At 36.0% G+C, this 72089-nt stretch overlaps 1 protein-coding gene across 2 annotated transcripts; it reads left to right on the top strand.

Moving 5' to 3' along the window:
* The first annotated feature begins 32447 nt into the window (after positions 1-32447).
* On the top strand, positions 32448-70610 carry DCN (decorin). Of its 2 annotated transcripts, none has more exons than XM_070599857.1 (8): positions 32448-33658; positions 37551-37797; positions 51193-51305; positions 56418-56631; positions 57424-57537; positions 61812-61905; positions 65223-65361; positions 70337-70610. In XM_070599857.1, the coding sequence occupies exons 2-8, from the start codon at positions 37584-37586 to the stop codon at positions 70529-70531; spliced, it is 1083 nt and encodes a 360-aa protein (XP_070455958.1). In that variant the 5' UTR covers positions 32448-33658; positions 37551-37583; the 3' UTR covers positions 70532-70610. The 2 variants fall into 2 exon arrangements, with proteins under 2 accessions (XP_070455958.1, XP_070455959.1); XM_070599858.1 differs by lacking the exon at positions 32448-33658 and adding an exon at positions 35539-36771.
* The last annotated feature ends 1479 nt before the right edge of the window (positions 70611-72089 follow it).

The raw sequence follows: 72089 nt of genomic DNA, 5'->3' as shown, positions 1-72089 counted from the left end.
ACACAGGACCAGCACAAGCCAATCTTGTTTCAACTATATCTGCCCTAGTATAAATATTCCTAGTATAAACATTAAATGTGATGAGGTAGAAACACCACTGAATGGAAGGCAAAAAACCTGGGTCCCAGTCTTTACTCTACCCTGGGGAAATGTCTAGTTTCTCCATAAGTCACCAGCAACATGAGGCATATGTAACCAAACAGATTCAAGTTCTCTTTGCAATCTTGTTTTACACACTAGGTTGTAGTAGTACATTTCGGATCAGTGTAGTCCACTGAATGCACCCTGCATCTTCAGTGTCCTTTTTCTTTCTAAATAGACACTTGGATGTAATCTACCTACACCACAAAGGCAAAATTATAACCAACTTTAAAAAGAAAATAGAACTGACAATGAAATAGTTCTTCTAATCATAGCAATTCAACCATTGTAATGATGTCAACCCTTAAAAAATGCTGATGTACCAAAAAAGAGGCACAAGCCAGATTTACCTTGATTATATATTTTACATATATGAAAACAGTAAAAAACAAAACCAATATCATAAATATGCTGTATGTAAAAATAAAACATTCTGAAGTGGGTTGATGGTATTTTAAAAACAGTCTAAAATTGTAAAATAAATGATTCTGTTTCAGTAGTGTAACAAAATACTCTGAAATTTATTTTAATGTGATGAGGATGCAATTAATCTGGCAATTAAAATTGATTACACATGCAGAAATCATGCAAAGATTAAGTCAGTGAAATAGAATTGACCCCATGTCACAGATTGTCACTATTTGCTTGTCATTAACTCCGTAATGCCACAGTTCTAGTCTGTCTTGTTCGTTGCTGTATCCCAAGGACTTAGAAAAGTACATAGCACGCAAAAAAATTTATGAGTGAATGAATGAATTTCTATTCAGTGTATGCTATGGAAGAAACATGAATACAACAAATACAAACTATGTATATCTGGTCATTTGGTTTACACTTATTGAAATGCTTTTTATACATATTCAAATACATTTTGGCGCTGATTATATTATAGTTATTTACTTCTCCCCATCTACACATGGGAACCCTAACCCTAATCCTAACCCTAATATATGACTATTATTTATCATATAGGCTTCTATATGAGATAAGCCTGAAATACTGACTTGAATAAATGGTTAGTACAGTGTAAGCTCACTCAATCATTCATTTAATGAATAGATATTGAGACTGTATCATGGGCCAAGTCTTGTTCTATGCCTCAGAATAAACCAGTGAACAAAACAATAATCGCTACCCTCATGGAGTTTACATTCTGATGAAGGAGCTACAAAGTGAATAATAATGATAAAAACACATTATGTAGCATGTGAGAGGGTAGTAAATGTGATGGAAATAAGCAAGGTAGAGCATGGTAAGGGAGATTTAGTGTCAGGGAGGAGGAAGGAACAAGATACAGCGTTAAATAGCGGCCACGTTAGGCCTCATAGAGAAGCAACTCCGAGCAGAGTTGTGCGATGTAAGGGAAGATTTTTTTGGGAAAGGGGTATTCCTAGTGCAAAGGCCCGAAGGAAGGAGTGACTGGCTTAACTGAGCAACACCAGGGAAGTAATGATGGTGGGAGTGGGGTGAGTGAGGGAGAGAGCATCACTAGATAAGTGAGAGAAGTTATTGTGGTGGTTGGTTGGGGGAATTGTTTCTGAAGGCCTCATAGGCCCTTTTAAAAGTTTTGCCTGATTCTTTTTTTGAACGGAAATGCAGAGGCATTGCAGGGCTTTGTGCAGAGGAGTTCTGTGTTGTCAATTAGATTTTAGCACCTCACTCAGATTGCTGTACTGAGAACAGACTAGAATGGGTTAACCCTGCTCTCCCCCAGCCTACGAGTCTAAAGTCCTTGCCCCACTGCGTCTACTGTCCTCATCAGTCATCTGATGATGCAGCTGCTCACATGATTTGAACAACTTCTTTGGGACACATGGTATTTATTTGTTCCCTTTTTTCTAATGCCATGTAAATGAGTCATGAACAAAAGACTTTTGGACACCTTAATAATCTAGACAGAACAAATGTGAAATTTTTTTGCCCCAACTTCTGCATTTGTGATGTCTCCACTGGTAAACCTGAAACACTGGAAATATTAATTAATTGAATGAATTAATTAAATAAATATTTATTGTATGTCTACTGTGTCTCAGGCACTGTTCTATGACTTGGGAATTCAGCAGGAAACAAAATAAATGAGGACTCTGTTCTCATGAAACATATTAAAATTCATACACCATATGCAACGTACAACCTACATAGTAAAGGACAGCTCCTGTACTTGTACTTTGAATTTCATTTCAGAGAGGTAAACATGAGGAAAATCATGCTTAGGTATACTATCCCCTTTCATGGACACCATAATATCCAAGGTCACAAGATATTTTCTGATCTAGTGTTGTGCCTTTGAAAAGGGAGAATGGTATTCTTGTATTTACCACAGTCATTCGTCCTTTTTCTTGGTAACAGTATGCTAGTTTTATTCTAGTTACCCCCTTCTCTGTGTAGCCCATGTGAATGAGAGGAAGATAACCCTAAACTCATCTCTAGGTATGATCCATGACCTAAGCCGTGTTCCTGGCCTTCAGGGATGAGTTCATAATCCAATTCAGGTCGATGTGATGGGAGGAGATGTTTTCTGAGGGCTTCGGAGAAGGAAGCTTTATTATTCTCCCAAGAGAGCATCTCAGACTGATGTTTCCTTCTGTTCACTGTAAATGAGAAGCCTGGCATCCACCAGCAGACACCGGCAGCCATCTTGTAACTCCAAGACGAAGCAGTCTCAGGTTGAAACAGGACTGAGAATTATGACAAGGAGGCGTGGAAAGGAACTGAGTCTTGTGATGCCGTCGGCACATTGGATCATACTTGTCTACAGCCTGACTACCCCTGGTGTTCAGTTACTTACCGCATTCAATTCCTCTCTTGTTTAAGCCTCAGTTTGAGTCAAATTTTGTGTTATTTCAACGAGACGATTCTTAAGTGATACGACTACTATATGTCTGGTGCTGGTAATAACATAGTCTGTAACATCAGGGGATTTACATGTTAATGACAGAAACAGAAAAGTAACAAATTATATAGTGATGAGTTTCAGGATAAAGGGAAAGAGAAGGACCCATCTAGCAAGGAAAATTCACTGAGCGTGTTAGTCAAAGGTTGCCAAGGAAGATTTCTTGGAGATGATTCCTGAAGTGCCTTTTATAAATAAGTGAGAGAGAGAAAGAAAAGAAGAGTCAGTCTACAGAAACAAGCCCAACACTGTTAACAATAATAATACTCCAACGTTGATGGTTTGCTATCTCTCTACTGTGCTAAAATGTTTGCAGATATTGTCTCATTTAATCCCTGCAACAATTCTATGAAGTGCTTTTTGTTTATTTGTGTGTGTGTGTGTGAGGAAGATTGGCCCTGAGCTAACATCTGTGTTAATCTTCCTCTATTTTACGTGGGATGCCACCACAGCATGGCTTGAGGAGCAGTGCTTGGTCCATGCCTGGGATCTGAACCTGCAAACCCTGGCCAGTGAAGCAAAGCACATGAACTTAACCACTATGCCACCAGGCCAGCCCCAAGTACTTTTTATAAATGGGGAAATTGAGGTGAATGAAAGTTAAATAACTTTCCCACATTCAAATAGCAAAGAAATTGCATATCTGGGAACTCAACCAAACACTTTGACTCTAGGACCCACATCCAAATCCACTCTACGCTACTGCCTCCAAAACTCTGAGACAAAAGCAAATATCCTTACACCAAGTATTTCTTTGTAACTGGAGTCTTGGATATGAGGCGGAGTAGAAATCAATGAAGGTGGAGAGGAAATCAGGGGCTATAAAAGAATATCAAGTTCCAAAGTTTAGATTTTAGGCCTGAAAATTTAATTTCTCATACAATGGAATACTCGATGTTGTATTCTTGGATCTTACTAAGATGTGTCTGATAACTAGAAAACATCTGCATCAAGTGGAGGCCAAAATTGGAGATTCAGTAATATCAACACAACTTGTGATTATCTCTGAAGCGTTGTAAAAATTCCTGGGACTCATCGATTGTATATATAGCTTGCAGTAATATAAACGTGCACAAAATGTAATAAACATTATTGCACGAAGCTAAAAGTCTCCTTAAAGAATCTTATGCAAAAACACGATTTTTCACATATATGGAACATCTTAGATATATATTTTAATAGATGGTAAAGTTTGTAAAACAATACTATTGGACATATTTCACATGCTTTTTATCTTGTATAAACAAGAATTCTTGTGATATGAAGTACAAGCTAATTGATGTTTATTTATCAAACTATTCACACTCAGAAGTTATTCTGACTGACTTTATTTAGATTATATTTCTTAAAATAAAAACATTTGTTTATAGAAACTTTCATTCATTGTGGGTGGGAATACGGAATAATACAGTCATTTTGTAAGACAGTTTGGCGGTCTCTTACAAAGTTAAACATAGTCTTACAATACAATCCAGCGATCATGCTTGTAGGTATTTACCCAAATGAGTTCAAATTTTATGTCCACACAAAAACCTTCCCACAAATGTTTATAGCAGCTTTATTCGTAATTGCCAAAAATTGCAAGTGACCAAATATCTCAATAGGATGATGGATGAGCAGATGATAGTACACCCATACAATGGAAAATTATTCATTGATAAAACTAAATAAGCTGCCAAGCCACAAAAAGACATGGAAAAACCTTAAATGCTTGTTGCTAGGAAAGAATAGCCAATCTGAAAAGCCAACATACTATATGATTCTAACCATATGATATTCTGGTAAAGGCAAAACTACAGAGAGTAAAAAGAGCAGTGATTTCCCAAGGTTCAGGAGGAGGGAAGCAGTGATGACTAGGTGGAGCACAGGGCATTTTCAGGTTGTTCAAATTTCTCTGTGTAATGATGTAATGGTGGATGCAAGACATTTGTGAAAACTACACAACATAAACGGTGAACCCTAATGCAAACTATGGACACATTATTTACACATAATGTAATATGGATAAATTAGGTAATGTATCCATATTCGTTCATCAGTTGTAACAAATGCACCATCCTAATCCAAGATATTCACAATAGGAGAAACTACAAGAGGGTAACACAAGCACATAGGCGCTCCCTGTACTTTCTTCACAATTTTTCTGTAAACCTAAAACTGCTCTAAAAATAAAGTCTATTAAAATAAAAAAAACCCATGTGTTTAGAGGCCATTTTTTGGCAACATAAGCTAAGGATAATTGAATTCTAAAGTTAGAATAATAAGTTCCAACATATTTCAGAATTCAGAGGGCCCTTGGACATTCACTAGTCTAAGCATGTCTTAGTCCCTTTTAGAACCTCAAGTCCTGAAAGTTTAATGACTGTCCTCATGGCCACAAAACATGCAAATGAGAGAATCTAGAGTTGAACTCAGTCCACTTGATCGTATCTCGTAACGGTCTTCACTATACCCACTGATTGATCCTGTAGTGTGCAAGAGACAGTGATGCCGAACCACCGAGCATGAGGTTTTTTGAACAGCAGTGAAAATGTGACTGTATATTTCCTAAATGCTTTTGGTTTTCCCAATAATGGTCCATATTTTGAAGACACACACATGTACACACGTGGGCATACACAAACACACTCATATATGCAAACATCCTCTATCAGGGCTTTTGATGTGTTTCATATAAAGAAATAAAGTTAAACTCTATAGCAGGGCAAAATCTGTTTTATTTTATAGATTCATTGAATAATATTTATTTGACCCGTCAGATTCCTGTCTTTTGGATGGGAGAAATAGTAGTTACTGAACAATTCTTAACTTGTATAAGTCCCTTCTCTTTCAAAATCTAGCATCTGTGTAGATTTTTGTAACTTGGCAGATCTTGTATCTGGACATGACAAATTTCAGCTGGAAAAATATGTTGTGAAAAATCTTTCAGATGTCACATCACAACTGGGGCCTCTGCTAAACCCAAAAGTGCAGCTGGACCAGATTATTACATAGCTGTTTTATTTGCATTCCTGACCCTTAAGGAGTAAGTGGATTTCCATCTGGTATATTATATCATTCTTCTATGAAGAGGGTAAACATTTTTTTGAAAAGTTATATTAACAGCATAACCACATTAACCATTATCAATCAAATTATTTGAAGCAACATTATTCGTTTCTAACTTAGCAAGGAACTGTAAAACCGACCAAATCTCAAAAAAAGAATGAGTATTCAAATATGGTCATAGTTAGCTAACTTTGCACGATTAAAGTTAAGAATGAAAAAAAGATAAAATTAAATATCTCTTATTCAGTATGTTTTTAGAAGAAGATATTTTTACAAATATCTATTCTCTTAGTGTTATGATCTCTTCAAAGTCTCAAAGCTAGTCAATATGTAACCCATGACCGAAACACCAGGCCTTCCCTGAGCTGGAGGACAGCAGAATTCATGTTGCCAGAAACAGAAAAAGAGAGAGACAGAGAGAGAGAGAAAAGAAAAAAGAATGTTTCTCAAATAAATTGTAATTTACATAAAGATTCTCATATCTGTTATGTGATTTCATCTCTAAAGAGAGCAAATATTAATATCCTAATGTCACAGATGAAAGTATGGCCACTTGTAGCTCTCCGAGCAAATGTGTAGTAGAGTCTGAAATTTACCTTAGTCTTCTGCTTTAAATTATATCTAGCAGCTTCTAAAGCAATAGAGAAGAGACCTCATAAAATGTCTTTTCTGTTTAATCACACCCTATGCCAGTATCTTATTACCTCTGAAATACTTTTGTAGATTAAATAATTTAAAAACACCAACCATTTCACACGAAATTAAATTTACTGACGTAGAAGGCAACTATTGAAAAGTATCTTATATTTAATGAATTCACCCTCTTCTATTTAGAGTTTTTTGTTAAAGACTCACAAAAAGACATTAAATACTGCTTATGCCCAAGAAGTGTGTCTTTGAGAGGAAAATGTGGTGACGGTCTGGCTGTCAGTCTCAGGGTTGGTGACATTGGAAGTGACCCAATAGAATCACACACCTGGTGTTCACATCAAAGCACCCTTGGCAATGGTTTTCCACTACCAGGCCAGGCCCGGAATGCTTCCAGTTCAGAGGAGTTTTGTGGACTTGTGACCTCAAGACCCTTGATTTCAAAGAAGAATTCCACATGGCTGAGAAAGAGTAGCTGGCATCCAGAACAAGGGGGCTGGATGGAGGCCACAGCTGTATCCTGGATAGGACAGAGGAGGTGCTTGCTCGGCAAGCAGACCCGGATTATCACAATTCATGCATGAGGAGATACGGGATCTCGGGAAGAAATGGTTAAGCTTAATGCCACTCTGGCTGTACTGTTTGCCATCTCTGTGCTGTTCTATGCCCGAGAGGTCTGACCTCTATGGACTTTTGTTATGGTGCTTCTTTAGTCTCTGGCTTCCAATGGGTCTGACAAAGGAGAGGAGTTTGCAGGGCAGGGGAAGAAGTGATTGGCTTCGCCTCCCTCCCACCAGCTGTGTTTGTGTCAGTGGCTGTGTTCCTCTGCTTTTGTGCAGCATTAATTCAGTGGCCACCACCTCCCAAGGCTACAGCTTCCCTGGATTCTGGTAACACCAGTCCCTTCCCTTTTCCTTGTAGAGATGGATGGTCATCATTTGTGACTGTTGCTGGTTTCTGGAGGATCAACCATTTCTTCTTGTTTCCGTATGGCTGAATACAACTTTGTGTAGCCCCTTCACTAAAGTCTTTTCAGTTCAATACTTTGAGTGTGCTGTGTTTGCTCAAACCCTAACTAATATAAAGTAATAGTAATAGCTAATAAGTATTACCATATGCCAAGTATTATGTCAAGAAGTGAAAATGATTTCTTATAAAAGCGTATAGTTACTGTGTGAGGCTATGTATTACTTACAGATAAATATAATTTACTGAGAAATATTAGAGAGGTTGAATGACTTCCCCAAGGTCATGCATCTCGAATGGATGAATTACAACTCAATCTCTGATTTTCTGACTCCAGAGCTTAGTCTCTTAATTATTACATGATCCTACATTGCAAATTATCACACCGTCAGCCAAATACCAAAAGAAGCAATGTATAAAAAGGCTTAGAAAAATTCGTAGTTGACAAAAATCAAAGCAGGACTGACTTTCCAAATTATTTTTCCAAAAGGGTAAAATTTCCACATTCTGCTTGACTATTACAGCAGAAGATGATACAGCGGGACTTCATACTTCTTAAACCAACCGTGGATTTTTTACATGTGGAGACTCTGGTTTTAACATCAGCTACGTGGTAGTGCAGTGCCTATGTAAATCTGCCCAACAAAAGTGAATGATACAACATCTGTCACTGTTTTCCCTCAAAAACACCAATCGCTGTGCAGACTAATCCCTTAGGGGCAGGTTGATCTCATCCCACATTTAATCTACCGAGAAATATCTACTGATCTGTAAAACTTATCACCAGCTGTAACAGAGAAAGTCTGCTATTAGTTGGTTAGTAAGTGTTAGTAGCTTTTTCCAGGAAAGCCTAATAACACTGGCAAGTATCTTGTCCACAATTACTTTTTTTAAATCAAGTGAAATTTTGTCTTAACCTTGCCTACTTCTTATTATTGGAGATGTAATATTCAGGCACTGTCTGTTAGAGTTATGCCAATGTTACTGTCAGAAGACACAAGGATGAATTCATGCTGGGGTGATAAAAGTAAAAATTATGGCTACAAAGCTGAATTAGTATTATTTATTAAAAATTCCTGGCAGTTCCTCTTCTTTGGTTTTGTTATTCTGTATCACGGAAAAGAAAGAGAGAAATATTAGCTCCAAGAGTTACAGAGACATGGTTTGATTTTGGTCTTCTATATTGTTCATTAAAAAACGCAAATGTCATGCTCCAAACAAAATTCATTCTTACTTACTTTACCTTATAATTCCTCTAAGAAGTAAAAACTAATTGAATGTTTTAATGAGGGGGTCAATAAATGAATGAACAAACCAACCAACTATTAGATTGAAAATATTTGCCCTACACACTGAGAACCAATTAATGTAACAATGATCTTACACAATATTTAAAAATTTCTAGTTTACTTCATTCTCCTTCTATGCATAGGGCAGTGGGAGGGATTTCAAAGTTATTGAACATCTATTACATGTGATATTTTGGCTCTTAAAATTATTTAAACATTAAAATAATTCTAGTATGTAGGCAAAGATGATTAACAGTTAAGAATAAGGCCTTTGGTGTCAGATCTGAGTTCGAATCTCAGATGGAGATATAAGTGGATCCAGTATTTCTATATAGAAGGGATATTAAATTTTTAGGGGGTCACAAGTAAAAGTCATCTTGTATATAGGAGATAAAGTAATAAGATAAATATGTCTAATTTACTGAGAATAAAACCTACATTGGAAGATGTGGCTTAGGTCAAAGACCAAATGGGTTGGTAATGCTCTCTATTCTTTGTATCCCCTCCCACCCCGCTTTAGAGAACAGCATATCCCACTCAAGTAAAATTTGAGGTCTGCAGAGGGCAAACCCACTTACTTACCAAAGATTGCTGTCACTCACAGCTCGGAGATAAAAACAGAAGGAAATAGATTGAATAGAGAACTCCCCAGTGCTTATGAACTTAAAATCATTTAATTCCACCTAGTTGAGCACAATGCCGACACATAATTTTAATAAATGGTAGTTATCACTACTACAAGGCACTAAGGTTCTAATTTTTCTATTTGAGAAAGGAAGTCTTCAATAGATAATATGACGTGTTCAAGTAACAGAGAAGCAAGGGTTCAAATCTGAGTCAGACTCTGTGGTAGGTAGAAGAAAACTCCCTCAAACCCCAAAGACATCCATGTCCTAAAGCCTGGAACCTGTGAACATGGTATATTACATGACGAAGGGGAATTGAGGTAGCAGACGGAGTTAAGGTTGCTAATTAGCTGGCCTTAAGATAGAAGGTGAGCCCAATGTAATTGCAAGTGTCCTTGAATAGGGTCAGTGTCAGAGTGATGGGCTGTGCGAAAGACTATATCAGCTATTGTTGGCTTTGAAGATGAAAGGCGGCTATGAGCCAGGGAATGTGCGTAGCCTACAGAGGCTGGAAAAGGCAGGACAATGGATTCCAGTCCAGAGTCTCCAGAAAGGATTGCAGCCCTACTGGCATCTTCATTTTACACCCGTGAGACAATTTCAGATTTCTGACCTCCAGAATTGTAAGAGACTAAATCTGTGTAGTTTCCAGCCCTTTCATTTGTAGTTATTTGTTACAGCAGTAATAGGAAACTAATACAGACTGCAAAGGCAAACACTTCTTCCCCACACCATACTCTAACCCTGGACCCAAATGGACAAGCACTGAATCAAAGGCGGAGATTTAAGGGCTGGGTTAGAAGGTGAGGTGGCATGAATTCCAGATGTTGAGCAGGAGAGGCAAGAAAGATATTCTGAAGCAAAGGAATTATTTGCCACTAATACACTTTGAGAAATACTATATAGGAGGATTTGGTTAAAAGAGTAGGAAAGAGTGAACCCTCTTACCTCAGTGACACGTCCACTTTCAGAGAAACTGTATAAAATGGTAAAGAAAGAACATTTCTATAACATTTTTTCATGAACACATTGTGCTTCATGGGCAATTTTAAACCACACTGTTATTCTGTGGCTCTGTCAGTAAAACCTGGTTACAAAAATACAGATTACTCCAAAGTAAAAGAACTCCAAAACAATGTATCATGTCTATTTAACTCTACCTTTTAATCTAGTGCTAAACCAAAACATTTTGTGAAAAAAACCAACAGTAGGAGTAACTTGTTCTAATTTAGGAAATAGTAAAGACGGCTATTAATAGTTTAGGTTAATTATGGCCCTTAGGACATCAGTTGCCCTTCTGAAATGGAGCTTACTTTATGCCCATTCCTTTGAGTAGCAATTGGAGCTTTTATTTGAGTTCTATTGGGAAAGGGAACATGTGCCAACAAAAAGTTCCATGGGCTTCAGGTGGGATAGCATTAAAAATTGTAAACAATATTAATCACCCCTTGGTCTCTTCATAGCAGTTTATGGCAATGTATTCTAAGAAGTTCATCCATGCTATAGATTTTTTGTTCCTTTTTATTTTTTTTAAGATTTTATTTTTTTTTTCCTTTTTCTCCCCAAAGCCCCCTGGTACATAGTTGTATATTCTTCATTGTGGGTCCTTCTAGTTGTGGCATGTGGGACGCTGTCTCAGCTTGGTTTGATGAGCAGTGCCATGTCCGCGCCCAGGATTTGAACCAACGAAACACTGGGCCGCCTGCAGTGGAGCACACGAACTTAACAACTCAGCCACGGGGCCAGCCGCTTTGTTCCTTCATAAGAACCAATTTGTGGAAGAAGTGGGGCTATAATTTGACTCAGAATTCTGGATCTTCAGAGCATATTTTATCTGCTTGCTCACCTACCCCTGACCACTTTGCCTCTCTTTGATGTCTGGAGGCTAGAATTTAGAAAATTTCAAAGGGCTTTTGCCCCTTAAGACCACTACTTCTGCTCTCAGACACAACATGGAGCTTAGGATGGAGCTTCAAGGATCTGAGTTTTCTTTCTCTACCAATGTTTCTAGAAGAAGCAATTTATGAAACACATCTGGAACACACTCTTCTATGACACGGAAATTCCCTGAAATGAGTGCATGTGATTAGTCATAAATATTTTGTTATGTATTCATTCACAGACTAGCTTGCAAAATTTTGAGTAATCATCCAGGAAAAACACATGTAGTCTAAATAAAGGTGGTATTAATGTGTATGAGATGCTTTCACAAATTTACAGCTATTTTTGAAGAACTGAAATTTGAATATGGATGTTCTTTGACTCCAGGAAATCATCACTCCAAATCAGGCACATGGGTATTTCTAGGTCTTCTAAAGTGAGTTTCATGTTTTAAAATCTTAATTTATCTATCTTTCTATGTAATCCTTGTATGTAATCCTTCCATGTGAATGAAATCTCTGTTCATACAAAGTGCATTTTTTCTTAAACTAATCAATAACTACTAGGAACAAACCCTCTGTACCTTTTACTGGCTGTATCAGGGAACATCATTCTTTCTAGCATCGTTCTGAAAGCTTTTACAGATTGTTAACTAATTCAGATAAATGAAGAATGCCAAGAGTATATTTGTCCTCGAATAAAGTTTTGCTTTGTTTTAATAATGAAGTAGTATCCCCTACTTTATCTAGACATATCTGAAAACCCCAGCTCTTTTCTTTTCGACGGAAAGATAACTTGCCTTTGTGGGCAATGAAAAAGCATCATTCTCAGTACTGGCACAAGACTTAGTGGAGGATGAGCTGATGCGAAATCAAAAGGTGTTCATTTCAGACAGACGAGTTACAGGAAGGACCACCCTTTGGACAGATAATAAATTAAAGGCTGGAGTTAAGCCCTCACTCACACCCATTGCTGTGCACGCTGAGCCAGCATTTAAGCTGCCCAAAGGCGCCCAGGAGCCTCGGACAAAGCAGACCCTCAATAAGTAATGTCTTTGTTTTGATTTCTTTCTTTCTTTTCTCTTTTTCGTTTTTTGAGGAAGATTAGCCCTGAGCTAACACCTGCTGCCAATCTTCCTCTTTTTGCTGAGGAAGACTGGCCCTGAGCTAACACCCATGCCCATCTTCCCCCACTTCATATGTGGGACGACTATTACAGCATGGCTTGCCAAGTGGTGCCATGTCTGCACCTGGGATCCGAACTGGTGATCCCCAGGCCTCAGAAGTGGAACATGCGAACTTAACAGCTGTGCCATGGGGCCGGCCTCATTTGTTTTGATTTCTGAAAAGACTTTTCCTTATTCTTTTGCAAAGAGCAGTTGTGACAGGTTAGACAGACTATAGCCCATGCAAATAATGGATAAACATCAAGTGATCATGCCAGTGGGAAACAACAAAAACACCACAGTGATTACTTAGAGATAAGTGTTAGCAGCCTTGATGAAACTGTGCTGTCAGAGCTATGGAATAACACAAATAATCAACTCCTCCTGTGCAACACTGTCATCATTTATAAAGGAACTTTCCCTCTGGGGAGCCATTATTTCACTAGATGATCATAACAATTGTGGGAGGGAGTTGTCCTCATTTTTTCAGATGCAGACTCTAAGGCACAAAGTACGCACACGTAATATAGACACCATGTGAAAGACACAATAATGATTGTCATGCAAAGCAGTAGTTAAAAGTTCAAACATTGCAAATGTGTGGATTGTGAGGTGTGTGTTCCTACCATTGCATTTTGCTGAGACTTGAGAGTATCACAAATGAAATTTAGGCAAATATTTAAAATTGGCAAATTTTATATAAAAATCGTGACTTTCACTTTCTACAGTCTAAAATGGCACTAGACTGTTGCAAGTGAGTAGTAATGACCTTCTTAGAAAAGGTGTGGGCCCTTTCAGATGGTCGGTCTCTGCCACCTACTCAACAGAGGCGGGTGCATTTGCATCAGCACGCTTCAAACAAGAGGAAGATCCCACCAGTCGCTTTCTCTCTCCCATTCTAGAAGGCAGCAATTTTTTGATCACTCCCCTAATGTAGAGATATTTATTGAGTGTCTACAATGAACTGTTTTGAGGCTGGGGTAGAGCAATGCACGAGACAGACCAAGTTCCTGCCCTCATGGAGCTTTCATTCTAGTAAATGAAGCTTTTGATGGGGCTTTATGGGCTCTTCTATTATATTTCATCACAAAGGCCATAAGCAATCATTTTGAAACATATTCATTCATTTAATGTGATGATTGGGGTTTTAGTGGTGAATTATGAAGTTTCAGGTGCTATGGCAAGCATAATCCATGTCTTATCTAAAAGTGAGAGCCCCACAATAACTCTCTGTTAGGGTTATTATGTAGGGTGACTATGATCCTTATGCTAAACATGATTTTACAAATGAGATCTCAGAGAGGGAAACTTGCCCTTAGTTCATAAGCATTGAAATAGTGAAACTGATTAATATACAGATCCGACTAACACAAAAGACAAACTTTCTTGTAGTAACTTACCATATGCTGCTAAAAGCAATTAATTCCAGTTTCAACAATTTGCCTGGAAATAGTCTTGCCCGAATCTACAAGTTAATTGGATCCATTTACTATCTTTTCAGTTACAGCAGTAAATCCTATGACTAGGTAACCCACGAGTAGGTAACATGGACTGACATTTTTCCAGCCTTCAACTTCAACTATTTTCTTGCCTTCAACTATTTTCTTGCTTTCAACTATTCAGTCCCAAATCCAACACTCAATGTTTTAGGTTTTTGTTACAGCAACAGAATACTTTTTGGAACTACCTCTCCCAATAAAGAATTCACCTAGAGAATATCGGCTAAGACATAGAAACTTTCCCTTGTTAGCCATGTAAAACAAATGGCCATACATTTATGGTGAAGAGAAGAAAGTAGAGAAATATGTGAGATCAGATCAAATAATCTGAGTGAATAAGGAACGTTACCCTCATTGTCAACACTAATCACATCACATAGAATGTGTAGCTGTCAACAGATTCTACTTTAGATGCATGAATGTGAGAATAATGAGGCCTTAAACAAATTAAGTTCTAAAACAGTGAAGTTGATTAAGTGTCTGGCAGAGCTGTTTTATGGCCATTGCAATTTCTTTTGTTCATAGATGGAAATTCTCAAAAACAGATGAATTACTTTCTGCAAGCTAATGTTCTTTTTCTTAAGAATAAAAAATAACTTTTGAATTCTAATCTTCACCCACAGTATAGGTCAAAGAACTGTGTATTTATATGCTAAAAAAAGGAAAAAAGCAGCTCAAGTAATATTTACTGCTATCTTCAGGGTATAATTTAATTGCAAGTGAAAACATGCAGTAACGCATCCCTCCAAATACATAAATTATGTGTCTCCATGATTCATGGCTCCATACTTCACACAAACACTGTGAGAAAATGAATTTCTTTTAGAGAACAACCAGGTTTGGTTAGTAATTACTCATGAAATAAAGCAATAAGGGGAAAAAAGACAATCAATTGATAAGAAATTTGGAAATCTTGAGGTAACAGTTTCAAGAACTTCTGTCTTATGTTCAAAACAGGATTATAAAATGTCTTAATCCATCAATTCTTATGTTTTTTTCCCGGAAGTCTTGTGAAATTTTCAAAGATAAGAATTGCACTTGTGCACAAATATATTCTCCCTCCTCTATGCTTTCAAAATTAAAGCCCATCGTGGGGACAAGGTCTCTAGTAGGACCACTTGGCACTAGATTTAACAATCACAGCTTCTCAAATTTCGACTTTTAGCACTATCTCCAATAATGTTTGTACACATAGTCACAGAGATACACTGATGGAATTTAAGGGAAACTATAATCAGGTATCTTTAAAGACAATTTATTTCAAATCCTATTTTTAAGTATCTTAATTAAAAAACGTTAGCTTATAAAATGAAAGGGACATTGGTCTCTATCAAACTTTTAGAGACTCCAATAATATGGCTCTTATTATCGGAGGATTATTTTTTCAGAATAGATATTTATAAGATCATGTAGCCAGTTGTTTTGGGATGCGGGGGTGAAGAAGATTGTCCCTGAACTGACGTCTGTTGCCAATCTTCCTCTTTTTACTTGAGGAAGATTGTCCCTGAGCCAACATCTGTGCCAATCTTCCTCCTCTTTGTATATGGGATACCACCACAGCATGGCTTGACGAACAATGTGTAGGTCCATGCCCAGGATCCAAACTGGTGAACCCAGGGCCACCAAAGCAGAGCACATGACCTTAACCACTACACCACCGGGCTGGCCCCATCATGTAGTCAGTTTTTAAATTGATTAGTATCATAGGCCCAAATTTCTATTTGTTTATTCAACAAATATTTGCTTAGCATCTATAAAGTACCCAATGTGCTAAGTACTTAAGATAATAGAGCAGTACCCTTATCCTCAAGAAGTGTCCTGAATGCATACTGTCTTGTAGGGGGAGAGAGATGTATAAACAAAAGAGCACAATTGAATGTCATAATTGATTAGAGAAAAGACTTCCTAAGTAGATGATGGTGTGAATGACAAAAAGGAGTTAAGAACTACTTTTAAGGATCAGGACAATGGCAAAGATTAAGTTAGACTTTATAGAGGTTATATTTTAAATGAATATTGAAACAAGTAAATTTCACCAATTGATGGAAGAGACAAAGAAGCATAAGCAGGAGCTAGGGGTTATGAAACAATGTGATACATTTGGGGCCCTCCAGGTTATTCACTGTGGTTGGTGTTTACCTGGGGCACGAAAGGACACATTGAAAGATGAGGCTGGAGACCTAAGCAAGAATCTGACATTAATCTTGTATTACAGGTAGTGTGATTTGTTTTTGTATTGTCCAGTAAGATAACCACTAGCCACATGTGGCTATTTAAATTTAATTTTAATTAGTTAAAATTGAATATAATTAAAAATTAAGTTCCACAGTGCCCTTAGCCACATTTCAAGTACTCAATAGCCACTTGTGTCTACTGACTACCATTTGAGACAGTGAGACTATCAATTATTTCGATTGTTTCAGGAAGTTCTATTGCACAGCGCTGGATCATTTAGAATAGGAATTTCAAATTTTAATACCGACAGAGACCAGACAAGTAATAAAAAAATGAATGAATCTGGAGTAACATATATAAATATAAAAAGTAAGAACAGTTTTCAATTAGGCAAAGCAACGTATGATCCAATGTTGCTAGATCTTCCAGTTGTTCAAGAAATTAAATGAATTAAAATCACTGAGCTGAAGGCCATAGTCAAAGTTTAGCTTCTTATTTATGATCTTTACGTAGGTTTTGGAGAATTTTAAGCAACAAGTATAATAATCAGATTTTTCAGTTACATATATCACTCTGGTCGTTTATTGGATGATAAATTGAAAGAACGCAATATTGGATGCAAATTACAGTAATTTATTTCAGGTATAGTGAAAGAGAACCTCAATCAAGGGAGCTCAAGAGGAGATTATGAAGAGATGAAGGGTAATTATGACATGAATAATCCTTAGACTGTTGATTATTTGGGTAGAGGGTTCTGCCATTTCCTGAGATGGAAAATATTCAGAGAATGCTTGTCTTGGTGAACGATGATAAGCTCAGTCTTCAACACGCTGAAACTGAGTTGCTTCTGGGATACCCCAGAAAGAATGTCAGTGGAAGGAGGAATAGAAGATTATAGTGCATAGGACAAATGTCTAGACTCTAGCGTGGGGTCTGCCAAATTGTGGTGCATGACCCAAATCTAGCCACCTCAAGTTTTCGTAAATAAAGTTTTGTTGGCACATAGTTGTGTCCATTCATTTACATAGTGATTGTTTTTGCTCCACAACGCCAATGCCGAATAGTTGCAACAGAGATTTATGGCCCACAAAAACAAAAATACCTAGTAACTGGTCCTTTACAGAAAAACTTTGCTTACCTCTGCTCTGGAGCAAGAAATTAGCGTAATTTTAGCAAACACACATCCCTCATCAAAGTGTGAGTTACGCCCATTTGATGCCAGGTACCTAAGTGTTACTGTAGATATTCAATAAGAACATGATTGCCTTTCGACCTTGTTCCTAACACAGACATAGATAATACTGTCAATTTACTGTTTTCTTGTTTAACTTGAGAGTTGACTCAGGGGTCTCAAAGATTTGTGAGCTTGTTTTTCAGAAGAAAGAGAACCCCTTTAGAGAGGTTGTGATCACGGGATGTCTGAGCTCCCAGCTGCTGTTGACGCCCAGAAGTCAGATTCCCCAGGGGCTTATCAGGATTGACCCCTTTGTTTCTCTGCAGCTCCTCTTGCCAAGCCCCTTAGCTCTATAAAACCCCATTTTCTGCTCTTATTAAGGTGGATTTGAGCAAACCCATGCTCCCACCCTCTCATCTTGGCCAATTCAAATAAAGCTTTCTTCATCTCCAAACACTGATGTCTCAGTGTTTGGCTTACACGAATATGAGATTTAGAGGTTCAGCATCACATTCATTCATTTGTTTGATCAATTAGAAAATATTATTTGTTAAGAATTATCTACATGCCTGGCATTAGACTAACAAATGACATATGGAAATTCATTGGTAAAAATAATCGTTCAACATGGTTGTTTTTTTAAATAAGCATATATAATTGTCATAAGGGAAAGGACTTAATAGTAAAGACCTTCTTTTTCTTATCAAGATATCACAAAGAAGAAAATCTTACCAAGGCAAGTATGTGAGTTCTGCATGAGTTCTGCCAGTTTTGACAGTCTTGAATTTTGCTTGAATCATGAATTTCCTACCAGAACGTTAGGTGACATTGGCTTCTCTGTCATTTCTCCCAAAGTAACTCAACATTAATACACAGCTCCAGAAATGTGAAGAGGCTTTCAGACTGACACCTATGACACTCCAAAAGAAATTCCAGCCCAAGCTAGTAATTGGTGAGGTGGTTTGAAGAGAAAACTCTTCTCAGCATGTGTACAACTCTAATAAAATGGGTGACCATTCATTTAGACATTCATTCACCTATTTATTTAGCAAATATTTTTGAAGTATCTATTATTTGCCAAGTACTGTTTGGGACTTGAAGATATAAAAGTGAACAAGATAATGATTTTAGGAACCAATATAGATAATGACCTCATTGAGGAAATTATGTCTCATGGAATTCTAAGAAAATATAGTAGTTACATTTAAAAAATTGGAGGGCAAGTTGAACACATTCACTAACTTCTACTTCTTTACTAAACCCCATAAAAATATCAATAAAAAGGATCTTAAAAATATGTCAAAAAGGACAATGAAAAGAGGAAATAAGACTATGGCAATAGAATTCAGAAGCTAGAAAGAAGAACAAAGGTCATGGACTTAAAAAAATGAGATATCTCCGGTTTCAGCAACATATAAAGAGCTTGGAAGTGACACATATTACAATAAGAAAAAGATGAACAGATTGAATACCAACGACTTTTCTTGGACCCATCAGAAAACTGAGGTTTCATGGCAAAACACTATACTGAAATCTGGTTAGAGAAGTGAATTCAGAGAGTCACACCTGGAATCTGATTGACTAGAGCAGAAGCCACCGTAGCCATAAACTGGTAGAAACACTTAAATGGTCATTTTGATCAACTGCTGAAGGCTGAATGTCAACTAGCATAAAATAAGAAACTCCTGGGTTCTGATGTTTTAGGAGACCCCACATTTTCATGGGTTTTGCCTCTAGAAATCCCACCCGGTTCTCAAGTTGAAGAACTGAGGAAGATCTCCTCATGGCTCTGGAATGGGGAGAAGACAAATAATCATTATGTAATATATCCAGAGTGTTCTCTGCAACAAAGATCTGCTATCCAGGCAAAAAGTCTTCACCAGAGTCTTATCCTAGCTGAAGGAAGAGGGTCCCTGCCTCTCCAGCTCCTCTAACCATCTTGTTTTACCAAAGAAGGTCAGGGGGCAAGCTATACCAGGAGAGAGATAGTTGTGAAGGTCACAGTCCAGATAAACAGGCACGTAAAGAACTAAGATTTAATCATAAGATTATAGAACACTATCTCTCCTCCATTTCTTATCATGGTAGAATAAAGATCAGTCTAATAACAGTGGATTCCAGCTGAAAGAACTGCAAGGCACAAACTCTCTGAGGAGTACTTAGGGCAGCCCAAAGCCAAGTGGGGAGACAAAACAAGGACACTAGAAGAATTATAAAAGTCTGTCATCTAAAGCCACAGCAAATATAAATAAAGTGCAATTCCTAAGCAAAATAACGTAAATCTTTACAGTAAATCCTATTTAGCTCAACTCCCGTCACCTGATGCACCTTGCCAGGCTTTCATCAAAAAATTACAAGGCATGCCAAAAGATGAGTGGGAAAAGTCTACGGAGACAAAATAAGCCTTAGAACTAGACTCACATATGACACAGACATTGAAATTATAGCAAGGGATGTTTAAAATCTTTGATAATATATTACAGGATCTAATGGACAAAGCAGACAACATGTAAGGACAGTTTAGCAATGTAAGGAGCGAGATGGAAACCCTGAGAAAGAATCCAAAAGAAATGCTGGCAATCACCAACTCTATAATAAAAATGAAAAACACCTTGCGTAGGCTTATCAGAAGACTAGACATGTCTTAGGAAAGAACCAGTGAGCTTGAAGACAGGTCAATAAAAACTTCCCAAACAAATTTTAAGAGAAAAAAGAGTGGAAAAATAAAACCCTCTAAACCTAGAACATCCAAAAATTGTGGAACAATGTCAGAAGATGTAACATATACATAGTTGGAATACCAAAAGAAGAAAGAACTATTTGAAGTAATAACAGCTGAGAACCTCCCCAAATTAATGATAGACACCAAACCACAGATCCAGGAAGGTCAGAGAACACTAAGCAGGATAAATACCAAAACACTACATTCAGGTACATCATATTCAACTTTAGAATCCTCTCCCTCCAAAATAAAGAGAGAGAGAGACAGAAAAAAACCTTGAAAGAATCCAGAGGGAGAAAAATGCACCTTGCCTACAGAGGAACAAGAATACAATGGGTCTCTTATCAGAACTCACACAAGAAGAGGAAAGTGGGGTAATCTTTAAAGTGTTGAAGAAAAAATAAAAGTACCAGCCAAAAATTCTATATCCATAAAAATTATCCTTCAAGTGAAAGAGAAGTAAAGACTTTCTTAGACAAACAAAAACTGAAGAAATTTATTACCAGCAGACACATAATCAAAAAGCATTAAAAGATATTTTCAAACAGAAGATGATGTAAGCCTCAAATTTGGATCTACATAAAGAAAGAAAGAGTGTCAGATAAAACAAATAAATGAAGGGAAAATGAAAATATATTATTTTTATTATTCTTATTTGATATAAAAGATAACTGTTTATTTACAGATGTTTAAACTTTTTGTTTAAACAATGTTTTCTGTGATTATAGCATACAGATAACTGGAATGAATGGCAGCAATGTCACAGAGAGAGGAATGAAAGATTGGGAATAGTTTGTTACAAGGTACCTGCACTACAAGTGAAGCAATATACTGTTATTTAAGTGAAAATTAGATTAGTTAAAAATGTATATTGGAAAATCTAAGGCAACCACTAAATTAAAAAAAAAGTAATTTGTATCCTAAGATAGGAGATCAAAGGGAATCATGTAAGATGTTCACTTAAAGCCAGACAAAGCAGAAAAGGGGGAAAAAGAAAGAACAAATTCAACAGATAGAATAAAATTGCAAATGTGTTAGATATTAATACAAATATATCAAGAATAACTCTGAATGTGAATGGTCAAAATACCAATTAAAATTCAGAGACTGTAGGATTGGATAAAAAAACAAGACCCAACTTTTTGTCATCTAATAGAAACCAACTTTAAAAATAAAATGTTAGACTGGTTAAAAGGGATGGAGGAAATTATATAATACCAACAATATTCAAAAGAAAGCTAAAGTAGTTGCATTAATTTCAAACATAGAATATTTCAGAACAAAAAAAAATTGAGGATACATGGGCCTTACATAATGATACAGGAGTCAATTTTAATTTCTCTTAAATGTATATGTACCTAACAGCAGAATGTCAAAAATAAAAGAGGCAAAAGCTGATAAAACTGAATATAGAAATAGACAAATGCATTATTATAGTTGAAGACTTTAACACGCTTCTTTCAGTAACTGATAGATTATCAGGCAGAAAATCAGAATATATTTAACTTGAATATCACTGTAAATCACTTGATCTAATTGATATTTATAGAATACTCCAACCAACATCAGCAGAGTGCACATCCTTCTCAGGCTCACACAGACCGTTCACCAAGATTGACCATGTTCTGGGACATAAAATGTGCCTTAACAAATTCAATAGAATAGAATACACACAAAGTCTGTTCTCAGACCCAATGGAATTAAAATTAAAATCAAACATAAAGATAGCTGGCAAATCCCCTAAATATTTGAAATTAGACAACACATTTCTAAATAACTTTTGGGTTAAAGAAGACAAATGTTTGGGTGAAAGATGAGAAATTTAAAAAAATATTTGAAGTAAGTGAAAATGACAATACAACATCAAAATCTGCAGAATGCAGAAAAAAATTAGTGGTAAAAGGGAATTTATAGCATTAAGTGCGAATATTGCAAAAATAGAAAGATCTAAAGTCAAAGTCAACAGCCTCAACTTCATCTTAGGAAACCAGACAAAGTTAAAAAAATTCTTTTGACTCTTACAAAGAGCCAAATTTTTAAAAATGACACGATACGTCTAACTTTTATTTTCCTGCAATTATCTTTAGAACTGTTTGTAAATATGAGAAATTGGAGTACAGTCTGTTACAGAATCAATGTTTGCACCCTCCCCCCATATTTATACATTGAAATCTAGTCCCCAATGTGATGGTATTTGGAGGCGGGGTCTTTGAAAGGCGATAAGGTCATGAGGCTGGAGCCCTCATGATTGAGGTTAGTGCTCTTGTGAAAGAGGCCTCAAGAAGCTCCCTCAGCAATTCTACCCTGTGAAATTATAGGCAAAAGACAACTGTCTATGAACCAGGAAGTAGGCTCTCACCAGATATGGAATCTATCCCTGCCTTCTTCTTAGGCTTCCCAGCCTCTAGAACTGGCAGAAATAAATGTCTCAGATGTTTTGTTATAGCAGCCTGAACACACTAAGACAGTGTTTTCTTCATGGATGTACTGTGAAATGACTATTGAGAACTACTGGATTTGTATAGACATTTTTCTTAACTGTGGAATGGTGTTAACATAAAATGTCAGTGTTCTAGTTGCAGAGGGAGTTTGGGGAAGAATCAGCCCCCTCTTTCCTCAACCCTCAAGTGGTAGCATGTTTCAAAACCCCTGGATTAGATTATAATTTATCACACTTTATAACAAAATACTACCACATAGTCCATTTGGCATTCGTATCTTGTCAACAATATATCAACAGTCATAAGTCTGTCAGCGAAGTTCATGATTTTTGTATACTATTAATCGCTTGTAATTTGATAGTTTATGGACCTGTGTCAAATGTCCAGTGTTTCAGTTTCAATGATTTAACAAACAATTATTGAGTAACCATATACCTATTATTTCAGATGTCAGGAATGATAAAATTGAAAAGGAATGGCCTTTATCTTCAACCATCTCATAGTTTAGTGAGGCAAATAATTACAAAGACATTTTCAAAATAAAGACAGTATTGTGCACTTTATTCATGTGAAAATTTGAATTGTTTTTCCCTATATAATAGAATAGGAAGCCCTTGTGGCAAATGTTGTGGGTCGTTGCTCAGATCTCCTCTTCAGTATTAAGGCGATTATTTCTCTAGCTGCCAGAACTTTTGACAAGTGACGGTTCACAGCTTGGTCCCATTGATGAAAGCAGCTACCTGGCCCAAGGTTAAGCCCCTTCCCAGGGGCAACACACACACTGTATCTGGCAGACGTTAGGGAAGAGTTCAACTGCCTGTGCTGAATGTGAGTCAAGTCTAAAGTCCTCTTAGCTTCCCAATGGATCAGCCGAAGCTGCGATTGTGACTGTAACACAGTTCAACTTCTTCTGTCTAATCCTGCTTCCCTCTCTCCCTTACAAGGCCTGTTTCTGAGAGGTTTCTACAATCAGCCTCCCGCAAGAAATCTTTGTCTCAGGATCTGCTTTCTGGTGAACCTGATGTAAGACATCTCTGATTATATATACACATAAAGAGTCCTAAGTGTCAAGGAAAATATTGAGAGGCCAATCTGGAAATAAGATAAAGCATTAAATAAGGGACTCTATTAGGGCAGATCTAATGCAGAATTTATTGGGCATTAGAAGATCCGTGAGACTTGGTCTAGACACTGTTGCTCTAGGTAACTTCACCCAGTGACAGCATTGTGGGTAATCAGCCCAGGATCCAGACAGAGTAGGTTTAACACATAGGAAATAAGATTATCGCAGCTTTAGATTGCTATCATTGGGAATCTCTGTTGCATTTGGGAAAAAGGTATGAATGACCTCACAAACAAGGAGAACGAGGGATATGCTTCTCACCTGATCCCAACAAGCTAAAGGGACCTTAGGCGGGAAGCTGCCAAATACCTGTATGCTTAACATATATTATGGGTTAATCATTACTAACATTAAGTTGAAAATAAAATATTGGAATTTGGTTTTAACATCATTGGGTTGGGGATTATTAAATATTTTCCAAAAAGTGAAGCCTCTACCATTGATAGTAGGCAACGTGATGAATAGTTTTATTATAATAATTATGTATTTATTTAAACATATAACAAAATTTAACTACCATACAATGACACGGTTTTTCAGACTCTATTATTATTTAGAATGATAATCGAGTAAATTTAATTATTATTAAATTCATTAAGTAAAATTAATAATCACTAAGTAAAACAGAGAAGATGATAAAACATTATGGTGTTGGTAATCAGCTCACTAAATTTTGAGGATCATTGAGTTGTGGGGAAAATGATGGTCGTGATGGAAAGATGCACTGTGGAAAAGCCTTAGGATACGGAAATGGAAGTGGAGAGGCACATAAGGAAGTTTAGACAGATAGGGTTTTTCAATCCAAATTGTGGGTACCTGAGGATCATTTGTGTGGCTTTGGAAAGCAAATAGGGATGGTGAAGCCTCAACTCTGGAACATGTCAGGGAAGCTGGAAAGACTGAGATCTCCAAAACTACCACTCTGAAAGGATATTCAGCTTAGGTCGAACTTGACTTTGATCCTTTTGCCAATCAAGAGGACTTTGCAGGTGAAGATAGATTCTTCTAGGTGTTTAAGGAGATGTAAGCTGGAAGAATTGAAAGTATATTCCTTGGGGGTTTGTGGAACCTTAGGTCCTACAAGGCTAATATTCAATGACTGTTTACCTTGGCCCACCATGTGCCATCCTTGTTTTAAGCACAAGAGATACAGCAGTGACAAAAGGACAAATATCTCTGCTTTGATGGAACTTCTTTCTTCTACCTATGTCTTGGATGCCTTACTATAAATTACACTTGGAGTGAATCGAATTATGATTTTTAAATTATGAATGAAAGTAACTCCACTTCTCCCAAGGTAGTTTTTGTCTGGTACTGATTTTTTTTTCCTAAAAATATTTACACAATGCTTGAGTTATTTCTGTTGTTTGGAATTAAACACTTAAGTGGTTTGTTTTTCATCTCAACTAATATTTCATCTCAACTAATAATTATCTAATATTTTAAAAGAAATTTTAAAAGCAATCTACAGAAATAGATGCTAGTCTTTCAGGAAGATATTTTCTTTAGTGCTTTCATAAAAATGGCTAGTTGGTGTAGAAAGTGGTTTTAGTAAGACCAAGATTGAAGTTCTTATTTGAATATGTCAAATTAATTTAACTGTATTTTAGAGTCATAAAACATAGCCTTGTGTTCCTTGTTTCACAGAACTGCTGTAACAAGACACAGACACTTTACTGAAGCTCAGTTACCAGTACTCAAGAGAGAACTGAAAATATATGCCCCCTAATAAGGAGTCAGGACCACCATTCCAAATGCATTAACCGGTCTTCAAATTATATCCTCAAGGGATATTTTGTAAACAAACATTTGGTGACATTAAAGCTTCCTTGGTGAATTACTAACTACATAATCTGTATACTTTAATTGTTATGTTTTTGTTTGGTACTGATTTTAATAAAGAACGTTAAGTGTTTTCAAATTACATCTTTCACATGAGCATAGTAAACTCCTGGGCCTATCTATCAGGGTGTATTGACTGAGACCAGGGTTGTCCTCCTACAAGAAACTCTTCTCTTGAATCAAGATAGTTCTGGATCCTTCATTGTCTCTGACAGTTTCTTCCCATTCCATTCTCCCCCCATTTCAATAAAGTTTAGAAAAACTAGCAACAAAAAAAAAAAATAGAAAGCTTATTTTGTTCCTAAATTAAAAGTCTGTTGTATGACTTCTCTTACATGAGGTATCTAGAATAGGCAAATTCATGGAGACACAAGAATAGAAGTTTCTGGGGACTAAGGAGAGAAGCAAATGTAGAGTTATTGTTTGAAGGATACTGAGTTTTTGTTTGGCATATGAAAAAGTTCTGGAAATGGACAGTAGTGATGGTTGCACAACATGATAAGCATACTTAATGCCACTAAATTGAACTTAAAATGTTAAATGGTAAAATTTATGTTATGTGTATTTTACCACAATAAAAAAAAATACAAAAAAACAAAGTCCTTGAAACCACTGGATTGGCAATGGCATCATTAAGTACTTGTTAATGCAATGTTGGTGCCACCACATTTTAATTGCCAGCTGGCAGCCATCAAGATTTGCAACAACATGGAATTAAAAACAGAAAATCTTGCAGTATTTCCTGTAATCTCTCAGCAGCCTTCATTATGTGGTTTTACTCTCCTCAGATAGGCACATAATGTTCCTATCATTCAGGAGGCTAACAAATCACCTATTTAAAGAGCTGTTTTGATAGCATAAACTTCTACGGTTCTGGGCCTATGGGAAGAATTAAATACTCTGTTTCTAGGTGGATTTTGCATTGTCTCAGACCATGAGTAATGCTGAGGAAGTTATTGCAACTGGCCTGCAGGAATCAAGATGTTTCATGAGAAGCCAATCTTTTGATGAAGAAAGCTCCAAAGAGATTTAAATCTGAAACACCAAATGTGATCATGCCTCAATTTTCATTTGTGAGCCCCACAGACTCATAATTATAAAGTAAGCAGGCATATTGGTGATTTAATGCTGTTATAAATGATATACTCAGACATCACACTATAAAAAAATGGGCACATAAATTATTTTTAAACAGTAATATTTCCTCAAGTATTTGAAGTGGATTTCTTCAAAATACAGGATTGTTTCCAAAAAATAAAAACACTCATATGATTGAAATGGGAACGTATGTTTCACTTTGCTGTCACGTTAATACATACCTGCATCAAAAAATTCATCTCATGAATTATTAAAGAAATAACTTCAATAAGGCAAATTATAAGAAATGAATTATGGCTATTGAAGGGATGACTTGAATCAAATCAGATGGTTCTCAAGGGGCCATAACCATCTCAGAAAAAGTTCCTAAACTAAGTCATTATTTTGCAGTACAGACATTAGAATAAAACTTTTCATTCCTTTGCCTACTTAAATTCTGGAAGCTGTATTCTGTGGCGAAGAATTTGCTTTTCCTAGGATACAGAGTAAACTGAAAGGAGAATATTTACAGACCAAATAGGTGCCGTGGAGTAAATACACACTGCACACCATGATCTGAATTTGAATGCTCCAAACTAAACAGGACATAACTTTCAGGCTAGAGTATGAGTAAAAGGGAAGACGAAGAAGAAAACAATCTCTTAAAATCCTCAGTCCGTTCTGAAATTTTCATTACTTAACATAAACCTACATAGCTTATCTTATATGACAGGTTCTTTTTTAAACCCTTAAAAAATATAGACTCATTTTTTCCACATGTGTAATAAGGTGGTCTTGTTAATGGAGAAACTCCCTAAGTTCACACAGATAATCAGTGGTAGAGCCAAGAATCAAACCTGAGCAGTCTGGTCCCAGGGTCTGTGTGCTCAGCTATTACACTATGCTGCCTCCCTAAAAAGCTAGTGCAGAGAAGTGATCTTTGTTGAAGAAAATTACAAATACAAGATCTTCTTTGCTTTCTACAATTCACATGTTGCACATTATCCTGTTTTATCTCATCTTGTGCTTGGCCTCAGCTGTGGTCTTCACACAGTCTGCTTTGGGGGTTTACGGTGGCTGGCCTTATTTCCAGCAGCACTAGTCAACAAAGAAGTAAACAGGCAGTTGCATGGCCCGGAGGTGGTGTTCCAGGAAATGTCTGGCTTTTATCTCTCTCTTTTGTAGTTTCCACTCACTTCCAATTTGTACATATCCAAAGCTGGTCTCATCTATAAAATGTCAACATTTCTACCACCACTCGGTGTGGGAAGCCTTCATTCAACACAAGCTCTTTTCCCATGTGAGAATTCACAGGGAAAGATTCTATATTAATCCTTCCCTTTTTTTTATTCTGTTATTTCCGATTGCACGGTTTCTCCATAATTACTCACATGAGAGGCACCACCAAGACTACAGATTATTTTAGTACCCTGAAAGTTGAACTCACATAAAACAGTTAATTTCTTATGATTTTTGCACACATCAAGAGCTTTAGTCAACAATCACTTTTGTTTGTTGCTTTGTTCCATTTAAAGAATACTTTCTTTGGAGATAAAGATGCAAGCAAAGAAGTCAACTCTTCCTCTGCCGTTGCCTACAGACGAGGCAGTTGGTTGGAGTGGTAAAGAGAACAGTGCATAGAATATGTGGCTTCTTTATGCATTAGCTCTATGTTTTTATAGTTTATCATGAAAATTGATTATGATAGGGCCTAACTGATAGGATTTTCATGAATCTTAATTGAGATAATGTGCTTAATCAACACGCCGCAGTGCCCGGCACAGAATAGGTGCTCCACATGTTTATCTTTAACATATCGCGTCAGCTTCCTGAGCAGTGGCGCTGTTTTTGCCATGCTCATCTCCTTGTTACTAAGATATTAATACACTCAGACTAAAGCAATAAGCTCCTAACTAGTGCCCTTGATTCTAGTTTCACCACCCTGCATAGACTTGCTAAATTTGATTTTCTAACATAAAACTTTTATCATGTTATTACCTCATTTAAGTACCTTTGATAACATCCAGCTACTAGCACAGTAATTGGCACATATTAGTCACCAAATGAATGTTTACTGAACAAATGAATGAATAAATAAGTGCCCCATGGGAGACTTTCAAGTCCTTCCACAGTCAGACTTGAGGGACCCTCATTTCATCCCTTATCTCCCTTCAGTTACTACCATAAACATGAGACATTCCTGTATCGTGCAACTTCAGCGTGGCAGGTACCACGGCAGTTCTTGAATAGTCAAGGATGATAAAAGAGCTCATGGCTTCTTTGAAGGAAAGTGTCCACTCAAGTCGCATTAATTTATTTGTTGTCTCTTGCTTTCCCATTGCCCAGATTTTGATAGGGCTGTTCCGCCAGCCTAAAAACTGTCTCTCTCCTTTCACATTCTTTTCATCCCCCAAGATTCAGCTCAAATTGTTCCTTCTTCTCCATAAACAGTTACTTAACCACCCATGTGTAAAGTGATCTTTCCTTCTGACTAGCTAAGACAATTATTTTTAATTACATCATATTTTATTTTGGTTAGAAATGGTAATTATATAATGCACTATAAGTTTTCTAGTAGGATAACTCTAAAATCTTATTAAAAATATATATAGCTTATTATATAAATCTTATTAAATATACATATGCCTTATCTCCTTACTGCAATGTAAGTCCTTTGAGGTCATGCTCCTTACTTTACCCTTTTCATTTCTTGGTATCTTACAAGGGGCTAGTATGAACATTTTCTCTGTTAGTGGTTCCTCCATCAATATTTGCTGATTGATTGATTGTTTGATAGGTTTCTGGAAATTTCTGCATATTTACCAGAGAGGTATGTGCGTTGCACACACTAGTAGGTATTCAATAAATCCTGGCTTGTTGCCCCAGTGCAAACTGATTGATCAATATTACGAAAAGAATAATAACTCTCTTGACTGAAATCGACAAAAGAGATGCTCCTGAGCATTCAAGAAGAGTCAGAGAATTCAGAGACTGAATATGTCTTTGTGGTGGAAAGTCAGGTGCATATCTCCATACCTTTTCCATATTTTAATCCATGACTTGCCCTGTCCTTGTCTCTATTCTTATTTCTGCTTCATTGCTCAGAGTAAAGATTCTTCACCTGGAGTCTGTGGATCTTTAAGTCTAAGAACAGACGTCAGCAGGCCTTGGAACCCAGTAAAAGGTTATGCATGAAGAAAGTCAGGCAGTTATTTAACAAGTACAAAGTATAGGTTTAAACTCAGGCCTACCTAACTGCAAAGTCCTTGATTTTCCAATTATATTGGGTTTAGGTGATTTCTTGGATTACTAGGGAGAAAACACCGTGGGCTAAGCAAGGGATGCAGTCTGGTTACTGGACTGGAGTGTCCACAGAAAGGTTTGTGATCCCCACCACAAGAGTGGCAGCAGCAGAAGGAACAGCAAACACTGGTATATCATTTGAGATGTGTCAGACACAGTTCTAAATGCTTTATGTATTGATCCTTTTAAAACCTCACCACAAACCTAGGAAGTAGGTAGTACTATGGTTACCCTCATTTTATAGATCAAAAACCTGAGGAACAGAGACATTAAGTTACTTGTGCAGGGCACAAGGACACTGAAGAGTGGCGATGGGTCAGGGCGGGGAGTGGAGACATATGGGAAAGAAAGAAGAGGCCAAGGCAACAGATTTCTACCCAATTTTGTTTCAAGCCATCCTGCATTCAAGGCTGCCCTGAATTCCACCCCAGCCTTCTTTCTTGGCTCAAGGAGAAAATCTGTCTAGGGTAGCAAAATAAGAGCCAGGCAACCGACTCTAGCCCCTGACCTGACTTTGAAGAGTCAGTCTAAGAATAAACCAGTCACATCAGGTTTGTGAAGATAATCACTTGCTTCCAGACCTCTTTGAAAACAAAAGGGTGTCAGAAGGAGAGCTTTCAAGGCTCTGGCATTCTTCACATCCTTAATATGCAGGTACAACTTAAATCACTTGTATTTGATGTTGGTGAGAAAGAGTGACTAGCCTTGAAATGAACTTTGACAACATGTAGAATACAGTTACCCTGTTAAGTCGTAGGTTGTCAGTAGAAATCACAGTTTAAGTGGTTTTAACAGCGGATGTGGTATGTGCTCTGAATTTGAATATTTCAGATATCTATACAGCAGCCAAGGTTTCTGTGAACTCTGACCCCAAACATTCCAAGCCAGGATAAATTTCAGCAGTCTCTACACAAGCATTACTTCTAGCCTCAAAATTGTTCCACTTCCCATTAGATTACAAGGGAGCTGGCTTCTGAAGGTAGCCCCATGGCTTCTTTGTGACTTAAGTGCATATGACTTTGTTGGAACTTGGCTTCTTCTACCTAAAAGTGGATGTGACAATATATGTAACTTAACATCTGATTAAAGATATAGGTTTTAAATAAGACAATGTTTGGTAAAATCCTTGGAATTTTGGAGGTAAAGCTCTTACTAAAATTTTAAAAATGGAAATATTTGTTCCTGCACAAATTTAAAGTTTAAAAAGAATTGTAACTTGGTTATGGTTTTTAAAATAGGCTGCAAAGGCACGTTACTCAAGAATTTTGATAATTAATTTTCTGTATCCTAAGAGCTTGATCTTTCTGAAATTGTAGTGTAGTAGTGGACAACCAGATCAGGTGAGAGTAGACTTGGGTATGAGTTTCTGTTGGGCTTCTTACTGGCTCTGTAAACTTGGGCAGATCATTGGCCTTCAGTTTTCTCATTCTGTAAAATGGAAACAGTAAATATAATTTCCATTGACCAACTCAAGGGATTGCCATGATATGCATCGGAAAACAATAAAAGCTAACGTTCATGGAGAGCTTAATTTACCAGGGCCATGCTCTGAGTTACGTGCTTTATATATATTGCCTCATTTTATCTTCACACCAACATTATGAATTACATAATAATTTTTACCTATTTTACAGATATGGAAACAGACTCAGAGAAGTTAAGTAAGTGGTCTGAGTTCATACAGCTTACTGTCAGAGGAAGACCAAAAAGGCTCTGTTTGATAAAAGTAAGATGATCTACATATTGAGATAATGTCATTTTCTCCTCATGTCCTACTTCTTCTACTTTTTATTTAATACCCTTATTCCCTTCATTCTTTCTTTCTTCCTTCTTTCCTTCCTTTCTTCCTTTCTTCCTTCCTTTCCTTCTCTCTCTCTCTCTCTCAAACAATTATTGCCATTATCATCATATACACTATAATAGGATTGGGTTTTGATAAGGAGCAAAGTAGGGCTGGGCAAAACAATAATCAGGATGTAGTCCACAGCCAATGGTCCAACTGTCTTTATGTAATATTCACCAAGCGATTCTTGAGAATTAACTATATACCGTGACTGGCTGGGTACGAGGACACTACAAATATGAAGACAGTACACTTCCTCCCTTAGGGTAAGACATGTACATGAATAACCATACTATGAAGAAGAAGCCTCTGCATGTCATAAGAAAGAGAAAAATGCATGAGGAGTTCAAGAGAAAAAATTTATTCCAGGTAAGGGGATCATGGACTTTGCACCCATGTCCGGGGAAAATAATACTTGCCTCTTTCTAAATCATCAGAATAACTAGGCATGTGATTATTAAATGTCAAGGAGAGGAGGAGCGGGGTGAAATGTTAAAATTATGGAGGCTGGGCTTGGAAAACGAGGCCAAATATCATGTGATAGCACCCTGCCTCCTCCTTTAGATACTCACTCAAGAATTTAATTTCTTCAAAGCAAAAGAATATTTACTGTAGCCTTGTGGACTTCGATGGCTAGAGGAGGGAAAGCAGGAGCATGGAGGATGGGAGGGCTGTCCTCTCATGTTTCACAGATGCTGATTTCAAGTTTCCACCTGGTAACAGCCTAGGGGCCAGGGCATAAAGATACAAGTCAAAACATAGAGACACCCACAGAGAGAACTCACAGCATCCAGCACGGGAATTACAAAAACTCAAAAAAGCTTTCCAGGGGCTAAATAAATATCTTTCCTTGTATTTGCACTTTTTTTTTTTTATTTACTGAAATTTGGAAAGAGACATAGACTCTATTGCCTTTATATAAAAGTGTAGTCTATGAAAACAAATTTTTTCATATACAGGTTAGATTAAATTGTGACCAACTTCTAGTATCTATGTGTTTTATTTAAAAAAAAAGGCGGTGGACAAGAAGAAAGAGTTTGAACTATGCGTGATGAACTTGTAAATGACATGCTTTTCGTATAAAATAGAGGCTTTCTTCCAGGACACGTTAGAAATGTGTTCAGAATATATAGAAAAGCTCCACAGCCTGATACTTGAATTTGCACAAACAGCCCAAGGCAAGCGAGAATCCGAATGAGTATTTCCACAGAAGACTACTCATTTACTTTCACAGACCACATTTAAAATAACTACAGGATTAATTTCATTCCCTTTGCCAGACTTCTCCTGAAAGCAAGGAAAACCTGGCATTTCGGAAGTATAATAAATGTTACTTATAAACAAGACTGGAAAGAGTGGATAGTGGATTGGGGTTGGGGGTGGGGAAACGAACCCTTTAGTTACAATATTTTAGGGAAATAAATCGAGACAATAAAAGAAATTTCAAGTCCAGTTGCTCCACTATACGACATCAGCAGTTTAGAATCGTAAGCAGAAGCAAAAGGAATAGAGCAAATGAGGAGAAAAAATGGCCGATAAAGTTTCTGGCTCCAATACAAGAGACATATCATTACCATATGATCTAATGTGGGTGTCAGCCGGCTTGTGTTCATTGAGGGAAACTTTATTTTTTAACTGTGCTATGGAGTAGAAGCAGGAGGTTTTCAACCTAGTGACAGTCACAGAGCAGCACCTACCCCCTCCTCCTTTCCACACCTGCAAACTCTTTTGCTTGCGCTGAAAATTTAGTGTAATTACATCTCAGCTTTGAGGGCTCCTGTGGCAAATCCCCGGATTAAAAGGTATGGTTTTCAATAATTGTCCTGAACTCTGCTACAGACTAATAAAACTTCGATCCAGTTGAGAGAAAAAGGAATTGCTTGGTGAGAAAAAGAAAAGAGAAAAGAATTGTGCTAAACTTTTAATAATGTTTCTGCAGCATTTTAAACAAGTCTTGCTTGAAAACAGAAGTTAAATATTTGGTAAAATGGTTGAAGGCATTGTTTTAGTTCTTTCTCTCTTTTCTTGCAAAGATGTTTATTAAAAAAACTAGAACCTAACACCATGGATATCTATATTGATATATTTTGTATTTGTACTAATGAAATGTTCAGCTCTTTATAGGAAGTGTTTACAGAAAAGTATTCTAGACTAGCATACTGTTTGTAGCTGGTTTATATATTTAAGGATTTACTCCCCTCCTGAATTCTTGTGTATTTTAAGAACTTTTAAAACCTCAGGGAAGTGAACTCTGGTGATTAGCTGTAGAACTCTAATATATATTTCTACAACTAGAAAAGAATATAAATTATCACCAGAGAGGTAAAAATAAACATTCAAAATATTTATGTTGATTATTCAAGACCTAAAATAATCGCAGAGTTGGCTACATAATTCCTTAAATGTAAAGAAGAGACCATGTCAGTATTTCCAATGCAAATAAAATTTTATTATAAGATACATTCACTATAAAATGAGGGTAGAGGTTATTTTTCTTTCTAATTTCAGAACAGGGTAACGTGATGACCTCTGGTTAAGTGGGCTCCCAATTTAAATACCTGTGGCTTTTTCTTCCTATTACTGTTTTGACCAGAAAAAGAGCCAAATGCCTCCTATAGTACCCCTTATGTATAGATAAATCCTGCTTTTATTGTTTATTTTTAAATTATTTCTACTATTATTGAGGTTCTTAATTTACCTCGTGCTGGGGATTTTAATTTTGCTCTGCATTTATAGCTTTGCTTATCTCCTGAGGGTTAAATTTTGACTTTGAAAGTCACACCAAGGGCATAAATGGCATCACACAAAAGTTGATCTGAACGATATAGTTAATTTAATGGGCTGAAGAAGTTTAAGAAAGCAGAAATTATTACTTTTGATAAAACTCTTATAAATTATGGCAATGAGCTTTAGTGGAGTAGTGACATTCTTCTTCGCAATTAGCATTTAGGAAAGAGCATGCATTCTGAGAATACTTAAAACAGTTTCAATGAAATTTAAAAAGTATATTATCTCAGTAATAGTCTCCTTGGTTCCTACATGGGCAACTGCTGTGTTTTTTTAAAATTTTTTCTGATTTATTAAGGAAGGAAGGAAATGATTAAATAAATCATTAGTATCAACAGCCCACACTCATTGTTTTAAGATGCTGAGTCTTCAAGTATCCTGACAGTAACTTAAAATAAGCTGTTTCATGGGGAATTTGTATGAAGTTTCTGGACATTTTATTATTCTTCCCCAGGACATTCAGGATTAAAATGCACACACACACACACAGAAAAGTGATATAAAATAAGTAATGGAAGCTATAAGCTGCCTGTTGGCATTCAGTTTCAACCAAAAAGAATATTGTATGGAGAATTTGCACCATTTAAACAAGAGCAAACAAATGTAAACGATAATTTTCCTCTGAGCTAACACTCAGTATTTCCTTTTTTGGGTTAGTGAAACAACCAGGCATTTTCTGCTCTGGAGAAAAGATCAAAAAGTGACATTTGCATTAATTCTCGTTGCTATTTATTAAATCTGCAATGACTATGCTTCGTTTTTCTTCTAAAACATTAAATATGCAAGGCTAGCAAATCTGTGGTAAACCGTAAACATTGCATTTTAATGTGAAACAGGCAGAAAACCCCTCCCTTACATGCCCTGCGAGGGAACACTGCCAAAACAATAGGCTCTCCTTTAAAGGACAATGCAGTGACTGAATGGGAAGGGGCTCCAAGAGAAAACTTGATCCTGAATTTAAAGGAGCGGTGTGAATAATAACCTTTGTAGCATTTTTTCCATGAAAACCCAAAGGCCTGTATTGTCTATGATCTGCCTTAGACAATCTTCATTGATAGATAAGAATAAAGGTATGAGAAACTGAAAAATATTTGTTTCCTCTCTAGTGGATCTAGGCAAACATTTCTAGAAAGTACATTAGGGTTAGGGCATACAAAATTTTTTTCTTTCTTTCTTTCTTTTTTTTCGCACATGCTATAATTGGATAATGACTCCTAACAGTTCTTTAATTGTAGTTATGAATGTGCAACTTTAATAAAGATTCTTATAAGTGTCCAATTCAAGGTAGAGATGCTGAGACTAAAGATAACATCTGCAATATGTTTTGGAAATACTTAGAACAGTTTCAAAGGGCTTTTAAAATATATCAGCTCAAAAACAGACCACCGTTCTCTACATGATCAAGCACTTTTTGTTATTCAGATTCATTGAGATTTAGTTATTCAGATTTGTTTAGTTCGCTTCAGCCAACTCAACAGTCAACTCAACAACATAGATATATGTAAGTGCTTATGGAACAAATGGATAAATACTGTCTCTATTTGTTGAAACTGTACTTTTTTGTTTGTTTACAAAATAGCCCTATTGATAAAACCATATAACATATAAGTCATATAAAAATCAGGATTTTCCATATGTGTTGATCGGTTTATTAAAAATTGTCAGTTTGAGAAACTGGCCAATTGATTTATTTTTAAAAGTGAATCTTGGTTATACCAAGCTGAGGTTTTCAATTTGATGTCTTTCTCATACTAGAAATTTGATAATGGAAAAAGATAATTTTGTATTTTAAAAAATCAGACTGGTTGCTTGGAAAAAATTGAATAACTTGTATTGTTAATAAATCGGTGGTCAATTGAGTCATTTGTGTGCAAAATATTGTGAAAGGCCCAGGGGTACAGAACAAAGAATAATAAGACACGCCCTGAGGGAGTACATCTTCTAGTGGAGGGGACAGAGCACGCACGCAAAACAAATTATAATAAAATGTGATAAGTTCTTTAAAAGAGGTAAGAGCAACGTACTTTGGGAGCACAGAAGAGGGAGAAAGCAGGTCCTACCTGGATGAGCCAGGGAACACACAAGAAAAGCCCATTCGCTCATATAACCTTTACAGCACTCTTACAAGGTAGGTATTTTAAATGGGAATCAGCTTTGAGTATCAGAATTGAGGTGGGGACTGGGAGTGGAGAGAAAATGGAGAGAAATGTGGCTTGAGATAGCAGTTGGTAGCAAATTATGAGTGGTTTTACATGCGACAAAGGGGATGTGGACCTTATTGGCAAGCCATGATAAGTCAACCAAAGGTTTGCAGTAGAAGGTTAATACAATGAAATTTAATCTTTAGAAGATAACTTGGGCAGCAGTGTGGAAGATGGCCTGGAGTAGAGGAAATATTCAAGTCAGGGACCTGTTGGAAGCTCTTGCCATAGTTCCGGGAGTGATGAGAATGGCTTGGCCCAGGATAAATACAGTAGGATGGGGAAAAGAGATTGGCTTCCAGAGATATTTCTGAAGCGGGAATTGGAGATCTCTAATGTGTATAGACCAAACTTTATTTGACTATGGCATGGCTTGTGCAGTGAAAATTCCAACAAGATTTATCTTCGTGACAATTTTGCAAATGACATAAACATACAATATATCATCTTAATTCAGACTCAAAATTCCATACAAGCAAATTTAAATAATATTCAGATGTCTTTTCATAAGCAAATAGATGTGCGAGATAGTCTATAATGTACCTTATCACCTTCGAATATGTTTTTAGTGCTCTGCTTCCTAACGATAAATGAAATATTATTTTTTATGCTTTTCTCTATGTTCACTCTACTGTGGGGTGTTATCTAAGAAATGACCCACAGACCAGGCAGTGCTACTCTTCTAAACCTTTTGTTTGTTTCCTAGGTTCCTTGGTTGTGAAAATACATGAGATAAATCATGAAGGCAACTATCATTTTCCTTCTGCTTGCACAAGTTTCCTGGGCTGGACCATTTCAACAGAGAGGCTTATTTGACTTCATGCTAGAAGATGAGGCTTCTGGGATTGGCCCAGAAGATCGCATTCATGAAGTTCTAGACTTAGAGCCTCTGGGACCAGTGTGTCCTTTCCGCTGTCAGTGCCATCTTCGAGTTGTCCAATGTTCTGATTTGGGTGAGTGGAGTGCAGGCTCTCTTTACCTACCTTGTTTGTTTTATTTATGGGAATGGCTTCCCTGAGGATTTAGCATTTTCCCTTTTAGTCTCTGCAATTCCAAATGTGAGAGACAGTGCCACCTAATGAGGAGTGAAGGAAGCAGAGTAGGAGAGAGAGAAGTGGCTTTGAGGTTGAGACCTTTTTTTCTGTCTTTTTAAAGTCAGGGCTCCATCACATTGCAATCTTGGACACGTCATTTTTTAAAAGAAATCTTTCTGAGTTTCATGGCTCCCTTCTGTCAAATAAAATTTTGAACAAAACAATGTCTTATATTCTAGGATTGCAGAGTGACAGTTTATTTTAATTCCGTGATTTGCTTTCATGAAATCTCAGTTATTAAGAAAACCTGGTCATATCTCTCTACTCTTGGCTTAGGCCAGATAACAGAGTTTGAACATTACTAAATTCTAAAATATGCAGAGTTATCAGAAACAAAGCAAGTAAATTTTAGAGCAAAAAATTATCTTTCGAATCCCAAAATACTCCTGTAATCTCTGGGTGTTAGTTTTGTCTGTACTTTGGAATTTTATAATCCAGTTGTTTATATTCTTTAGAAAGTTTCAAAGGAAATCTTTATAACTAAGTGTGGTGTAAATATTCGTTATAATCACAGAGCATATATCTTTAGCCTAACACTGTAAATACACTTTGATTTATTATCTTTCAAGAAAAATTTGGCCTGGGAATTCCAAGAGCAATACACTTAGAAGATAAATCTCCAGAAAGTTTGAAGCCCCAGCAGATGGGCCAAAGGGGAATGAATCTTGTTTACATGGCAGCTGATTCACATTCCTCTTTTCTTCTGGTACATTTTCTTATTGGAAAGAAGAAAGAAAAAAACTTCACAGAATGATTCTGCGATGTGCATTTCCTTATGGAAGAAACCCAACAGAGTAGTAGGACACTTCTTTTAGAGGCCCTATATTTATTCAGAACATGCTTTCTAGCAGTATTTTGCAAGAAAAATTGCCACTAACTTTTGTGGTTAGAGTAAACTATACACAGGAACCCAGGAGAACAGAAAATATTTTGAATAGTGACAACTGTGAAACAAACAGTTTGAGATAGCTTCTTCAGTGCTGACATATATTATATAGCCATTTAAAACCCAAATAAAAAGTGTATAGAAAGTCTTTCAAAAGACTGCAGGATAATTCCACTAGATTCATTCATTCATTCATTCATTTAGCAAATATATTTAGAGCCCATATTGGGTCAGATCTGCTCTAGGCCCTGGAGAGAAAGGGATGTGGAAGACAAATATGGTCCTTGTTCTTATGGCTCTTATAGTCTACTGGTGGTGATTATGCTTTTCTGAATTGTATATTTGCTACAGGGGAGATTAGATTACTATCATACTCTACAGAATATGTGTGTGTGTGTGTGTGTGTGTGTTTCAGGAAGATTGTCCCTGTGCTAACATCTGTTGCCAATCTTCCTCTTTTTGCTTGAGGAAGATGGTCCCTGAGTCAACATCCTTGCCAATCTTCCTTTACTTTGTATATGGGATGCCACCACAGCATGGCTTGATGAGTAATGTGCAGGTCCAAGCCAGGATCCAAACCAATGAACCCCGAGCCTGCCAAAGCAGAGCACGTGAACTTCACCACTATGCCACTGGGCCGACCCATCTACAGAAATCTTTCATAAGCACCTAGGGATTACCTGCATTATTGGTTTACGCAGAAAAATAATGAGGTTGAAATATCTGAACAAAGCAATCAACACATGATGGATATACTAGTGGCAACATTTTCAAGTTACTAAAATGACTGAGTTCTTAAGAAATGTGATGCAAGTTAAATCTCTTTGCCTCTCAGAACAAGGTTAAAGGATTCGCGGTTACTCTCACTACATACATTATCAACAATGAACGGTTGATAATTTTTAAGGGAGGAAGACTTGTCCAGTCACTTGACTGAAGTTTCATTTTTCCATAAATATAGTTTTTCTTTTCTTGCATGATAAATAGTTCATAAAGCTTGACTTTGGTGAAAGCATTGGGACAATTTTTCCCCCAAGCCTATTGATCAAACTAGACCGAAAAATGTAGTCTTAGAAAAATATCGTGTTCATTGACTTGGCTGTCTCATGAGACAGTTTTGTCATTGTCCTTCTTATGGTTTTGTTTTGTTTATTTTGTGTTGTTTTAGATGAGAAAGTTTTCTAGTTGTTATCTTTTCTCTAGGAGCCCAGAGTGTACATCCTTCCTTTATTGCACATAGGCTTATTGACCCTTATATACAAAAGAGGTAGCTAAGATTGTAGTAATTCATTTCAGGGAACCATATTTAACTGAAACAACTGAGTTCCAATGAGCAATGGGCTCATCCAACTTATTTTTGTTTTCAGTAATTCACAGATGCATGTTTAAATATGTTGTCAAAAATTTTGATCAGATACTTCTAAAACAGAAAACATGTTTCTTAAAGGAAAGAGCAATCCACTTGCCTTTAAAGAAATCACTTTAGGGGGCCGGCCCAGTGGCGTAGAGGTTAAGTTTGCACGTTCTGCTTCTCAGCGGCCTCGGAGTTCGCCGGTTCGGATCCTGGTTGTGGACACAGCACTGCTTGGCAAAAAAAGCCATGCTGTGGTAGGTGTCCCATGTATAAAGTAGAGGAAGATGGGCATGGGTGTTAGCTTAGGGCCAGTCTTCCTCAGCAAAAAGAGGAGGATTGGCAGTAGTTAGCTCAGGGCTAATCTTCCCCAAAAAAGAAAAAAAAAAAAGAAGAAATCACTTTATTCACATTTTTAACTACTATCTAACTCACTTTATGATCTTGGCAAACTGTTCAGAGCCATGACATCTTCATCTGCAGAAAAATCATGGTCAGTCTCAGAGATCCTGAGTTACCTGCATGTGTGAGTTACCTGGCTCATAATAGAGGTTCAATACATTTTGTTAAATATATTATGATTATGCAGAGTTAAAGAGGGAAGAAAAGTAGAAAAAACGCAAAAGCAAGGAAGAAGAAATGAACAACCTCACTCATAATAAAGACAATGCTGTTGATTTTATTTTAAGTTCTCTAAAAATCTGAACATGAAGCTTGAATTATCATAATAAAGAAAAAGTGCAATGCACTTTGGGATGAGAAATGTGAATGCCTATCTGTATCAAAGGCTAATGCTTTCTTAAGGATTATCCCTGCCAGAACTTTTAATGAGCTGAGAGGAGGTCTAGTGTTGAAGGACAAGGGTGCTTTGTATCTCATTACCTAAACAATATTTAATATAAATAAACATTTCTCATTAAAATATTTGACTATTTTTGCCACTAAGAGGTATGTCTGATAAAGTTAAACAACATCAAGTTTTTAAACAATTTTTTCAAAGCTAAGATGTAAAAACTGTGAAATTAAAATTGGATAATTAGTTCATGGGAAAACTTGGGTGTTGAAGAAAATACATTGACCTTTTCAGTCCCTGGTTCTAATTTATCAGAATAAAATTATAATATGTTTTTCTAGAGCCTGGGGAATTGAAAGAGTAAACGTATATTTTAGCCTGTCAAAGGAAGTAATGAATTCTCCATAGATATTGCAAATTGTTTGGCTGAACTTGATGTAATTTAGCTTGTAATTTGAACCAGAATTATACGAGACCAATATCTTCTCCTCTTTCTTTATCTATCCTCTTAAGACATAAAACAAGTCACTCAATTATAGTATTGATTAAAAACGACAATAAAAAATAAACATAAGTTTAGCAAATTCAGAAATCTAGGAGTTACTTAAAATAATAAACCTACAATGTAACTCATTCTTGTCAGATCTTTAAAAAATGTTTTAATATTGATCTTGTGATTGGATGCTTTGTTTTATGTACTTAGTATCTTGAAGGAAGATGGTTTCCCTTCCTTGTGTGCTCTCTGGCTCAGCCATTCATTTTTGGATTAAAGGCCGCCAGATAGCATTCTTAGCTATTGACATTATTTGGCATCTCATTGCTGAAAAACAGATCAGCTCTGACAGGTGAAAAAAGCATAAGCATTACTTTTTATTATTCTTCCAAATAAAAGTAATAGTTATTGACAGATTTCTTATAAACAAGTCTCAAAAGAATTGAAATACCTTTTAAAATAATTTAATAGTGGAAATAACTTGGCTTGTACAGTTCAACACCTCTGAACTCAAGTCCTGCTTTACCAATTACTACCTGTAACTTTGAACCTTTCCAAATCTGTTTCCTCATTTGGTAAATGAGAATATATCTTACTTAATTAGATAAGAATATAAAATATTTATCATAGTAACTGTTACACTCAGTTTACCATTTCAGACAAAGTCAGCTAATAACATGAGGTTCTTTCTGATGTTTTCCTTTATTTTTCTTTGAAACTGAGAACCTCTAATAAGTACATGGCTTGTCAAGTTGGATCTGAAATAACACCTTCTTTCCCTTTCCCCCTAAAGAAAGACACATCACCTCTGAATGTAAATAGACAAGAATTAGAAAATTGTACAATTATCAAGCAATTCAGCGTTCTCCAAACACTATTCCTTTGAACAAAATGGGTTTGTCTGAGTGGAGCACAATGAAGCATTTGTAATCATTTTTTATTAAATGATTTTTTATAAAACGATTTTATAATCATAAATGATTCCCAACCCATGTATTTAGCCCTCTAGAGATGATGCCAGAAGATGGAATGTTTTATTTTGCTGTTTTAAAGCATTACAAATAGCTAATGGTTCTTACAATGTACTTCATATTGCAAAGGATATTTTAATTTTTAAAAATCCCAGGAAACAATTGCAACTCTTTAAATTGCACAGATTTCATTTTCTTCTTTTTTAATCATTTTGTCTCAACTGGTGAAAATTTTGTCAGTGGTGACCCTTTGGAACATAGTATGCCACAACTTGTCTCCTGTCTGGAGAAATTGGCTGTCCAGAAGCAAATCTTATAAATGAAGTAAATGCACTCTTCGACTTCTTCCATGAAATCAACCCAGAAGAATAAATTAGGCCTGTTTTATAGAGGGCAGAGAGAATGCTGGAAGCGTCGTTGCTTTCATAGCTCAGGTCTGGCAGCAGCAGGGACATGGGGTGACCCTCATTCAGAGTTTCAGATGCATCAAAAGTGAGTCTCCAAGATGTAGTACAAGAAGCAGGCCATGCACACAGCATGCCCAGTGGGTTGTCTAAATTAGTGTTGGCTAGGGGTGGGGTATGACAGATCCTCAGATGTGGCAAGGGTAATGTTTCAGTGTGACTCAGATAACCAAGGCTACTGACTCAAGGGGTTAAAGATGAGCAGGAAGAAGAGAGGAGTCAGAGGAGGCCAAGGAAGCGTCTGTCTCCTTGACCTAACTGAGAACTGACATATCTCTGGTTTCCTTCTCAGTCCCAGGGCTGGAGAGAGAGGCAGCTGTGTGGGATCAAGGCATTTGGTTAGACTGCAGCTGTGATGCATTCCTCTCTGGATGATCATCCTGGCTCTCCAGAGGACAGGGTGGGAAGAGCTTAGCTGGGATATCCACTCCCTGGGTAAACAAGGAAATGCAGAAGACCCTCTCTTCTTAACTTTTCTCCTTCAAAAGAGTAGCAAGAATATTATATATTTCCTTGAAAATAAGGATAAAGGAGAATTAAACCAGTTTGCAATCCAGTCTTAATACAAGACGAAAGCCCTGTAGTGACTATACTCTTAACACTCAAGACTCAATTAACCCTCGACTTAGTCTGCAGATTTCTTAGAGGCAACTTCAGCAGCTTGTCTACTTCTGTGCTTTCTCTGTGACCTACATTTGCCTTGATTATTCTATAATAATCAATTTTATATACATATATTTATTTTTTCAATATCTTTAATTACCTATTTAAGCATCTCCTCTCTCTATCAGAAGGGAAACATGCTGATAATTTATCCTTGTAGACCCTCTACTCAACAAAATGCCTATACTTGGTAGGCTCTCAAACATCAATAAATGCTTGATGAATGAATAAATGAACTTATTCATGGCTTAGGGCTTGGATGAGTGCATAATTCTACAATGTCCTAGATTCTATCAAGCTGGGAACAGGAAAGAACATGGCTGACTGGGAATTAGGAGTCAGGGAGCTGTGGGGCACGCTTTCCTTTTCCCTTTGAGGATGACCATAGAACCAGAAAGCTCAAACCTTCCTGACTTTATTTGGAAAAAGAACGGAATTAAAGGGGCAATCTTCTATATATCTGAAATCTAATCCAACTGCCATCACAGTCAAATTGCCATTTTTAAGAGGAAAACTTGCATGCCTTGAGCAGAAGAGTTTTGTTTTTTTTGTTTTTTTTGAGGAAGATTCTTCCTGAGCTAACATCCATTGCCAATCCTCCTCTTGTTTTGCTTGAGGAAGATTAGCCCTGAGCTAATCTCTGTGCCAATCTTCCTCTATTTCTTTTGTGTGTGAGACAGCTCCACAGCATGGCTGGTGAGTGGAGTAGGTCTGTGCCCAGGATCTGAACCCACAAACCTGGGCCACGGACCAAAGTTCAGCGTGTGGAACTTTAACCACTCAGCCGTGGGGCTGGGGCCCAGAAAAGTTTCTTAATGGAGCTGGGACATATTATTTTGGTCTTGTGCCAAATATTGAAGTGTATCACCACTGTCCTACTTATTAAATTGAAGACAGGATTATAAAAAATATTGTTGGAAGTCAACAAGGGTAAATCTTATTTGGACCCCTGCCACAGGACAGAAAAGAAAAAAAAGGATGATGTTTTAGGACTGGCCTTTGTCCAACATGATGTTTACCAGATTGCTGACATTTGCTAGCAGGACAATGGTATTCATCACTGGGACAACTAGCGGGGGAAAAAGCACAATTCTTATTAGCCTTTACTTCAGAAATGATTTTCTGGTAACATCTTAAGTAGAGTTTTACTTATTTTAATAAATAACGCCATTTTTAAAAATATGAAATTCCTCTTACAGAATTTGGGAGAGCAAATAAATAATTCAGACTAGCCTTGGAAATAATTGCATTTTAATGGAAAATTTAGAATTATATTAAAGGATGCTTATTAAAAATAATTAAATTTAGGAAACCACTCTGCTCCTGTTACTATTGCTGAATAAATATTACCTCAAAACTTGGCGATTTAAAAAAATAATTTTATTTTCCTCATGATTTGAGGTACAGGAGATTTGAGCAGGGCTCAGACAGGCTGTTCTCAATTGGGGTCTCTCATGAATTTGCAGTCAGGGGTCAGCTGAGGCAGTGGTCTCTGGGTTGGCTAGCCTAGGTCAGTCACCTAAGATGGCTCACTCTCATGACTGACGATTGATGCCGCTGTCACCTGCAAGCTCAGTCGTTCTGTCATCTGGAGTGCCTCAGGTGGCCTCTCCAGCATGGCGTTCCCAGCATAGACAGACTTCTTACCCCTGGGGCCCCCAGAGCAAGCTTCCCAGAAGAACTGGCTAGCAGCTGTACAACCTTTACTGACCTTTCCAAAGTTATGCTGTGTCACTTCCACCACATTCCATTAGTTCATAGAGGCATCAAAAGGCCATGCCAGATTCAAAAGAAGAGGAATTTGAATCCATCTTTTGATAAGGTTGCGACAAGTTTGTATTGAAGAGAGCATATACGGTGGGAGATATAATGAATGCCATGTTTGGGAAATGCAATTATCTACACACTCAGATTTATGTACATTTCTAATGAGAAGTACGAGCACAAATTATGTATTATATATGGAAAGTCCACAGATATTACATGTCCTTGTGAAGGTCATTATTTAAAAATTGCAAACTATTTAGAGGTCAAATCAATTGTATTCAAATCAATTGTATTCAAATCAACTTACAAGTCTACTTCATAGTGTCAAACTTTCTATTGAAGGCTGTAAACGAGGCATCGAGTCACATCTTTGAGACTTTGTTTCCATCATAGAGCATCTTTTTCAAAGCAAATTTTACCTGGCTAATTGATACTTCATTTAAAATGCTTAATATCTTACTTTTCATATCATTTTATGAATGGCTATAAAATTCATCAGTATCAATAAGAATGATTTAGTTAAAATCCTATGTGGTTGACAAAATCATATATAAGGCAGAATTTGTTAAGTTTATTTAAAAGCTTAAGGTTAAAAAAAACAACTTAAGGTAGAATAATTGTTTTCATAGCATACTGCCTGTTTCTATACTCTTTAAAGATTCGTTTTAGTTCAAATAAACAATTTGTAATTGAAATAAAATTTTTCATCACCACAAAATAATCCTTAGGTCTGATGTATTTCTACCTTCAGTCTACTTCATGCCCAGTATCCTCAGATTAAGAGATAGAGCTAAGGGATGCTAAGTTAGAGATCCTTGTTCTCTCTACATAGTGGCTGAGTTGATTTATAACACAGGTGGTTTTAACTCTAAAGATATTATGACCAAAAGAACAAAGATTGATATTTCACAGATTTGCGAAAGAGTGTGGCATTTGCCACTATTAAAATACAGTTAAATTAACCACGAACAGATTCTGGGAGTTAATTATTTGTTGGGAGCATGTGCTTACTAAACTGAAGGGTTACCATCCAAAGGTGGAGCTTGGTAGATAAGCTCTCCAAAGACCCTGAAGTTCACGGGAACAATGATCATGTAACAAGACCACAAAATGACTGACAAGAAAAGCCAACCCACGATCAAGGGCTTTAGGGGAAAATAAATCTGTGTTTGATACACCTTCAAAACAGATTCCAGCTTCCAGGATAATATGCGTTATAACTGCATTATACAGAAAAAACCCAAAACAAACACTTTGCCACAGACTTACAGGCTAATAATCAGCAAGATAACTGGGGCCGCACCCTCTCATCTCCTCATTGGTAATAATGACAGGCACCAGTAATTGGGGGCCTGCTGTGCACTATGGTAGGAGATCATTCTGTAGAACAGCCAATTGAATTCTCACAAAAATTCCATGAAAGATGCAAGAAAACTGAGGCACTGAGAGCTTAAGCAGCTTGCCCAGTGATCTGAAGGATCGAGAAGAGGAACAAGGATTAAAATTCAAATAGCGATCTTATAAAAAGAAGTTTATAGAAACATTTATTAAATATGCTAAACCTATAAGATAAGATCCGCTTCACCAAGCGCAGCAGATGCCAGGATTTTCCAGCATAACTTCCCCTTCTCCCTTCCGTGTTATTTTGACAGAAACTTGCTCACAAATATATCAAAGACAGAAGAAAGTGAGAACAATTTTCAGGTGTAGATAAAGGGGATGCTGTATTTGATAGTAGCATTTGTTTCTAAAATGTTCCTGGCCAACCAAGAATCAGAAAGAAAATTATGATTATTATAGCCAGTTGTATCCTAATACTTCTGAGGGAAAATAAGAACCCTTATGAAAGCAGGATGTGAAGAGGTGATTGTAACAAAACATAACAGGAAAGATCTTTAAGTTGATTATGAACTTTTCACCTTGGGACATCAGGGCAAACAATGATTTTAAAAGTAACCAATCAAAAAGCTACCTCTGTGTGTAGAGCAGTAAGATCAAAGTTCTGATGAAAAATAGTCATTTGTGTCTCTTATCCAGGACCTACAGAAAAGAAAGGAAACTGAAATGCAGGACAATACATTATAAGCATATATAGAAGGAATTTGAAGGGGTAATCATTGTTATCTGGAGTGGTTGGATGAATATTATAGAAGGAAGGGGTTATGGATGTGCTTTAAACGATTGTCAAAATGGAAGGAGAAGGAAATGAGTAGGCAGAGTATTCCATGAAGCATAATTATATGAAAAGAAACAAGAAGCTAGGAATAAGCACAGTATGTTCAAGGGACAGTGTAGATCAGCATCTTTTAAAAATATGCACAGTGTGGGCCGGCCCAGTGGCATAGCGGTTAAGTTAGTGTGCTCCACTTCGGTGGCCCCAGGTTTGCCACCTCAGATCCCAGGTGCCGACTACACATCATTTATCAAGCTGTGCTATGGCAGACGTCCCACATATAAAATAGAGGATGGTGGGCAGAGATGTTAGCCCAGGGCCAGTCTTCCTCAGCAAAAAGAGGAGGATTGGTGGTGGATGTTAGCTCAGAGCTAATCTTCCTCAAAAAAAAGTAGGCACACTGTTTACATGCATAAATGGCACGTGATTTATTTCTAGACTGAGACTCTTACCAGCTTGTTCTTGGTTTAATTTCACCATGAGCCACCTTGAATAAGCCATTTAACTTTATTGTATTTCCGTTTCTTTACTTATGAAGGAGGGAGTATTGGATTAGCTTAGAAGTTCCCTGATTTCTGGGACATTAAATTTTTTTGAATGTTGAACAAGTTAATTTCTTGTTAAGGTCAAAACCAAATTCAACAAAATAACAACAACGTGCCATCTGCTATCAGAATCGTTTTTCAAAAGAAGGTATATTTAAAACGGGAGCAGGAGCTCGTCTCAGAAATACGTGTGTGTGTGTGTGTGTGATAATTTACATTAAAACTAACCAGGTCACCCTCATTTTTTTCTGATTTTGATATAAACTAATAAGAACCTCATCCTAGAGTCTACCTGACCAGCAGTTGGGAACCATAGACTAACTGATATTTAATAGTCCTTCCCTTTGTGACATTCTAAGGACTCGTAACTGGGATAATTTCCCGTCATACTCTACCTAAGATTGTTGAGCAAGCTAGTTAACACTCCAATGCCCTGTCTAGTCCTTAAACGTATGGCATGTTATTAGGTCTGATGTCAGAACAATTCTTCTTGGGGATACAGATAGATATGACAGAAAAAATATCTCGGAAAGTAGGAGAATTGTCTTCCTGTCTGCATTTTGTCACTCCTAGCTACATGAGCTTGTTCATTTCATTAAACCTTTTCTAAAAATCACCTGGAAAAATGAAATTAACATACTGCCTTACCTACCTCACTGGATTGTTGTAAGGTAAGTAATATAACGTATTTTAAATTTTTTATAAGCTGTAAAGCTACATGAATACAAAGTTTTAATAAAATACTGATATGTGAAATCCCCCAAATGGATATGAATTTACTAGTAATTCAGGGGAGATGTTAGGGTTATGATTTTAATCATTAAAATGACTCTTTAAGAACTAAACTGAAAAAATCACAAGCTTGAAGGCTTTTTTTATGCTAAATCTTCAGGAAAAAAATGCATATAATTCATCCCACGTAGTTTCTGTTGTTATAAAATTCTAGGATGACAACGTAATCAAAATTGTCAGCCATCCAGATATATCATGTTTTTCTCTCCACATCTGAAATTTATCTGCACTTTGGCATTGAACCAATGTTAAGAGAGCCACTAGAATTGAAGTCCAACAATGTATAAAAGTAAGCCTAAGAGGAAATTAAGACATTGACAAAGAAGCCCACGAAGTAATGATGAAATGTAGGCGGTTAACTTTTTTCCAAATGAAAGGAATTGTGCCTTTTCTTGGTTGGAGAATACTAATTATCAAAGATTTGGCAGAAGTCTACCGCTCCTAATTGCGTGAAAGTAGCAAACTGACATTTCTGCAAATGGCAGCGATCCTGACTAGATAGCGCAGTTCAATATCCTCCTGCACGGGAGCTGCTTTAGTGGTTTGCTGTCACTGAAAACGCTTCACTCTTGTTATTTTTCTTAAACTCTTTCTGTAGTGAGTCTTGGAATACATGTATGCACGTGTAGAATCACCTGCATTTTCATATTTAAATTTATAATGATAGTTGATCACTGAATTGCGAACTAGACTTTTTTTCCACAATCAACAGAGCAGGGATCACATGAACAAAATATTATTTGGAAAGAACTCAGAAGCAGGTAATTTCAGATATATTTTCTGTAATTGACATGGAAGATGTGAAAATAGGAATGTAGCTATCATAATCAAATTTATCACTATACCTTTACATAAGATTAAAAATTGGAAAGATATCTTCCCAACCTAGTAATTATTATATACCATGTTGTAATTTTCTTTTTAACTGAAAACTATAGATTGAATTATATTTTCCACGAGGAAGTGGACAATTTCTATCTTGTTCCTGCTGTATCCCCAGGGCCTAATAAATTGATGGTGCCTAAGAGGTATTCAATAAAGCTTTGTTGAATGCATGAAGGAGCGATATTCAGCACTTCAAGTCTCAGATATGATGAAGTTTAAAAATATGTCCGGTTTATTTTATGCAATCTTAAAATATAGAAATGATCAGATGAATTCGAGTTAGAATATCAAATACTTTTTTTCTCGAGGAAGATTAGCCCTGAGCTAACATCCGTGTCCATCTTCCTCTACTTTATATGTGGGATGTATGCCACATCATTGCCTGACAAGTGGTGCATAGGTCTGCACCTGGGATCCAAACTGGTGAACCCTGGGCAGTTAAGTGCAAACTTAACTGCTGCGCCACCAGGCAGGCCCTAGAATATCAAATTTTTGCTTAACATTCTACATCAATATGGAACAAAGCCAGTGGAAGAGAGAAAGGCAAAAGGCTATATCATTCAATATTTTTCTCCATTACCATTCATAATGATGATTTATTTAATATGCATACCTTTTGAATAAAAACAGTTCATCTTTATATATCTAGTTGAATGACTATTGAAATGTTTTTCACTTCCATAGAGCATTTGGTTATTCACCGTGTTTACATTTATAAACTAAAAACAGTAACTCAGTTAGTTAGACCTAAATTTAAGGTCCAAAAACAACGCTTCACAGGATTTATTTTAGAGAAGTTACACTAGCAAATTTATTTTATTTTATTCTAAGTAGCCACATATCTATTGGTCATAAAATATCAATTAAAGTTACATTGTTTTGGTATTCCAATAAAAACTGAAAGAACTATTCTCCCAAAAGTTTGACTAAATTTTCCAGTTGTTGACACAACAACTTGCTTGCACGGTCATATAATTTTAATTTTAAATGTAGATCTGTGACAGTGTTAGATTTATGAAGAGGATTTTTGATGATTTGGCTAAAGCTCTTCCCTATTGACAGGATATTTATGTAGAAAGGCATAGATTTATAAATCACTCATACTTAACACTTATCAAAAGAAGTGCGTACTTTCTAATACAAGAACAATGAAATAAAACCCACTGTGTACTGAGAAATTTGAGCCACACCCTAACAAAACACAAATTCTCCCCTCATACAAAACAGTAATTACATGGGGCAAATAATGTGTTCCATTTATGATTTCAAAAACATTGTTTGACTTGATTGGAAAAGATAAAAGATATTTTCAACTACCATTGATATATTTCCTAGAAGAAGAAAAATATGTTAGGGTAAAAATATGTTGTGGTAAAACTATCGTTGCAACATTGACTTCTTTGTAAACACAACCTTTGTGATTCTCTGGCCGTGTGGCCCATTTTACTGATTGCTTTTCCTGTGGTTCTAGGTCTGGACAAAGTGCCCAAAGATCTTCCCCCTGACACCACTCTGCTGGACCTGCAAAACAACAAAATAACCGAAATCAAAGATGGAGACTTTAAGAACCTGAAGAATCTTCATGTAAGAATTTTTTTGGGGGGGTTGTTACAAGATCTGACTCAAAGTACGTTTTTAAAAGAAAACTTAGTTAAGGCGAGGAGTACTATATGGTAATTAATAAGCACATGAGTGTTCATTAAATTCTATTTTTGAGAGTGGTGAAGGAAAGCATCAAATTCGTTAATTCCTAAAAAATCATCCCGTTTTCTTACACATACCCACCCCATATATCTTTGGTATTTGCTTCATAAAAAAATACTTTATATCTTAATCTTCTCTCATGTTTCATGAGTAAAAATTTTTATCTTCCCAATTAGTTGTACTTCAATAGTGGAACAAAACACAAAATGGATTGATCTTAGAATGATTTTATTTCTTTGCTTCTTTTGTTTTCTTTCATTCATTTTCTGAGAGGCACAAATAACCTTGTAAAGGCTCAAAGATTGGCACTCAAGAGAAAAAGGGATAACCATCTATATTTTATTTAGTAAATATAATTCGATCTTCAAATATGTAAATATTATGCATGCTGTATCCTTATCTTTATCTGTTTTTATTGTAATTTTTGCTTACCTCTACTTCATTATAATGTAACACACCCAGTCTACCAATCAGGATTCCAGCAGAAAAGAGGTAACACTCTCAAAAGAGTTTCACAGAGGAGACTTTACTGAAGTGACTATTTACAAAGGAATATGGGAACCAACAAGGCATTGGGAAACATGCAAACCCACAAGGCCTGAAGAACTAGGGAGCCCCAGAGCCCTGGAAGAGCTGGGGAGCTATAGTCCAACCTCCTGATTTCCTGCCAGTGTCTCCTATGGTTGAACCTAACTAGACGTCAGAGGACAAGAACATCTGGGTGATGCAGGCCCCAGAGGTCAGCCTCCTAGGATATAGGAGATGGTCCAAAAGGGCAAAGAATGAATATGTCTTTAGTTGGGAGAAGGTGTGTTATAAATGGAGAATGACCAACCCAATCAAGTAGGGTTAAGCCTTGCTAAGGAAGCCTTCTCTAACAGTAAATGCATCTTCTGTTTGCATAGGGCATCAGAATCCTGATAACATTTGTCATGTCCTCCAGCTCTCTACCTGTGGGATGATAATGATATGGTGTCCCTTCAAAATATCAGTGCACATTTAGTGTAAATAAACTGGACTTCAGTGTCCTGAACAAATACTAGAAGTCTCACTCTATCTTGTTCTACTCTGGTAGGCTGCTCTTAAAGTATTGAGTCTGATCCAGGAAAAGGCATTTTAAGAAGGGCATTAACCTTTGAGACCCGGAAATCATGTCTTATAGGCACAGTTGATAAAGAGGTGGAAACACAAAAGGAATTTTAAAAAGTCACAAATGACATATTTGAAGGACAGTGTTGGAGATGAAGAATTGAATTTACTTGCTTCAACTACAAGATGAGAGAATTGCTCTATTGACAATTGAATGGGAATTTCAGGGAAGCAGACTTTTGTTCAACACTAAAATGCAATGTAAAAAATTAGAATTTTCAGAAAATGGAGAGGATTGCCTAGTGATGGGTTACCTATCTGTGGAGATAAGAGTTCACAGCTTCTTATAAGGAATATCATAGAAATACCTTCTTAAAATTGGGAGCACATGCATAGAAAACTCTAATTTCATGTCCATTTCTTTCTCCTAATCATTATAGAAAATAATTGAGGGTATATATAATAAGAGTAGGCAAGACATAGTAAAATATAAATATAAAAAATAAATCAAAATCATCTGGCTGCTACATATTAGAATAAGAAATATAGATACAAGGTAAATAATTTAATGTAAAAGTAAAATAAACTAGTCATAATGTACTATTGAGTTAATATAACCAAGATAAGACTTAGTTATGAACTTTCTGACAACCAAGATGAGAAAAGCAATAAACATTTATCCATTAGGAGGAAATATACCAGGTTTTTTAAAAGGAAGCAAAGACTTGTTCCTTAAGATTTTAAGCTTTTCCATAATAAAAATAATAACACTTAATTTATTGAAGGGTCCAACAATATAAGTACAATATGCTATAAGTAGTGAGTGTTATGGGCACCAAGTAAGAGAAAAATAAGACATCATCCTACATCAGGCTACCAGTTAGTGTTTTGAGAGACTATGAAACAAAGTCGTCTTAGAGGATTAGCATACTTTTGAAAAGAAGAGAATAAGAGGGCTTTCCATGAAAGAAGAAAGGAAAAGCAGAAGAAAATAAGCAACAGATAAATAAAAATACAAGCTGGTTAGAGTTAAAGATACAGGCTCCGAAACATGGAGGGTAAGGCTGGAGTTAGAGATCTTCAACCTTGGCCCAATGGGATCCATCTCTGCTGACAGGACACAGGGCTGCAGCCCACACTCCCTTTCTCTGTTTTCATGTATGGTTTCCCTGGGAGTGAGCTGATGATGACACCAATAAGGTCTGTCAATTACTATTTACACTATCGTTGGAACAAGTTTAAAGAGGTGATAATAAATAATGAATATCATTACTTTCAATAAACTAAAATATTAAAAAGCTTCATGTTATTTTCATAACTTTACCTTAAAGCTACTTTTTTAAGGAAGGAGAATTCTCATACTCTAATCCCAACTGCCTGTGTATTTAAGTGTAATCTGAATAATTTGTTTAAACTCTTTATTTCCTTAAATAAGGGATATCTTGTTTCTGTGACGTTCTTATTAAATCTGGGATTTGTAATAACGTGTTCTTTCCTTTCCGAAGTCTCAATCTAAGTATGTTTTTGGGGAACTGTCATCTTGGCAATCTCTTTCTTTCTACTTCAAAGTGTACATCGGAAGAAGAGAGTGAGTTTATTAGAGCTTCCAGCCATTCAGAGGATGTTAAACAGCTATTTTTCCTCTTACTCTTTCATTCTTGATCATTTCTATCCTTGTTATTTGGCAAATGAACATCATAATTTCAGCCGGGAGAGCCATACTTGAATGAGAAGGAAGGAGAGAAATGAAAAGTTAGCGAGGATTAAAATAGAAAGGATTTGACCAAAAGTTCTTTTCTTCTCAATAATTTTATTAATTTACAACTCTGTGGCTCATTATGAGTGGTACATGTTGCATAAGAGTAGTTTTATATCCATATATAGTAGGAAAACTACATAATTATTCTATAAAATAATTGGAAGTGGGAAAATGAAGTATGGTAATGCCAACTTTGAATATTTTTCCTTTGAATTAAAGCTTAATAAATCTAGTAAGGAAAATTTTTAAATTAGAAATCACTAAAAATTTTTTTCAAAGATTGAATAATAGCAAATATTTGTGTAGCAATTACTATACGCTAGGCAATGTTCTTAGTACCTTAGATATATTAACTTATTTCGTCCTTATTACTATTCTTTGAGGTAGATACCCCTGAGAACTCCTTCATATAGACGAAGACACTTAGGCACAGAGAGGTTAAGTTACTTGCTCATAGTCACACAAAAAATAAGAGTCAGAACTTGAGGTCTAAAGTCAGAAGCAGTCCGGCATGAGTCTATGCACTAATAATTGCCTATAAATATGATGGTAACTATAAAAGCCCCTAAAACAATATCTGGTATAGTGAAAGCCCAACATAAAAGTAGCTTTGGAGAAAACCCTATATATTATGTCAAATTTCAACATTTAACCTAAAATAAAAACAGGTTTTTCAGATGACTTTTAATACATTTATTTATATCAAGCTTTCAGAACTTTCTTACCTACATGGCAATTGAGGATCTCTTTTGCGTTTATAATTAAGCATATACATTTTTGAATGTCGTTTAATGACAAAAGCCCTCTCAACCCTTCCTTCCACTAGCTCTGCCTTTTACTCATTTCCCAGACATTTTGCCTGTGAATATTAATTTCCTATGATCTTAACCTTCCTAAGTTTTACTTTCTGTAATATACATTGGAATTTCTTAAGATTTTGTTTTAATCAACCAATGCATCTTTTAGGATTAGTTACAAGATTGTGTTATGTGTAATAAGTTTTAATTAGTCAAATATTATGAACTGTATAAGAGTGTACAGGGTTAATTAACCAGCTGTCACCTTCAGAAAATACTCTTGCTTTTCTGAAACTGGAAGTTCTCACTGTTCTATTATTGTAACTCCCTTTTTGCCCCTCTGCATTTTCATATACGCATAAAAGTGTACTACAATAGAAAATGCAAGCTTCTCAAACTTTGATAAAATTATCTTGAATTCCTTAGGATTAGTTGATAAGGAGTCTTAAAATAATAACAGTGTGGTTATGTAGACATACAGATCATTGGAAGAGAATGAGGCAGTCCAAAATAAGTTTACCAATAGCCATAGGTATAACAGTAGTAATGAATTAGAAGTAATTTCCTATATTAGGAGAACTCAGAAACAAAAATTTAAAATTTACCAAAAATATTAGTATGTTCGACTATATAAAACTTTTATATGTAAAAAGGGCAAAAACAGAAGAAAAATACATTAAGCCTCTACATATTATATAAACTATATCTTTATTCTGTAAACCAATTATTAAAACAATGAAAATGAGAAGTATTATGATCAGGCAATCCTTTTCCTCCAAAAAATACAGTAAATGGTAGGAAAATACAAGGAAATTTGTTTAACCATTTAAGTAGCAAGGAAATGCAAAGCAAAGCAATGAGCTGCAAAATAATGTATTAATTTGGCAAACTTTTTGAAAATGATTATATCTAAATTTGTGTGGTTGCAAGAAATTTTTACTTTCTTGCCACGCTTTTGTAGTGGAATTCATGACAACAGTCAACGAAGATGGGCATTTAGGTTGAAAAGCTGGTTGGGGGATGGATGCCTGTGTCATTGGATTCTTTTCAGGTATCTTGAGTCATTCTAGTAATTTCAATGCTTTTAGGAGTATTTATTGTTTAAAAATTAAAAGCATATAAAGTCTATATTTCGCCGCATTCCTTTTTCCTTTATTCCTGATGTTCAGGTCCTCATACACTTCTTATGTGAAGGGATCACATCTACTTAACGTTTTCTGATTTCTTGCAATTTTGCAGATTTCTCTGTGCGTCCCCTGGATGGAATGAATAGACTACACACTTGTTTTATGTTTGTGTGGAAGGTTTTGGAACTAGGAAGATATTGTTTTTGTTCACTATCTACAGGCGTTGATTCTTGTCAACAACAAAATTAGCAAAATCAGCCCTGGAGCATTTACACCTTTGGTGAAACTGGAACGACTTTATCTGTCCAAGAATCATTTGAAGGAATTGCCAGAAAAAATGCCCAAAACTCTTCAGGAGCTGCGTGTCCATGAGAACGAGATCACCAAAGTGCGAAAAGCGGTGTTCAATGGACTGAACCAGATGATAGTCGTAGGTACAGATATTCTTATCACTCTGAGACCAGGATTCAAGGTTCACCTTAAGAGATCCCAAGTAAGCTTTAGCCGCAGGAAGGTAAATTAGCTAGAATTTGTATGTCGTAGGGCGTAACAGCAGCAGGGCCAGAAGGAATGGGATTTTGAATCTGTGACTGACAACGTTTTTATTCCCTGTCCTTGAGGATCTGAGAATGTGGAGGAAGCCCTAGGATGAAGTTATCCAACTGCACGCTCAAGACACCATTGAATTAAGTAGCGCTTAATTAGAGATATTTAAGGCTATCTTTCCTATGGTGGGATTTGTTATATTCTGAACACCTGTAAGTCATCTGCTTTAAAAAATGTGTTAAAATGTTTTGCTATAGGTGTGGTCAAAAATTGGAATTTTATAATTGGCTTAGAAGATGCTAGATTCAAATTATTTAATAACATTTTAACGTATCTTGGGAAAGTAATAGTCATAATCAGTGTGGTGTGAACTCTTGCTTTTGTTGATTTCTGGGCAAACCTGTGTATATACCTTAAATAATTTTGTTGTTATTGTTTTCGCTACTACTGCTTTTTTAGGTTTTTTGTTGTTGTTTGTCTTTTGTTTGTTTTAATAAGGGAAATGTTTATCCCATTTTGCTATCCCTTTGAGGAGCATGTCCTTTAATTTCTCTTTTGTTTTTCAGTCAAACTGTTATTGACCCAAGTTTCTGCTAAATTCCTTGTTGAAACAGACACTACTCTGACTTGTAATATCCTAAAATTGTTCTCTAAAAGCTTTGCACTTATTGCCTTTGTAGAACTGGGCACCAACCCACTGAAGAGCTCAGGAATTGAAAATGGAGCCTTCCAGGGGATGAAGAAGCTGTCCTACATCCGCATTGCTGACACCAACATAACCACCATCCCTCCAGGTGATAGAAAACTCACGAGAGCAATTTGAGAAGCTAAATCCAAAGCCTCAAACATTTAAAAAGTTCTTTCAGAAATTGTTTTTTTATTATTTTCAGTAAATTCTCTACCTGTAGAAGTGTTTCTAATGAGCGTGGGTGATGACTGGGCCATCCAGAGTCGCTGTAGAGATGGCTAGACTCTCTTACCTATAAAGTCTCTTCTAAGATGCAACAATGCCCAATGATTTTGCATTATAGAATTGTGATGTCACAAAGAAAAAAATCGTTATTTAAAAACTAGAATGCCTTAGTAGCACTTTGTAAAAAAGAAAAAGAAGATACATGGAAGTACTTCTGAAATTAGCCAGTTTTTACTTTGAGTCTCCAATCTTTTGGTGCATTCCTTTCTGTCTACGACATTCCAGTCATTACCATCTGGATAAGAGGAGCCACAATGGCCATGCTCTTATTTAATAGTGGTGGTGTGTGTTGTAGAGTGTGGGTGTGGGAGTCTGTTTGCTTGAGTTAAAATTATCACTAATTTGGTTCTAGGAACTTGGATGAATTATTCAACGTCTATGCCTCCATTTCCTTATCTGTAGTGTGGTAATAATATTAATATCTACCTCATTGCATTGTTTTGACACTAAATAAATAATTAGTGAAACATGTGGCATGTAGATAAGTAGTGGATTGATATTGTCTTTTATTATTCATTAAAAATGTTTCTAACACTCATTTTGCTTAGGTAAAGTCCTAAACACTGAAGACAGGGCAGCAGATAGAATATACTCCCCGCCTTCAAGGAGCTTGTTGACTAGAGCAAAGCCAGATGAGTAAAGAGCAATCACCCCACAGTCATGGGGGTAAGGTCGCTGTTCTAAGGGCTACCCCAGAGAGGCACATAAGCCAGTCTTTGTGAATCAGAAAAGGCCTCAAGGCACCAAAAATAAATTCCTCTAATTTTCGCATCTTTCCCTGCCCCAGGTTTTTCAGTCTCACAAAAGCTCCTCTATATTTTCCAATTTTCCCTTCAATCTGGCCATTTCTCAACTTATACATCTCATTCTTAGACTGCAGGCCAAAATGTAGATATTCGCCCCCGGAAAGCAATTATCCTTTATTGTGCTTCCACAGAAAACTCAACTTCTTCAAGTACGTATTCCATCGAATGGTTTCTTACCACCCTTTGCTCTCTCCACAGTCTTTTTGCTACAGAGGATGTTTTCAATGCTCATAATAGCAACTGCTGGTGTAGATGGATTAGACAGGAAAGATGATAGAAAACAGATTCGATAGATAGACAGATGATAGATAGATACAGATAAGGAGAGAGATTGATTTACAGTTTATAAAGCACTTTCATGTTCGGTCTCCAACTCATAGCAAGTAACAAGTGATCATTTTTTAGCCCAGTGCAGAGATATATACATACATATATATGTATTTTTAAATATATTTTGTTTATATTTTAGTATATTTTCATAATATATTTAATAAAATGCTTATATTTTATGTATTTTTATTTTATATATATAGATATCTTGCCTAAAGCCTCAGAGCTGCAGGAGGTGAAGTCAAGTAGCCAGAAGTTAAAGTCCCGGTCTTGTCCAGGATTTTGTGCTGCCAGATGACTTCCATTAAGCACAGCCTTTGATTGTGCTGTCTCTCCTAAGGCATCCTCCAAAACATCCCTCAGGAAAACATCTCACCACTGAATGATCTGTTTTCCTGGCCTTGCTTATGTCTTCTCTCTATCCTAAGTGTTCTTTTCTCATCATCTCTAGCTTGCTTTTATTTACTAGACACTTCATAATATTAAAATTATAGTAACTAAATTTTATTAAGCACTTGTTTAGAACAAGATATTATACCAAATAGATTTCTTTGTATGAATGGATTCTTTTGTATGAATCCAAAAACATTCCTCTATAGTACTAATATCACACCTGTTTTATGAATAAGGAAAATGAGGCTTAAAGAGAGGAAATAAATTGTGACCAAGGTAGGAGCTAGGAAGCAGGAGAGCTGGGGTTGTGCTAGACTGACATCAGAGATCCCGTGTTTGACCATTTCACTCTGCTGCCATCGTAAGCTCTCCCTCCTGTGCATATTTATGCTTGTGGAATGAATGAGTCTTCCCTCCCTAGGCTGAGACTCGTATGCATGAACATCATCACCTTTCAGGAAGTCTTCATTTCCACATGTTGTCTCTTATTGCTGATGGAAATGGAAAGGGAGTGGAGTGGAGTGGAGTGGAGAGGTTATAAAATTACTCTCTCAAGTTAGACCAACCTGGGTGAGAGAACTGACTCAGCTATTTATTTATTCTGTGACTTTAGGCTAATAATTTCACGTCTCTAAAACCTCAGTTTTGTTGTCTAGAAAATGGAGGCATTAGTGACAACTATCTTTGGGATATTTGTGAGGATTAATAGATATAGTAAGACTTGTAATGCACACACGTAGTACTTGGCCCAAAGAAAACTCTCAATATATTTTATCTTAAAAATGGAAAAGGAAAAGAATTTAAAAAGTAACTAGAGTGTAGGCTCTTTAGCTAAATGCTACAGTGACAAAGGCTAAGGATGTTCTTTATAAATTTAACTCTCTCTGTCCTATTGCAAAGTTTTCTTCCAGAAAGTGACTTCTAGCTATAACTTTATTTTTTGGAAACTAAAATCCTAAAAGGGGAGACACTTAGAAACTATGTAAGGGTAATGGATGCAATGTTCATTGGTGTTCTAGAGATAGTACATTTAAAAATGATCTTTTCATGGTAAAGGGAAGAAAGGATGTGCATTCAATTTGCATTGTTGTATACTCACTTTACTTACAGAAGTATTTTTAAAAATCCACATTTATTTGGTCTAAGGAGACTCAAATGGTTGAAATATCTTATTCCAAGAGTGACTGTGACTTCCTGATATTTATTCATAAGAATAATGCAATTGTGATTTCATTTCCTTCAGTTAAGAGCATGCTATTTTCACTTCCTTTGGCCATCTGGGAGCATGTTACATTCCCTACTTAGTAGCTAGTTAACCTACAAAATTTGTAACTTTGAAAATCTGTTTCCTCATCTATGAAAGGGGGTTGGTGAAAAATAATTTATACATTGAAAAAATTAAATGAGCCAAGTTAGGAAAAGTGCCAATCTCAGTATTCAGCACATAACAGACATTCAGTAAGTAGAAGTTTCTCTCCTTAGCATCTCTCACATGAAACATGCAACCGTAGAGAAACTAATAGTCATTTTCAGGTCAAATATGGACTAAACTTCTACATTAAATAGACACTCTTGACAGAATGCAGTGGTATGCAATGAAAATTTCAGACCAAACATAACCTGTGATTTTCTACCTTTGTTCTTTATGGACAAATAACCAACACTTTCTGCCAACCAGATGTTACTTCTACATGTAACCAATTTGCTATTTTCTTTGTACTTGTCGCTATTCTTCTAAGTGGAAAAATATGCTGGTTAAACAGCTGTAGAAAAACATAATATATCCTTAGATGGCAGGAGGAAATGAAAATAAAATATTTAAACTTCTACCTTTCTACTCTTAAATTTTAAAAATCATAGCCATTCAGGAAGTACTATCCAGAGGTTTAGCGGGTACTTTGGATCTAAAATGATTTCCCCAGGTGCTCTACATATGGCAGAGTGCTTGATGGTAGGCCTCTCCACTCCTCTTGTGTAAAGAAACAGTCTTGATTTAAAAGGTCCAAGTAGCTTTAGCTCTTTCTACACATCCATGGTGCAGAAGTGTTTGATGTTTTTATGGCAAAGTTAATTAAGACTAAGGCCAACACAGTGGATCAGTGTTAGTTATTAACAATGCTCATTAATGAAATGCCTGGTTAGGTTTGTATGTAGGCTTAACTTATACATAATCTCCTTGTTATAGTTCAAATGCTCGTCTCCTCATTTTAGAGTTGTGATCTTTTATCAATGGCAGAGTTAGCCCATTAACAAAGGTGTAAGACGCTGGTTAGATGCAGAGTTTGACTTCAGTTCTACAAGCCAAAACTGTACTTCATGATAAACACGATTCATGTTTTTGTTAAAATCAATCTAGGAGAAAAGTAGAAAGGGCATATAGTACTTCCAAAAGCATGTATTATTATAAAAGGGATGAAGGAAAAAGATAAGAAGCAAAACTCATGAAAAAGCAAAAGCAAATCCTCTGAAACTTTTAAAAAACCGATGGCATGTGTCCTCATTGTCTTTCTACATTCTGTAATTACATTTATCCCCTCATTTACCATTTTGTATTTCCATATTCCAGGTCTTCCTCCTTCCCTTACTGAATTACATCTTGATGGCAACAAAATCACCAAAGTTGATGCAGCTAGCCTGAGAGGACTGAATAATTTGGCTAAGTAAAAATATTCTTTCATGATGTTCTATCATTACGATGGCTAGGTGTATTAGTGCCCACATGCTCAGAATTAGAAACCTGATGAAGTTTTGACTGTACCACATTTTTTTGTTGTTCTTATTTCTGACAACCTCAAACTTCAGCTTGCCCAATCAGTTATTAAAAAAAACAAAACTAATGAGTTTTGCATACACTTAGTATAACCACCAAGATCAGCCTTATATTTTGTGAGTACCATATTGCTTTCAGATTAAGATATATCTTATGTATAAGGTATTTGATTAAATTAGTATGTTCATTCAGTATCTTCTAACTTAGTTGCTTTAAACAAGATTTAATGCAAGGTTAAGTAAGGTATAAGACAGGGTCTAGAATTTGAAAATGCATTAAGATGAAGGCTACCAGAACATGGAAATATTGGGCATCCCACACTATAGTATTAGACTAGTTATGAGAGATTCTCCAACCTCTATTCTCTGAAGAGTTTAAAATGTCTCTGGACGTCGAATATAGACTAACAAAAGAAAAGTTTGTTGGTTTTTTTTTTTTTTCCTGGCCCTTCTTAACTCTTTTTTTTCCTCATAGATAATCGCTAGCGCCTGTCCTCCTTTCTAACCTAACTTCGATCTTCCTATGTTTCCAGTCTGGTTAAGTAATAAAAAGAGGACATTGCTGGCAAACTCTTTCGGTTGTCTTCATGGAACACTCTGGTCTTGATCCACACGTATTGCTGAGTGTTCTTACAGAGAAGCACAGTGTTATGCCAAATTGACTCACTCTTCTTTTTGTATATAAATTTCATGGTAGATAAATGAATATAAAGTATATTATTTATCTTTGAGAAATACTAAGACCAGATGGATGTATAATGCATCTTTCCTCATTTCTGTGGATGTTCTCCAATGACCCAGTGGATGGAGGAGGCTGAAGATGAGCATGTGCTTACTATAGCTACGATATATTAGCCACAGTCACAATATATTACCTTGGTGTTTCACATAAGAAACATTTTATCCAAAGTTATTTTAATTATAGTCTCTAAGGTAGACAATATTTTTCAAAATAGTGTTATGTATCATCTACCTTTCTTTGTTGATTAGGTCTCTCTAGATGCAGAAAAATCGAGGAAGACACTGCTTTGCTGATTGTGTAGAATTGTCTTTAGGACAGCTATCATTATTATTATTATTAGGAGGGGGAGGAGCAGGAATAGTAGAAGGGATGAACAATAGTCTAAAGTTTTAAATAGATGCCTTTTGAGAAAAAAAGTTTATTTTGTACTGAAAGTGGTAAGGAAATTTTGAGATTATGCACTTTAATATTAACATGACATTCTTGGTATCACATAGAAGCATAAGAAGCTAGTAAATTTGGAAAATGTCAATAGAAATGAAGATCTCTGTGTAAACGGATTTTGAATTCCATTCATTAACTTAGAGCAGATTGCCTCGTTGGCCAAGCAAACTTTCCCAACTCTTGAATTTATCAGACACATTTCTTTTTGGAATCAAGTCAAAAAAATCTATTAAACCATCAAATCCTTATGTTGTTTGCTCCTCACTGAAGTTGGAACATGAGAAGTATTTGGGGGCTGAAGATCAAAACTGTGAAAAGAAGAAAAAGGCAGAATGTTGTGGCAGGGCAAATATTCCAATTAGCTATTAGGAACAAGTAGGGAGAAAATAGTGTATGTCCCTCTGCAAAAATATGAACTAGTTTTCAGGCAAACTTCTGTTTTCTTATTAAGTATATATTATCATCTCCCTTACTAGGTGAACCATTCTTCAACAGACAGAATCATGGTTTTTGAGCCATGTGTCCTCTGCCCTGACAAGCCTAGAATAATATCTTGAACATAGTAGGTTCTTACAACATTTGATGGTTGAATATATAAATAAATCATTGAAAAAGTGAAATTTCCTTCAGTAAATTATTAGGAATGTTATATTCTAAGAAATGTATGAGCCCAAATTGAGTATGGGACTTGGAGTGTTGTAATAAACAGAAGACATGATTCTGAAATAGAAAAGAAAAAGCCAGAAAGAGGAGATGAATGCCTAAGACTGATGGAAAAACAAAGTTCTCTGAGCCAAGATGCCAGGTTAATAATCAATAGCTAAGATAAACTAACTGTGCTATTAATAGCCTAAAATCAGTAAACTTTAATCTTAATTATTCCAACAGCAAGTCATGATTAAAATTGGGAGACTTTGGTTATCCAAGGCAGCATCTAAATCCGCAAAGAGCTCAAAGATCGAAACTAGCTGAAGGCAAGCAGAAACCATTCTAAAAAAATGCCCAAGTCCCATCCATTGCATTTGAAGGAACCCAATGGCTTCCTCCTCTTTCTCTCCCTTGAGTTTTCTGGTTCTCTTATATTACGTTGTTGCCTCATCTCAGCATCCCCTCTCTGCTCTCAGGATTGACAGCACCCTGGTTTTGACAGAGATTCATCCCTAGAATGCTGAATGCACCAGCCTTGTCCCCAAGTCAACTCTGACTTTTGAATCTCATTTGCTATGAGAGGACATCATAGCTGCAGAACTCTCACTTGTTATACATTTAATTTAAAAAATACAACCCAAACCTTGAGTAGCATTGCATGAGAAATATCACAGTGGTCATGAAACAGAGATTTAGGTGAGAAATTAAGGTCAGAAGTCAGGAATATTGGCACCCGGCAAATTCTGACAGTATCAGATGGTCATTGATGAACTCTTTCAAACTAATGCAAAATGCTAATTCTGTTAACCTTTCTGGCAGGTAGGTTTATTGGCTCATTAGAACTTTGTACCTTTTATTTCCAATGAATAAATTTTCGTGATAAATGTACAATTAATTGATGTTCAATGTGACCAAAATGATAATAGTATTCCTTTTATTTTTTTTTCAAGTGAATTCACCACATTCATCATACATAGAAATGAATTCAACAGCTACTCATTGGTCATATCTAGCTCTGTGTTAGTACTGGATATACCATAAGACAGTCACTTTTCTCAAGGAAAGACATGCAAGTACACAGTCCCCTGAGTTTTACAAGAGGGTAACAACAGGATGCTCTGTGAGCATTTACTAGGGGTGTCTATCCAATCTGGGACTGTCAGAGGAGTTTTAAAGAGGGTAACTCTACATTGAAAGCTTAAGAACAAATGGGCTCTATCCAAGCTCAGAAAGTCTAGGAAAAGCACTCTAGGCAGAGGGAACAGTAAGTGCAAAAACAAAAACATCCTTTTCTATTGACTTGATTAGTCACACAACACCTGTAAGAAAGCATCCATGTGCAGGGTATGCATTCATTTCTGTTTTCTATTGCAGATTGGGACTGAGTTTCAACAGCATCTCTGCTGTTGACAATGGCTCTCTGGCCAACACTCCTCATTTGAGGGAACTTCACTTGGACAACAACAAGCTTATCAAAGTGCCTGGTGGGCTGGCGGATCATAAGTACATCCAGGTAATGCGATGCCGCTGTCTGGTGAGGAACGTCTGGGGAGTGAATCCTCCCCACCGGGATGCTAGGAGGCAGGAAGCTCTGCTTAGAAATCTTTTTGTAGACAGATGTTTTTAGTGTTTCCACATAAACATTCATTCTGGTTTGGGGAAAAAATACGTTTAAATTATTATTTTTTTAAATTAGGACAATTGCCTTGAACTTACTAAAATGCTTTCTTCCAGAATGTAGTATTTTTCGTGAATCAGGGTAGTTTCAAATCACAGATCAGTGTAACAAATGCATACTGGTTGGAAAAGATGATATAATTGGTGAGGCATAGATATAGAATAAAATAGTAGTTTTAACTTTTAGCCTCAGCAGATGTCATAGAGGTCAAGAGCTTATCTAGCAGTGTGACTGCAGTTTATCTGGCAGTGATCCACTGTGGTAATAGAGCTTTACAATCTGTAAATCTATAAATGTAAGGCAAACATTAGTTTAAATAGTGATAGCAATTTCATATATGACAACATAAGACTTCCATTGTTACCTTGAGCAAATAACACAAACATGTTATTCAAATTATATATTTTTTAAAAACTTCAATAATGTGGTCATCCATAGATTTTACATATTTGCTTATTTTATGTAATTTTTAAGTTTTCTTAAAGGTCACATTTCAATTGGCTGTTTTTCCCCACAAATTTACATGTGTACTTAGTTCAGTCATGATGATTCAGAAACTATACCCTGCCACTGACCCTCTCTTACAGATAAAACCAGTATAAAGTTGCTCTTTTAGTAATCCAGCATCTCAACTCTTTTGCTTGGGGTTCACAATAAATTTATCTTCTAAACTGCTGTCAATAAATTATTGATTTCTTTTTTTTATTGAGTTGTAACAAAAAAATCCAAATTAAATTGATATATCACAATTTGCGTTAGCTAGATTTCAATGAAGTGCCTGAATTATACGTATGAAGATGAAACTTAAAGACATTCGAGTTCATGCTGATTCTTTTTCAGTGGGTCTTTGGTTGTGGCAGAGTCGTGAGTAAGCAGAGTTTGAAGCCACAAGTAAAACCAAGATGCTCGGAAGCCCCATGGAAGAATAGTTATCATTGTTACTATTAAGGTTTTTGTTGCTGGTGGGTTTTTTGGCGGGAGAGGATTGTTTTTGTTTTTAGATCTCAGAATAAATCATTTTCACCTTCTTGATTACCGTTTTTCAGTCAGTCTGGACATATTACTGAGTTCATAAAATCAGTTTAGTGGGTTCATTAGGAACATTCATGGGATGGGATGGGATAGGATAGGATAGGTTAGAATAAGTTGAATAGAAAAGAAATATCACTATAATGGTAAATATTTCATAACAATTTTGTTTCATATGCACTAAACCTCAATATATAGTGTGTTTCTTACTGTCGGCCACAGAGAAAAAATTATAAAGCAGGTTATTTTGAAGGTTTTGTTGAATATCATCAGATCTCATGAGAATTGACACAGGGCCCCCATTTAGAAGGGCCTCACTCATGATTTTCCATCTCTAATTGGCTGTCCATGTAGCCATTTTACCTCCCTTCCTGCAGCTCCTGGGAATTTCGCCTATTCTACTTCCTTTTCTATAAGTATATAGTTCAATTGTTTTTACCAAAATTATGTAGTTGTTCAACTGTCACCACAATCCAGTTTTAGAATATTTCTATTACCCTCAAAATATCCCTCTTATCCATTTCTATTTGGTTCTCAATCTTATCTGCAGCCAATGGGAATCATTAACCTACTTTCTCTCTCTGTGGATTTGCCTTTTCTGGACATTTCATATAAATGGAATCACACAATGTATGGCTTTTGTGTATGGCTTCTTTCACTTGTCATAAGGATTTTAGGTCATCCATATCGTGGCATGTATCAGTAGTTTTTCATTGTTATTGGTGAACAGCATTCCATTGTATGGATATGCCACATTTTGTTTGCTAGTATTACACCTTTAGTTTACTGCAACTTCTGATCATGTTTTGAAATTGAGAGTGAAGGTCTTCTAATTTTGTTTTTATTTTTCAAAATTGTTTTATCTATTCTTGTTCCTTTGCATTTCTGTTTAGAATCAGCATATTATTTCTGCTAAAATAGCTTGCTAGGACTATGATAGGGATTGTGTTGAATCTATAGATCGATCAGGGAAGAATTTTCATCTTAATAATATTGAGTCTTCCAATTCACAAACATGGAATATTTCTCTATTTTATCTTCTTTAACTTCTCACAGCAATATTTTGTCATTTTTACTGTATGAGTCTTACAATTCTTTAACTAAATTCATTCCTAAATTTTGTATTATTGTTGATGTTGTTGTGAATAAATTGTAACTTTAATTTCATTTTTGCATTGTTGCTAGTATGTAGAAATTCAATTGGTTTTTGTTTGTAAATCTTCTATCTTAGTACTGTGCTGAAATTTTTTTAGTTGCAGTAAATTGTGTGCATTCATTTGGATATTCTGCATTCAGAATCATGTCATTTGTAAAGAAATACAGTTTTCATTATTTTTCATCGGAATCCCTTTAATTTCTTTTTCTCGCTTTATTGCATTGGCTAGAATCTCCAGTGCATGTTGAATAGAAGTGATGAAATTAGACATCTTTGCCTTGTTACCTATTTTAAGAAAGGGGTGAACAATCAATCTTTTACCATTCAGTGTGATGTTACCTGTGGGTCTTTTGTAGATGCTCTTTATCAAGTCGAGAAAGTTCACTTCTATTCCTAGTTTACTGAAAATTTTTTATCATGAATGTGTGTTGGATTTTTTTTTAAATGCTTTTTCTGTGTCTATTAGATAATCATGTGTTTTTGTCCTTTATTCTTTTACTATGGTGTATTACATTGATTGATTTCCAGTTAAACCAATCTTACATCCCTGGCATAAATCATGTTTGGTCTTGGTCATGGTGTATAATCCTTTTATATGTTGTGAGATACAGTTTCCTAATATATTGTTAAAGGTTTTTTGTCTATATTCATATGAAATATGTGATTTCATTTCATTTTGTGATGATTTTTGTCTGGCTTTAATACTAGAAAATACTGACCTCATAGAATGAGTTAGGAATCTAATTTCCTTTTTTACACAGACTAATACTTGCTTTATGTTTTGGTATTTTCATCTCTCACCTTCAATATTAGCCATAAACTCTCAAAAAGCACTTCTCCTCTTTCTTTCTAATCACTGCTAGGAAATACAGAATGGTAAACGACCACGAGAAATTTTCAAAGTTTGAGAATCATAAAAAAAGAAACTCACAAATTTTTTTGATTTTAATATTGCTTGTTTCTGCTTTTGTATGATATCTATTGTTCTCTTCTAAACCCTTTATTAAACAAGGCCCTTTGCACCAACATACGAGTGTGAGTGTTCCGATAAGTGGAACAATATTTCAAGTCATTCATTTTAAGTGAGCATCTCATGGATTTATAGCTCGTTTTAAAAATTGTTGCCTTAGCATTAGATTTTAGCCTTGGTTGTACGATCAAGTCACTTCTTGCCCTTTAGAATTCACATCTACATAATGGAAGTAAAAACTCATTTCTAAAGTGCTGTTTGTAAGTCGGACATTTAGTTTCCCTAAGAAAATCTATGAACAAATTATCATTATCCTAAACATAATCACAAAATATATTTCAGAAAAAAATTCTAATGAACCATAACATTATATTCATAGAGTAGAATTTGTAACAGAATAAATTTTTGTTAAAACTTTCTGAGTCTATTTATTCCAAATGCTGTGATACTCAAATATTTCGTAGAGTTTGTGATTCTTTATTTCAATTTTAATACTGTATACCCTCTTTTTCTTCACTATATATTACTTCCCCATTGTATAAAATTTTATTAAAGTGTGTATCATTTTGTCTTTTCCCTGAAAATATAATGTTTCACATAGGCACAATTTATGAAATAATCATGAATTCATTCATTTATGCATTCAACATATTTATGGATCACCTACTCTGTTCTAGTAGACACTAGAGATATGGTCATGGACAAAACAGAGCAGGTTTCTCTCCTCCTGGAGCTTTTATTCCATGGGAGGAAAATAGACAAAAACAAATAAATATATAATATGCTGTACAGTGATAAAAATTGCTATGAAGAAAAATAAAGAAGGGGAATTGGGACAGAGAAGGGCAGAATGGGATGGTCAAGGAAGACTTTTCTGATAAGAAGAAATGAAGTACGTGAGGCAGTAAGTCTTGCACGCATCTTGGAGAAGATTATTCTAGGTGGAGGAAATAGTGTGTGCCAACCTGAGGAGGGACTGTACTTTGTGTAGTAGAGGAGAAGCAAGTAGGCCAGGGGGGTGGGACTGAACAGTGAGGGGAGAGGAAGTCAGAGCAGAAGGATGTCAGATCATGTAGGATTTATAGGCCATTGTGAGAACTTTGACTTTTATTTTGCATGAGATGGGAATCCTCTAGAGTGTTGAGGCAAAGGAAGATATAACTTGGTTCAGTTTTTTAAAATAATTGTTTTATAAGCTAAAAAAAAACAAAAGAAAAGACTTTAGGAAGGCAAAAAAGGAAGCAAGGAGAATAATCAGGTCAACTTCAATAATCCAGAAGAGGTAATGGTGGCTTTGAACAAGGTTGTAGGAGTAGACACGGGAGAACTGGATTCTATGTGCATTTTGAAGGCTGAGCTAGCAGGATTTGTTGATGGTTAGGCAAAGAGTGTATGACAAAGGGAGGGTCAAAGATAATGACAATGATTTTAGCCTGAGCCTCTGGAATGATTGAGATGCTATATACTGAGTTGAGCAAGACTAAGGAAGGGAAAAACAAATTTAGAAAGGAAGAGAGAAAGCAAAAGTTTGATTTGAGAAGTGTTATGGTATTCAAACTGAAAGATGACAATACTAAAAAGGCATAAGGTATTTACATGAAGAGCCTCGATATATTTAGAGGAGACTAATCATTCTCCATTATTTCATTTTGCAGGTTGTCTACCTTCATAACAACAATATCTCTGCAGTTGGATCTAATGACTTCTGCCCACCTGGATACAACACCAAAAAGGCTTCTTATTCGGGTGTGAGCCTTTTCAGCAACCCAGTCCAGTACTGGGAGATCCAGCCATCCACCTTCCGATGTGTCTATGTGCGCTCTGCCATTCAGCTCGGAAACTACAAGTAACTCCCAGGAAAGCCCTCATCTTTATAAGCTGGCAACATCCCGTTAATGTCATTGCTCAAAAAAAAAAAAAAAAAAGAAAGCTAGATACTGGAAACCTAACTGCAGTGTGGATGTTTTTCCCACATGACTTACTATGTATAAAGCCAAATATGCAGTTTAAAAAATTGCCTACAATAAAAATAAATTTTGCCTGCCATATTTTCAGAATCCTTTTTTGAAGCTTTCTGTTGATGTTAACTGAGCTATTGCAGATATCCTTATTTCACTAAATGTAAAACTTTGAGTAAATATACATGTCAACAATTTAGTAAAGCTTTTCTTTTTTAACTTTCAGAAGGAATCAAATTGAAAAAGTATCAATCTTCTGTAACTCATAGAGTGGTTAGCTCTTTTAACAAAAAGTCAAATATCAAACTCTAACTCTGTATTAACCCCTGTTATTACTGGTAAAGCCTCATTTGAATATGTGGATTCGATACAGGCTATGTAAAAGTTTTGCTAATGTCATTATTTTGAAAAAAATAAATTCACAAATACATTCAAAATGACTATTGTATAAAAGTGTAATTGTAAATCTTCCCTAAGCTCAATTGTTTGAAGAGAGGAGACATTGCTTTCTTGATAAAAAATAGCACATCTTTTCAACTTCTCAGATATTTCTTTTACCCTGTCCTTCGACATTTGTGTATTATAATTTACATTATCCATATTCCATGTTAAGCGGATAAGGCAAAAAGTTGACTTTTTTTTTTTTAGACTATTTTATTGAGGTCACATTGGTTTCTGACTTTTTCTGATTGGTGTATAAAACTGATTTTTCAGTTACTAAGATGCTAAATCAATTTTAAAATTATCATGTGTATAATCAGGCTGCCCACCTGGATATTTCTATAATTTCCAGATGTGTTAGAAATATTTAGTGCCTTTAGTTAAACTTTGAGTTTTAGAAATTTTTTTCTGCAGAATCTAGAAACAACTACCAAAGCAGACCACTCAACAAGCTTGGGCAGTGGGCTGATTTACCAATAGTAGATATTTATCAGATAGTACATTTATGCTATCAACATCTAATAAGCAGCCATAAGAAGACTGTTTCTTCTACACGTTAGATGTTTTATAGTTGCAAATACCGAAAACCAAGTCCAAACTGGTTTAAACTATAAAGGGAAATAAAAAACAGTCCTGCTCTTAGATGAGCCATTAGGTAGACTGATTAGAACTCTAGTGAGTTTCTCTGTGGTTCTTTCAGCTTTGTCTTCCTTCATTACATTTCAGGCTGGCTGCCCTTATGGTTGCAAAACGTGAATCCCCCCCATTATTTACCCACTCAGAACACAAAAGGATATTAACACAAAATTTCCAGAAAAAGTCATGAGATTCTGTCTAATTGTTATATACCAATTCTACAACCCTATAGAGTAAATGAGTAAATATTATTATTATTCTCACTTTGCAGAAAAGTAAACTGAGGTTGGGAGAAATGAAATAACTTTATTGTAGTTAAATACCTGGTAAATATCTGGCACCAGAGCTTTCTCCTTTAGTATTTGTACAAGTC

This window comes from Equus przewalskii, chromosome 29 (genome assembly GCF_037783145.1).
Source record: "Equus przewalskii isolate Varuska chromosome 29, EquPr2, whole genome shotgun sequence".
In the NCBI taxonomy this organism is placed as follows: Eukaryota; Metazoa; Chordata; class Mammalia; order Perissodactyla; family Equidae; genus Equus; species Equus przewalskii.
This window is presented reverse-complemented; position numbering and strand designations above follow the sequence as displayed.

Excerpts from the sequence above, each read along its gene's own strand:
- DCN (XM_070599857.1), top strand. The coding sequence starts at position 37,584 with ATGAAGGCAACTATCATTTTCCTTCTGCTTGCACAAGTTTCCTGGGCT. Across the intron at positions 51,306-56,417 it reads AGAACCTGAAGAATCTTCAT|GCGTTGATTCTTGTCAACAA; the intron begins GTAAGAATTTTT and ends CACTATCTACAG. Across the intron at positions 57,538-61,811 it reads CATAACCACCATCCCTCCAG|GTCTTCCTCCTTCCCTTACT; the intron begins GTGATAGAAAAC and ends TCCATATTCCAG.